The sequence below is a fragment of the Ictidomys tridecemlineatus genome, chromosome 3, assembly GCF_052094955.1.
Source record: "Ictidomys tridecemlineatus isolate mIctTri1 chromosome 3, mIctTri1.hap1, whole genome shotgun sequence".
Taxonomy (NCBI): domain Eukaryota; kingdom Metazoa; phylum Chordata; class Mammalia; order Rodentia; family Sciuridae; genus Ictidomys; species Ictidomys tridecemlineatus.
This window is the reverse complement of record NC_135479.1, coordinates 73,390,005-73,462,093: the sequence shown is the minus strand read 5'-3', so window position 1 is coordinate 73,462,093 and position 72,089 is coordinate 73,390,005. Positions and strand designations below refer to the sequence as shown.

General features: G+C 33.2%; 2 protein-coding genes and 1 long non-coding RNA gene across 3 annotated transcripts in view; all 3 read right to left on the bottom strand.

The window, feature by feature from the left end:
* Positions 1 to 14,636: 14,636 nt before the first annotated feature.
* On the bottom strand, positions 14,637 to 32,659 carry LOC144376242 (ankyrin repeat domain-containing protein 26). The gene is made up of 5 exons (XM_078043142.1): positions 32,472 to 32,659; positions 27,593 to 28,413; positions 21,608 to 21,880; positions 20,736 to 20,906; positions 14,637 to 16,444 (listed from the first exon to the last, which is right to left on the bottom strand). Exons 1-2 carry the CDS (start codon positions 32,610 to 32,612, stop codon positions 27,655 to 27,657), a joined length of 900 nt encoding a protein of 299 aa, XP_077899268.1. The 5' UTR covers positions 32,613 to 32,659; the 3' UTR covers positions 14,637 to 16,444; positions 20,736 to 20,906; positions 21,608 to 21,880; positions 27,593 to 27,654.
* A 1,853-nt stretch (positions 32,660 to 34,512) lies between these two features.
* On the bottom strand, positions 34,513 to 47,851 carry LOC120885255 (uncharacterized). The gene is made up of 10 exons (XM_078041294.1): positions 47,576 to 47,851; positions 46,280 to 46,311; positions 46,111 to 46,183; positions 43,739 to 43,806; positions 42,221 to 42,314; positions 39,029 to 39,057; positions 38,865 to 38,943; positions 37,012 to 37,085; positions 35,343 to 35,436; positions 34,513 to 34,733 (listed from the first exon to the last, which is right to left on the bottom strand). The coding sequence occupies exons 5-10, from the start codon at positions 42,288 to 42,290 to the stop codon at positions 34,513 to 34,515; spliced, it is 567 nt and encodes a 188-aa protein (XP_077897420.1). The 5' UTR covers positions 42,291 to 42,314; positions 43,739 to 43,806; positions 46,111 to 46,183; positions 46,280 to 46,311; positions 47,576 to 47,851.
* A 22,618-nt stretch (positions 47,852 to 70,469) lies between these two features.
* The window catches only part of LOC144375841 (uncharacterized), a 3,896-nt gene continuing 2,276 nt past the window's right edge, over positions 70,470 to 72,089 (bottom strand). Inside the window, exon 3 of the long non-coding RNA XR_013435694.1 lies at positions 70,470 to 70,887. This is a non-coding gene — a long non-coding RNA (uncharacterized LOC144375841). The remainder of the gene's footprint in view (positions 70,888 to 72,089) is intronic.

Below are 72,089 nucleotides of genomic sequence, written 5' to 3'. Positions count from 1 at the left end.
TGGATATGAGATATTACATTTTTACGTATATTCTTGTTGAACCTGTGCAGATTATCTGTACCTTGACTCGATGTTGAGCTTTCAGATTCTACTGGTATCCCTCAATGAATGCTTCTGCATACTGAATCTGGGTCCTACATAAGTTGGCATGGGTAAATGTGGGCAGCCAGTCTGAATGTTTCACATTCTCCTCCCTGGAGCAGAGAGGCTCTCACCATCACTACATTATGAAGTGACCTGGACATTGCCCCAGTCCTGGAGGTTAAGGATGCACATTCAGAAGTAGGCATGCCACCCCATGGATTGAGCTATGCTCACTTGTTCTTTTGTGATATTACCCCTTAGCTCAGTTTGGGATAGAATGTTCCATGGAAATGCCTTTTTTGTGTCCATTCCTCTTGCTCTGGTTTTGGGTATGGCCTTCTTATATGTCATCCAACCTACTGACAGCAGGCTTCAGAAAAATAGACTCAATCCCTGAAACCAGATCCCTTGCCTCATTTGAATGGCTTCTCCTCAACAAAAATGTTCAGTATGCACATACTCTTTCTCTCTGAAGACACTTAAGGTCAGAGGAGGCATCACAAGACCCCCCCCCCAAAAAAAAATGTGTTTCTGTCTTTTGTGTGGTTATTTCATGCAGCCCGGTTGACCTGGAGTTAACTTTGGTGTTTTTATCATGAGAAACATGAGAGGTGAATCTGGGCCACTGGGCTTGACCTCTATTGGCAGTCAGGTGACTGTGGTAGTCTGAGCTGAAATTTGGCTCCCATAGTACTCTGCTGGACAGAAGGGGTTGTCCTGCACCTGAGGCTAGGCTCTGGTGGGTGTCTGCTCCACCAGGGTAGGGTGGAATGGGATTGCTGTGAGCCTGGGACCACCAAGCCATTGTTGATTTGTTCTTCTTGAAGTTTATTTTATTTCAGGAGAACCAAGATTGCAGCATGTAATTTTTTATTGATTTTTTTGAATCTCAAAAGAAGTGCTTATTTGTTATATTATTTTGTTATGAGCAAAAAGTAAATAAAAATAAAGTGCTGTCTCTAACCATGAGCCAAACTTAACTCAAAATTGAACAAGGACCCAAGAATTAAACCAAAGACTCTGTATCTAATAAGAGAAAATGTAGGTTCTGATCTTCTTCATGTGGGATTAGGACACAACTTTCTTATAGCTCAAGAAGTTAAACCAAGAATCAATAAATGGGATGGAATCAAACTAAAAACTTTCTTCTCAGCAAAACAAATAATCTGTGAAGTGAACAGAAAGCCTACACCTTTTTAGCCCTCACACATCAGATAGAGCACTAATCTCTTGGGCATATAAAGAAATAAAAATGCTAAGCACAAAAAAAACTCCAATCAACACATGGACTAAAAACTGGAACAGGTACATATAAGAAGAGGATACACAATCAATCAACAAATATATTAAAAAAATGCTCATCATCTCTAGCAATTTGAGCAATGCAAATCAAACCTACTCTAAGATATTATCTCACTTTCATCAGATGGCAAGTATTATGAAGACAAACAACAATAAGTTTTGATGAGGATGTGGGGGGGAAAGGTACTCATCCTTTCCTGGTAGGACTAAAAATTGGTGCAGCCCATATGGCAAATAGTATGGAGATTTCTTGAGAAGTTGGGAATGAAACCACCATGTAATCCACCTCTCCCTATCCTCGGTCTATACCCAAAGGACTCAAAAAGAGCATACTTCAGGGACACAGCCATATCGATGTTTATAGCAGCACAATTCACAATAGCTAAAGTGTGGAGCCAACCTAGATGCCCTTCAGTGGATGAATGGATTAAAAAAACATGGCATATATACACAATGTAATTTTACTTAGCAATAAAAGTCAATAAAATCATGGCATTGGCAGGTATATAGATGGCATTGGAGAAGATAATGCTAAGTGAAGTTAGCCAATCCCCAAACACACCAAATGGTTAATGTTTTCTCTGATATAAGGAGGCTGACTCATAATGGGGTAGGGAGGGGAAGCATGAAAGGAACAAATGAATTCTAAATATGACAGAGGGGGTGGGAGGGAAGGGGAGGAGACAGGGAATTAGCAAGGATGATGGAATGTGATAGACATCATTATCCAAAATACATGTATAGAGACACAAGTTGGTTTTCATCTTACTTTATATAAGAACAGAGATATGAAAAATTGTGGTATATATGTGTAATAAAAATTTTTATGCATTATGCTGTCATCTTTTATTTTAAATCAATTTAAACAAACAAAACAACAACAACAAGGAAAAGAGCTCTGTCTGGCAAGGGAATGGAGAAGTTCCAGGGTAATTTGGAGAAACCTATTGGATAATCAATATCTGCAAACAGTTGAGAAATATTGCTAAAGATTTTAGGAAATGGTCCATCCCTTTCTACACCTTTAAGGAAAGGAGCATGAGCCATGAAGGTCCACAAAGAAATAGTCTGTGTACTATTGATGATTAAAGTAGTTAAAGAATAAATTAAGAATATAGAAGGCTGGGAGACATTTTGATGTGAATTTATCCCATCTATTCAGATTGTTTGACCAACACTTTGACATCACCACAGGTTTTTGGATATTGTGGTTTATTGTCGTTGATGATGCTTTCTCATCTTGAGAGTCAGTTTCTGCATCTGGGGAATCAGCCATCAAGTGTTGCACAAGTCTTGCTGGGATCCATATTGGTCTACATATTCTGGAAAAACACAAGCAAAAGCTTTCACTAGGGTTAATAAAAAAGCTCATGGTTGCCATTGTTGTTTTTGAGGATATTTCCAGACCACTTATGGTAACTTGAGGGACTTGTTAATGGCTCCTAGTATTTCTGTATTGGGTTATGGTTAACATCCTCAAATTTCAAAAAACAAAAGGTAAATAAAGCCATATTGGTTAACATATGAGGAATTGCATCAGTTAGCAAGAGATTCTATCTCTAATTTTTGTGTTTTGAGCCATAAAATTTTGATGGGCTGTCTCAAAAATGGCTTGTGCTTTGGGGTTAATAGGAATTCTTCGAAAATATTTAATGTTGTATTTCACACAGAATACAGCAAACATTTTGAAAGTATAATCTGAACCATTGTGTGCTGTTACATTATGTAGAAAACATTTTGTCACAATGCATTTGAGCATATGTTGAATGATATGATTAGTTTTTTCCCCAACCATAGGAGTAGCTGTAAGTAGTCCAGAAGATGTGTCAATTGTGACATATAAATAGTTTAATTTACCAAGCAATGGTATGTGTATGACAACAATCTTTCATAAAGACAATGCCTTTAAACCCCATGAAATGACTTCTTGAGTTTGTAAGACACCCCCCCCAAAAAAAAGAAGCATAACTTTTACAAGTTTTCACTATCTGTTTAGTTTGTAGGATACTGAGTGTAGGAAAAAAAATGTTTAAGGGAGTGGACTGAATGTTGGAATTAAGCATGTAACTCTTGCAGATTCCCAATCAGTGCCATATTCACTTCACATGGCTTGATCTGTTAAATTATTAAACTTTGAGATAAATCCAGGTAAAACAGTATGTGATGAATCCAGCCTATTTTCATCTTAAGACTGGGAGCTATCTGTCACAAGGTCATGAAAAGTTCATTTCTGTTTTAATGTAAAATACTAATATTTCTATTTGCCCTGATCACACTTTGGTGTTTTAAACTTGCTTGGAACTCCTGCCCAAGCTTTGAACTTACTTATACCTGGCTCTCCCTCACTAGATAACAATGCTTCCTAAAAATCTCAGCTTCTCCTCATTAATTCTGATGGTGAAATCTGAGTTTACTCCCTACCTTGAGATGTTAAGATATGTGGATTATTAACCTGCTATCTGCCTTTGCATTATGCTTCCCAGGATCCTGTCAGCTGTAAGCTGCCTAGACATCTATCTTTGTAACTTTTTATGTTATTAAAAACTTCCCTGCTCTTAGACCAGGCACTGTCCTCTGGCCCTACTCTTGGGTGAGGCAATTCACTGATCAGCTCTCTTGTGAACTCAATATAAGCTTGTTTTAATTTGGTTTAGAATTAGCATCAATGGGCTTTGCTTTGCATTCTGGGTTCAACATAAGAGCTCTGATATGAGTGATGAACAGTGAGTTAGTATATTTTTGGAGCACTCTTTGAGAAGAAAGAAGGAGTATATTCAAAGCTGATTTTGCTTTCCCTTTAATAAAGAAACAGGGAAACCTGGCTATAAGTTTGGCACAATAAACACTATCAGTGACTTAACTTCAATGACCCAAGTGGTTGCCTATAACTCTAATAATTGGGGTGAGGCAGGTATCTCCTTGTAAGTTCAGGTTTTGTATTCATCCCTGGTAAGATTATAAATAAGAATTAATAGGCCACCAGAATAACTGGCATCAGTATTGATAAGGTCAGCTCCAGGAATTTGTTTATCACAAATTATCTTTAAAAAATAAACTGTTTTATCAAATAAATCTTGAATAGGTTTGCAAGGAGTAATGATTAACCAATGAAAAAGTCATAATTGAATGTTGAAATAGGATATTATTTTTCAAATGGAGGTTTACTTCCTCTTTAATTAATGGCAAGACAAATGTATCAGGTTTTAGACCAAATAATTGAAGAGTCCTAGTGTGTAGTTGGAATACCACTAGACAAAACATACTAATTTGGGGGTAATTTTGAAAGAAAAAGCAGCAGAAAGATGCACTGATTCTAAATGGCTACTTTATTCCTGGAAAAGAAGACCAGTGGGAATAGGTTAGGTGTACAAACTATAGTAATAATGTCCTTCTCAGGATCCCATTGGCTAAGATGCAAATCAGCAAGCTGATTATTAACCTCTTATAAGGCTTTGTAAGCTTCAGGAGTTAATCTTATTAAAGACAAAGAATATAGATCATTCTCCAAACATTGGAACAGAGGAGGTAGAGCCCTTCAGAAAACCTGTTGAAATGTAAGCCAATTTCTGTTTCCTAAAATCTTTTGTAAATCATTTAATGTAATGAGAGATTTTATTTAAATGTTGAGAGCCTGTACTAAGATCTCTGCAAGAGTTAATAAATGATTCACAAAAAGTGAAAATGGGCTAATTTTTGAACACTTCCTGGAGCTCTATTTAATTCAATTTCTTTAAGTGTTAATTGGACTTGTTGGAAGATGGAGTCTAGGTCTTGTGCAGAGGGGTGGGCTAAAATAATGTCATCCATATAATGTATAATCATGAGGTCTGGTACCTTGAAGAAAGGCACCAAGGCCTGGAATATATAATATTGACAAATAATAGAACTGGTTTTCATGCCTTATGTTAAGCCTAACATTGCCATCTCTGACATGGTACAGCTTGATTTAATATATGCAGAAAGAGTCAACTCCTCTATATGGCACTGTTGCAACATCTGTGAAAAAGAAAAAATATAAGAGCTTATAGCCAAATAGGAGACTCCTTGCTCTTTCTACATTCTTTCTCCTGTTCTTTCTCCATTTCTACTTAAATCTCAACACCTCATATCAGATACCCCTTTTCTTCTACATCTGTGTTACCCTCCTCTTGCTCACTATCTTTTCTTCTTGTTAGCTTTCCCCATTTTCCTTCTAATCTTCTCTTGCAATAGCTGTCTCTCCCAAACAACAGTGGGCCGCTGCTGCAATCTCTTCTCCACCCAGAGTGAGCCACTAACAGCTAGCAATATAACATAAAAGAAGTTTGAGGCTTGTTTATGTGTTTGCTACTCCTGCTGAGGAGCATTTTTCAGAGCCAGTTGGCCACCAGACATCAGTATTGAATATTCCTTCCAAAGGAAACCATGGATTTGTAGCTAAAAATTTTTGCCAAAAAGTTTCTAATTCCTCATAGTTTACTTTTATACCCTGGGCATTTAAAAGATATTGTGTAATTAGTAGATGAGCATGTTTATGTTAACCAGGTAAATTACCCATTGCCCTGACCGCTTATGTTTTGAGCTTTGCGTTTCCTTATAGCCAGGGATCCCTCAAGCAAAATCACCTGGTTATCCAATGTTTGAGCACCAGAATGCTGAAGGGCCTACCCTTCCAACATCTACTGTGGGAGCTTGAGAGCATGGAGAAACCCCTCCAGAGATTGTTTCATAGAACAACATATGCTTTATTTCACAGCAAAAATAGCTTTAAGAGTGAGTATTTGCCAATTTACATATAACAGTCATGATATGCCGGAGGTGATTCACAACAGACCATCTTATGGATGTCCAGACATCAAGAGTCTATAAACTGACATTTAGGCTGACCTTGCACCAACAGGGCAATAACTCCTTGTCAAAGAAACAAGGAAGTTGCACTTGACAGTGTTCTGACAGAAATTTGTACCCAAACATAATATTCTATGTTAGAATTTCCCTGCTGAACAATGAGCAAGATAAGCATTCCTCCATGTAGTTCCAAGGTCAGGTCCTGCAACAAAAACTGAAACTAAAAATCTATAAAGTCTTACTTATAACTAAGGCCTGTTTATCTGAACCTTTATGCTAGTGTCTCTTGAGTACCTGGAATTGTTTCTTGTAACAAAATCAGTAATGCATGTATATTGGTCATGGCACACACTACCTTCAAATAGTTAAAAAGAAAATATGATTTGTAAAGGGTGAAAAGTACACTAGTGAATGAGAAAAACTATACTAACCTCCTATCTTGAACATCACTATACACATATTTGCATAATTTCAGTGCAAAGTCCTTTACTATATGCTGTAACACTTGCTCTTGACCTCTCTTGGCCTTCTACCTCTCTGTAATGACTTTTAAATGAGTGCCCTACTGCTCTGTTCTGTCTAGTAAAACCTTATGCATCCCTTCGAGACCTGGAGTAGATTTTCAGACTTAACCCATTAAATTCCCAGGAACTCAATTCTATGACTATTTCAATGAAATTGATACAGGTGCATTAAAATAGGTTTGAACTTATCATTGAGAGCTTATATATTATCATATTGCTGCTAATCAACATTATATTTATTTTAATGTACTTACAGTCTTATAACCATTACATATCACATATTATATGTCATATACTGTACTTAGGTTTTCATACGTGTTCCACATCTGGGACGATGGGACACAGTTTCTCTTCCCATGGCTGCATCTCACACACAAAAAAAGGGCTAACATCAGCCATTTGAGTACATATGCATAAGACACCTCTTGGGATGCAAATAACATTCAGAAGTAGGTTCTGCACAGATCCACCTTGGCTAGAATAAAGGCATGGAACATGAGATTTCAGAGATGGCAAGAGCCAGAGGTTCTGGAACATTGTGCTGGGTGAGAGGCAATGTCTGCTCAGTATCAGTGGCATCAGGAACTTCCCTAAGCAATATGCAGTATAACTTCATGGTTTCTCCCAACCGTATAGTTTCCAACCCAGATTCTGAGACCCCTTTAGAAAATCTGTAAGCTACCTAATGCCCTTCAATAAATGTTTAAGTCCTGCAACTAAGTATTCTGGCAGATACATAAAGTACAAAATTTGCATCTTATTCCAAGATATTTTAAGACCTTTAGTGGATCATGCATAACTTGGTTCTTTTAGAATACACAGGGACTTACACATTATAGTGATAGTTTAAGACATCAAAATGTAATGAAGAGTGGAGTCACAGGGCTTTTTGATGTTTTAACAACTTTAGGCAGAGTGAGCAGTCTGTTTGACCACTTCTTACCTGCCCACTAAGAATTAGGTAGTGTGTTTTCTGTATTGAATATGGGCAGGACCATGACCAATTGCATCAGTGTTAAAGAAGCTTTGTGACTTCAAGAATAAATCAAATGACACAATAGACACACCTCTGCCTATATCCTGAGATACCCCAAGCCATCATAAAAAAGTCTGGCTACCCAAATACCACATGCTGAAGGTAGCTGAGACCATATTGATGAGCCATATTAGGTGATCTCACTGACAGACCCAGCTGAGGAATCAGTTGTGAAACACAGTCTGATGTTTTGTGTTTTTTTATTAATTGATACTTGTATTGTCTGGTCTTCCCTTGACTTTCTTGCCAAGATTTGATTATTGGAGGAAAACTAACTCTTGCCTGGTCTTGCCTTATCTGGCCTTGCCTTGCCTCTTCGTGGCATGGCTGCTGAGAAGTTAAGACTTGCTTGGCCTTGCCTAGCATGACCTTGACTTGTCCTTCCAGCTTTGTCATGGCTTATGCATCAGGGGAAGCCAAAGCTTGCCCTAACTTGAATTGGTGGCTCACTTCATTGACCGACCATGGTTTAGCTATGAAGGGGAAAACCAGTCTTGCCTTGCATTATTATTTGTTTTTCCTTTGATATCCCTTGCTGTGATTGAGCTAACTAAGAAAAGCCAAATCTTCCCTGGTCTGGCCCAAACTTTCATGGCTTGGTCATGAGGGAAGCCAGGCTTTGCCTGACCTGACCTTGCCTTCTGTATCAGGAAAGCCAACCCTTGTTTGCTTTTCTTCCTCACCTTACCTTTCTTCTCTTGCATTGCTATGGCTTGGCTGCTGAGGGGAAAACAAGCCTGGCCTTTCTGCATTTTGCCATGCATTGCCTTGAGATGGCTGTCATTGGGAAGCTAAATTTGTCTCATTGTTCCTGTCCTTGCCCTTAGCTTTGCTATGAAGAGGAAGCCAAGCCTTTACTTTCCTTGCTGTTTTGTCTTTTAAAGACTTGACTGCAGAGGGGAAGCTGAGCTCCCCTTGCCCCATGCTGCTTTGCTTTCACTTAACTGGGCTGTCACAAGGAGGCCTCACATTTCCTTCTTTTTCTTTCCAGGTCTAAGAAACCTCTATATTCACAAATATTAGTATTAAGGTTCTTATTCCAGCTGCCAAGAAGGGTAATAACATGGATGGTGGAAGGAGACAGACATCATTATACAAAATACATGTATAAAGATGTGAATATGGCGTCAACATATCTTATATAAAAACAGAGATATGACAATTTGTGTTATAAAGATGTATTAAAAATTGTAATGCAAAAAAGAGCTCATGTATAATGGCATAATTTGGCATGAACATAATTTATATACAGAGTTATGAAAAATTGTTCTGTAAATGGATAAATATGAATGTAATGAATTCCACTACTGTCATGTATGTAAGAAATAAATAAGTAGATAAATATATAAATAAAATAATACCATGTCACATTTATTCTTTTATGTTTTAATACTCAGGGAATACTCAGAAATATTCATTTTTTGTTTTTTTCTCTCTTTTATTCAGTGATTTCCTGCTTGCTTAAGACACCCCTATATTAACTAGCTCATAAAATATACATTATTTTAGTATCCATTAAAGATAATGTACCCATTTTTATAGTCTCTTCAGCATTGTTTTGGCCATACTTACATCTACATTATTTGCAATGAATAATATATATATATAAGTATATATATATATATACACACACACACTATGGCTCATCAATATTTTATACATATATATATATATATAATTTATATACAAAATTTCAAAAATACTTTATATACAAATTATATATATATATATATATATATATATATATAATATTGATGAGTCATATTATATTTGTTTTCACTGCTAAAGATTGACAACAAGGCTTTCTTTCAAATTCATAGCAAAATGTCATAGTGGGGACAGATCTCATTTTGTTCTTGTTTGATTATATGTTTCAATTATAACAGGATAATAGTGAAGTGTATATATAGCATTTTTTTCTGGGTGCTACTAGGGACTGAACCCAAGATTGCATTACTTCTGAGCTAATTTATTTATTTATTCTTATTTTGAAACAGGGTCTAAGTTTCTGATGTTCTTAATGAGTTGCTGAGGCTGGCTTTGATTTTGTGATCCTCCTGATTTATTTTCCCATTACTAGGATTTCAGGCCTGCACCATTATAGCCAGTCACTTTTTTTTTTAACATTATATTCATGTGGCCCAGAAACCACAATAGACCAAGATAGTTAATAATAAATTCAAAAAGATATAAATTAACTAAAAGACCCCTTGAATATTTCTTTTTTTAAAGTGAGAGTGAGAGAGAGAGAGAGGGAGAGAGAGAAATTTTTTTTTATTTTAGAGAGAGAGAGAGAGAGAGAGAGAGAGAGAGAGAGAGAGAGAGAGAGAATTTTAATATTTATTTTTTTTAATTTTCGGCAGACACAACATCTTTATTTGTATGTGGTGCTGAGAATCGAACCCTGGCCACCCGCATGCCAGGCGAGCAGGCTACTGCTTGAGCCACATCCCCAGCCCTTAAATATTTCTTTGTAATATATTATAAAAGCTAATTTTAAAATTTTGTTCATATGTGCACATAAAAGCTCCATGAAGAATAAATATTTCAAAGACAATATTTCTTTGTAGACACAAATTAGCTTATTCCAGGATATTCAAATATACAAATTGGTCATATGGATTAATTGAATTCAAAAACAGAAATAAAAGTGGAGAAAATTTTTAAGTAAAGTCATTTAGAAATCTGAATTTTTGAAATTTTTACATAGTCATTTGAAAAATATTGTGTGAAACAAGTTGAGATATGCTTACAAAGGAGCAAGAAAGGTACATAAAGTACCTTTAAAGTGATCTGCTACATTAGCAGAAAATTGGATATTGCATGAAGACCATTAAATTATGCCTGTAGACATATCCACAGCATGTTCATATGTGTAAATAAAGGCACCTTTTTGACTATTTTGTTTTATTTTATAGCTGCTAGGCATCAACCTCAGGAGCTTTCATGCACACTCATAGTAGGCAATCACCCTGCCACTATTCTAGTAATAAACAGATTTGGAATGAGTCCATTCTCATTCATTTATTGTCTATTACAGATTTCAGAAAATAGCAACATAAATTTATTGCATCCCAATTCCTAACATAAATAAAATTATTATTTTCCAAATTTATCTCTTATTCATATCTCATTGTGATTTTAAGATATTGAGGATTTTTTAACAATATATCAGGTTTTCTAAGTGACAAATTATAAGATTAATAATAAAGAACTTTTAATCTTTCTTGTGTATATGTCATTTATCTCCTTTTTCTGCTTAAATGTTTCTATTCTCTATTTAAGTATATAAACAGCATTAGCTGGCATGCCTCAGGTTCAAGATTTTAATTGAAAAAAATAAGTGTTTTGCCATCTAAAAATGGCGCTATCTCCTGATTTGCAGAAATGGTGCTCATTTCTTTTTCACTTTTAGTGCTGTTTTAATTAGAAGTACTCACCAAGATGCACCTTTATCTGTACTCCTCATTGAAGTGTTGATTAGACATGAGAATAATCTCTTTAACTTATGGATTACTATATCTAGAATGTATTTTTCTTGTTTTATAGATTCTCTTTACAGATGTTCTAATTAGATTTTTCCACTTCCATTCATTTGTAGAACTTTTATGCCATTGAGTTTATATTCATGTTTTTCTGATATTAATAAAATAAAACACCAAGACTTCCATGATAAAATTCTGCAGTCCAGAACATATTGAAGCACCTTAGAATCTAATGATCTGATCCTTAAATTTACCTAGAACTCAGTTATTAACCTATACTGTCTGCATGCCCACCTAATGGTAGCTTATAGTCTGCTTTCTGATATAATTTATCCATTCATATTTGTTACTTACTGAGTTATTTTTATTTGTTTGAAATTTATTTTAAAAATAGTCCTCCTTCTTGATTCTCAAGTGAATTGCTATTAATTACCTGACATATTCTTTTGTGATTTTGATTAATTTATTCATTGGTATAGGAGATTGAACTCAGTGGTAGTCTTTCACCAAGCTCCATTCAAAACTTTTTCATATACTAATCTGACACAGAGTCTCATTGTTGCTTAGTGCCTTGCTAAATTGTTGCAACTGGCCCTGAATTTGTGCTCTGATTCAGCCTCCCAAGTAAAATCATTTGGAAAAATTTACACGTCAATCTCCTGAACTTTTTGTTTGTTAAATTCTCTTTACTGGACTGTGGTTATTATTCTTTCTCAATACTAGTATTAAAGTTTCACTTGCCTTATTTTTTCCCTTTATTTAAGGTTGAGAAGCTTGGCACAATGCCTCATGCCCTTAATCCCAGCATGGTAGAGGTGGAAAGAAGCAGATCATCCTAAATTGGAAGCCAGCCTGGGCACTTAGTGTCTCAAAATTAAAAGTAATCATTTAGAAAGGATGGTGTGTACAGCTCAGTGGTGGGGTACCCCTGGGTTCCATCTCCAGTACTGGGGGTCAAGGAGATTGAGAACCACAAATTTAATGATCATTTGTATTTTCAATTATATATTTGATAGATTTTCCCCTAATATTTAATTTATTGTCATTTATTTTTTATTGTTTAGTATTTCTTAATACTTTTAAAACTGTAGTTTTTGACATTCTTGTTTCTTAACAGAAACACTAAGAAACCTCATTTTCTAGGCCCCACAGATTTTACAGGATAACATGGCTCTGTGTTATGGCTTTTCTTGGGGTGATCCTTGAACTAGTTTGCCTTTGGTTGAGAATTTTAGTTTCAAACTTCTCCCTCCTGGTGGCTGCACACAGGGGAAGATCTTCACCAGCAAGCCCAGTTAAGTATTTAAGGGCTTTGTCGCCCTTGCTGTGGATACACTCTCTCCAGACACTTAGCTTTCTAGGAAGAAAGCTGTGGAATTCTATCAAAAGTACATAATTTTTTTTCCGCCTGGTTTCTTCACTGTAGGTTCTTTGATGTTCAATGGTTTTTTCTCTTTCTCAATGTGACTAATTATCAAAATATGCCACCAGTTCTGTGTCACAGTAGACAGAAAACAGTTCCCTAAAAATCCAGAATACTGGAGCTATGTTCTCCTTTCTCTGACACCAAAAGGGGAAAATGAGAATTGGGCAGTTTCTCCTGATCATACTGGTGTGTCAACTTGGGGGAAAAACTGATCAGTGAGAAAGGCAAAAGTTTTCCTTTACCATTTAGTGAGGCTATTCTTGGTTTTGCCTTCTATCTCCAGTTCTTATTAGTTTTACTACAACTATTTGGCTGGGTATTGAGGCTGTTTATATACATTTATGTGTGGTTGTGGGAAAGTGAAATCATTTGTATAGCTGTTTTGGTTGAGTCTAAACTCCCTTCATCCACTTGGGAGTTCTTGTTATTAGAAGTGAAATGTTCCATTGATGAATGAGTAATTGTAAAATTAAGTGCATGAAATTAAGTGTAGATGTGTTAAAAGTAAAATTCAATGGTAACTTTGGAAAAAGTAATTCTTGGAGTTATGCAGGAAGAGAAAAACACAAGAGTGAGATTCACAAATGAATGGAAGACTTGGGATACGGCTTAGGGTAGAGCATATTCTGGATTAGATTGGAATATCATCAATCAATCAATCAATCAAATAAAAAAAAACTGATTTTAATTTAGTGTTTGCAGACCCTCCTTTTGAAAGACATTGTATCTAAGTGGAATAATGGAGAATAATCTTTGTTCTTTTTTAACTGTATTTTTCAACCTATACATAATGATTATATGTAAAACTTTGAACATTTAAAAAATTACATATGTAATACCAAAAATGCTAAAAAATAAATTCATAAAAATTTAATCTACAGTCACCATGAAAATTTTTTCCTGATTTATTAAATAAACTGAGTATTAATTTTCTCATTCTTAATGATAACACAGGGCTGGAGTCGTTTTTCAGTGTAAGAGAATTTTTCTAGCATGGATGAGGCATTGTTTTTGATACTCAGCACCACATATAAATAAATGAATAAAATAAAGATCTATCAACAATTAACATTTTTAAAAAGATAACAGAATAAGTTTCAAGGGCAGATATGCAAAGTGCTTATTAATATTGAAATGGTGAACTCAATAACAAAACCTGAGGGCAAATTCAGAAAATATTTTTATTTCATAAACTGAATTGTACAGAAAGTCTATAGAAGAATGATGTGGTGCATATGAAGTGTGTTGTGCATACAAAAGAAAAAACATACATGCAGGTCACCACTCAAGTTTCACAGCATTAGAGGAACATTGGATCAACAAGTCAAGACTAAATTTAGAATGTATCTTGTTTTGGCAAATAAAGTGTTTCTATTGTTGTTTCCTTTTGCCACACTGAGATTTGTCCTCAGGCTTCATATGTGCTATACATGTACTCTACCACTGAGTCTCACCCCCTTACACTGAAAATGTAGTTATATTGTAATGCCATCAGACATTCAATTATTATATTTGCAGATTTTAGGCTATGACCACAGAGAACTTCTGGTCCACAAAGCCTAAAGTCTTCATGATGTGCTCCTCTAAAGAAATATTTGCAAATTCCACTGGTATTAATTTTAATATCACCAAATATATTGACATATTGATGGAACAGGGATCCCTATGTGCAATCTACCAGCAGCATTTAAGTTAACTTGAGAGTCAAATATTTGAGCATTTATCCACTGGTTATGAAAATTAAAATCTAATTATAAACTGAAGAAAAATCTATAGAACTACTACTGAAGTACACCATTCAAATATCAAAATCAAAGATATTCTGAATAGCCCAGAAATGCTAAATGAACCATCCCAGATTAAAAAAAAAAAACAGAAGAAACAAGACCACTGGACACAGTGAATAATTGATATTAAAATTTCCAAAAATTGGATTTATTTTGGATCAAAAACAATTGTTAAAATAACTGTCAAATTTTGAATAAGGTTTGTAGAGTAGATATTCATAATATAGTTTACTTATTTTGATCATTGCACCATAGTTACAGAGATAATTTCTCATTTTTAGATAATGTGAGATTTTTTAATTTACAAATAAAAAGACATTGTGTGCATCAAATGTTTCAGAGATAAAAACTGTTATGTACGTAGACTTATCTAAAAATGAAGAATAACATTTAGGGAATGTTTCTTATGAATTCCTTTCACTGCTGTCTTAAAATAAACCATAAATCTGTATAGGTATAATAAATGAACAAATTTGGTGGTGAATGATACACATTTATATTAATATTTATAGTCTCAAACTATCTTCACACAAATAATAATTACAAAGTAAAATCCTGCAAATACCACATTAATGACCAATATTAACATCAGCAGTAATGATATTATAGGTCACAAGATTTGATTCAAAGTGAAAATCATAGAATTGATTTCTCTGGTACTCTTGCCAAAAACATGTAATCTAGCTTCAATCCATTTTAAGCACATTCTACAAGGTTTCCCTCTGAAAAATTCAAGGTCATGAAGGTTAAAAAAAGACTAATGAACATTTAATTCAGAAGGCATCTATAAAATGAAACAATTAAGCATTTCATGTCTCTGAAGGAAATTTTTTTTTTAAAAAAAGAACAATATTAGGCTACTAGAAAAACATGAAAATAATCTGAGGATTAAGTGGTGCAAGGCATTATGATAGAATGTATAAGTGTTGATTTGAGAAATAGCATTTGCTTAATGTGTGTGTGGGGTTTTTTTGCTTCTTTTCTTTATAAAATCTTGGAAAATACTAGTGAAGTTGCAGGTTCTAATGCAAAGTACTTTCTCCCACTGAAGCATTTTAAAACTAATTGTTAACATATGCCATCTTTCAAGATAGGTTTAGATTTCCTACAAGTCAGAACATGCTAGATAACAATATAACCTTCATAATGAAACTGATACAATTAACAACTATGCTGTTACCTGTTAATATTTAAAAAATATACTCATAATAAATGAATGTTGAATTGTAGTTATCTAGCATGTTCTGACTTGTACAAAATACTAAAAATATCATAAATGATAGCATATGTAAGCAATTCATTTTAAAATGTTTCAGCAGACAAAAGTACTTTATATTAGAACCTGTAAATTTACTATTATTTCCCAAGATTGTATAAACAAAGAGAAAAGGAAAAAATAAAGATAAAACACTAAGCAAATATTCTTATTAGAAAAATTATTAAGTCAGTGCCTGAAATATAAATTTAAAGATGGCAGTATAATAATTGCAATACATTAATCCATTATTGAATATAGTAACCAGCATGTAAAAATAATGTTGCCTAATTCTCTGGACCCATATTCAGTGATATAATATAAATAATCCATCATTAATGTGATATTTCGATCTACCAAATTAGTGTTGACTTGGTTGCTGAATTGAGCTTAAATGCTAACATTTAGATAGTCTGAAAACACATCTAATAAAAACTGGTTTGCACTTGCACTTCAAATTTTCTTACAGATATAAACAATTTTCATATTTTGATAATTTCATTATATATGTTACACACATCCATTTCAATAAAGTATTTACATCATACATTTCATAAATAATGTAAATATTATATTAACAGTCTGAAAAACACAATATTAGCTTTCATATTTTTTTCTTAAAATATCTGTATATCTTTATGATGTTTCCCAAAGTAAATCTTGTCTTGTCATATTAGTATTTCTTAAGGCAGAAGCTCCCATGGTCAGGATTCAAATCCTGCAGCAAAAGAAAAAGAATTATATTTTTTCTCAAATATTTTATAAGTATAAATCAGTAAAGAAGTTTAGAACTTTTCATTGTTTATAAGAAGAAAAAAAGATATGTCCACAATACAAAATCACTATGGAATGCAGTACGCCCATATTTTCATACATAGTTGTCATTATGACTGAGTTTCAGAGCTTTGGGTTTTCCACCCTTTATGCATAAATTTGACAACCATATGCTAGGGTATTCTGGCAAGAACTGGGATGACAACATGGAGATGATAATGGACACCTCTCAACAGTCATATACAATAGCTTCAAAAGCAGACAATCAGGCAATTTCCATACAGAGTCATTGGCATTAGGACAAGGATAAAACAGGTTACTACTGGAACACTTAGAAGAGGCTTCTGTCCCAAATTTGTGTCAGTGTTTGAGGTCCTTCAATGGAAGTGATACATGAGTTAACACCTGAAGTAAAAGGAGAAATTGTGAGAGAAAGGGAAGAGGTGCATGCAGACACCGAGATGAAAAACAACACTTGTGGAATCACCGTGGCCCAGTGTCACTAGAATCTAGAGCAAAGTGCCAATAAAGCAAGTGAGATGAGATAGCCTGAGTACCTGACAAAAATCCAGTTGTTTGGATATTTTAATTTTTGGCTAAGAAATTTCATACTTTTATTGAGGCAAATGTAAACTTATGACAGAGTCATGACAGGGTATTTTAAATGTGTGACTGTTACTAAGTCAGTCTGGGATTTTGGCCATAAACCACAGAAAATGAGTGATGCCATTTTTTCCCACAAAAGAATGTCAGTGTATAGGCTGACAGTTTCATAGAGAGGCAAAAGTGGGAAAAAAAGCAGTTTCACACTTAAGGTCTTTAATTTGTTGATATTCAGAATTGGAAAAAAATACATAGCTCTTTAATTGTAATTTATTTCAGAAGTTATGACCAGCAGTTTTTAAACATTTGGCTCATTATAGATGTGCACTTGATGAGTTATGTGGTAAATACTTCCAACATTTATATAAATATCACCATGTGGAGTGTTCTTTGTATAAAACTCTTCTCTTACTAATTCCCCAAATAGGGTCTAAAATATATTACTGAACATAGTAAGTATGTTATAGTGTTAACAATAAGGTGGTGTCTAATGCCTTTACACATCTGATGTGAAAACAAATGATTTCGACTGACAGAATTCCCATTCCTGTCTTTATGTTCTATTTTTAAAGAAAATTATTTTAAACAAAAATTTTTACTGGTGCATTTGACTATATATAATAGAGGAATTTATTATGACATATTCACAGATGCACATAAAATAATTTGATCACTCTTCCTCTCTAGTAGTTTTTTCTTCTTCTCCCTTCACCTTTCAAGGCATTCTGCAGTGATTATGAAGACATATCTTTGAAACGTGATGAAAGAGTTTAAAAAACACTCTTCTATTCAGGCTAGCATGATATGGCAAACTAATGTTCCACAAAGAAATGTAGAACTATTACATTAAGTTTTAAATAAACTAGCTTATGCATAAGTAAAAAAAAAAACATCACTTTCTCCCAGAAATACATTGGAAAAAGAGTTGCCTCCAAAATCCCCTTTGCATTATGTCTACATTCATACACAATTTATCATTGTTTTGTAAATGGTAAATTATCTCATTTTTTTCTGGTAAGAACTAATAAGAACTTATACTTGCATCCTGCACAACAACTAACTTTCATTCTCTTTTTGTAAATAGTTATCCAATTTCATGACTCTGAAGCACTTCAAACCTGATTCTCTCATTTTTTTTCAGAAAGATATTCATGTAAGCAAAGAAACTGAAAAAAAAACCATATATCAGCTATTAAATTAAATTGTAATTTATATGTTAAAATTATTTCTTTCTGTCATAACTATTTAACTTCAGCATTGTTTTATAAAGCTTAGATTTGTTCTCCTGTGATTTTTTAGGTCAAAATGCTAAATAAAAGAATAAGGTTGAGGCCACATTTAACATAGATATGCATGGCTTTACTATGTGTTAAAGTTCATCAAAACACCATTGTAGCAGGGTGTGATGGCACATGCCTGTAATCACAGTGGCTTAAGAGGCTGAGACAGGACAGTCTTGAGTTCAAAGCTAGTTTCAGCAACCTTGAGGCCTAAGCAACTCACTGAGACTTTGTCTCTAAATAAAACATGAATAGGTTCGGGGAAGTGGCTCAGTGGTCAAGTGTCCCTGAGTACAATCCCTGGTGCAAAGAAACAAACAACCAAAAAATAAATAAATAAATAAATAAAACCATGGAAGCTCTAAACCAAGGTGCAATGAAAGCAAGATGGTATCTTTTATTTGTTCATTTTCAAGCAGATATTTCATTATTGTAATAATACTCCTGATAAAAAAATTGTCAAATATTATAGAAATATCTTCAAATGGGTTCAAAATAGCTGGACATTGTTTTTCTTATTAGCTCTTAAAAATATAGCTCATCATTTTTGGACTAATATTTGACTCGCTCAAATGAAGTCTTAGTATGAAGGAAATCACTGGGTTGTACTGAAGGGCTCCTGTTATACAATGCAACTCTAACCCTAACCTAACCCTAACCCTCACCCAACCCAAGCCAGGGAGTTGGGGACAGCACTCAGTGTGGAAAAGTGAAATGAATCTGATCAAATTTTTTTGTGAATCCATATGAAAATATCACAGTGAATTTCACCTTCATGTATATTCATAATGCATAATTCAAAAAGAAACTTAAAAACTACAAATAAGTATAAGATCAGTAGAGCAGAAGAAAGAGCACATTATATTAGAGCACATTATATTTCATGCTTGTTTAATTATTTCAAAATTAACCTCAGTATTATTTATGTCTAAATGCACTTTCAAAATTTTCATCAAATAAAAGAATAATTTAAATTTTCCATAAGAGTAAGTGGAGGGATCATTGCTTAGTGGTAGAGTACATGTGAGGCACTGGGTTCAATCCTCAGCACCACATAAAATAAAGAAAATATATAACTAAAAAAATATTTTAAAAAGAGAGTAGGTAGAAATTCTCCATATGTGGGCACAACACTAAAAGAATCAGAACAGAGACAGTGTATGCAATTATGGGTTTGTAATTTCTCTAAAGAATTGTACATATTTTTAGGGGGCTTCAAACTTCCAATTAAAGCAATGTTGGTGGAAGAGAGACAGAAATCAGCGATGTATGACTTTGCAGGTAACAATGCTGCCTTCTTGAAAGACTCTCCTTGGAAGATTCTTGAGGATGCCATTAGAAATATGGATATTTTAAAGATAAATATAGCAGATAATGTATACCTTAGTTTATTTGACTACCAAAGCCATTTTACTATGTTGAATTATATTAAATCATCATGGTTTCCTTAAACACATGCAACTAGAAAATTTTAGTAAAGCTAGAAAGATTCATATTTAGCGAACCAGTTCAAGAACTTAAAGAATGTGCTTGAAGATATTGTCAAGCATTTATTACCATCATATGTATATTCTACCTATTACCTAGATAAATTAAGCATTTGACAATGAGACAATTCAGAGCAACAGCCACTGGTTCAGAACAAGATAGGTGAGTGGGTGATCAAGATAGATTAAAGCTGCTGCCTAGAAAGTTGGCCCATGAATTTGTTACCAGGGCTTCAGGAGACTGCCCATTCATTCTGTCATTCACAGGCCCCAACGCTTATCATCAGAATATTTTTAACTACTTTGCAGATTATACTTCCCATCATCACAAGTATGACAATGTAGAGAGGAAAAACTATATAGAACATTTTGTCTCTAGATACCATGTAAGGATAATATTTAAAAATTAAAATAAAAATCAGTTAATCTGTCAGGTGTCAGAATGTGCCGAGAGTGTAGTTATAGCAACACTGAATACTTAAGGTTTCAGTTATAATCTTTCAAAAATTGTGAAACTTGTTCATGTTCCCATGGAGAGCAGTTTTGTCACAATATAACTATGTTAATCGCAAAACTTCAAAAATACTTAACTAAAAGTCTAATAGACCAGATTATATATAGGAGAAAACTAAGGGAAGAAAGCTTAATAGTTTACCTTCAGATGTAAAATGCAAAGGTGAGTGAAAGATAAACTTCCTAGACTAATATTTCAAGAGTACATTCATTTCCTAACATTACTTCCACAAATTATAGGGTCTAATTCGCTTTTGCATGCTACCGATCTCATCAACCTGTCTCAAAGTTATGCAGTAGACACAAATTAAGGAGACGAAGTTGCTCTCTTTCAGTCTAGGTTTTGACATACTTGTGGAATCCGGATTGTTCTATATGGAAGTGCCTATATTCTCTCAGTTGCATTTCTCAGAATTTTTAGTTCAGATTCCAGATGGCTAATTCTGAGTTCCATCTGACTTCTTATTGAAGTAAAATTAGTCATTCTGAACTGCTCTGTAATTTCCGGAGCTGCTTCTTGTGTCTAAAGAACATAAAAAGAATATATTTTAAAAATAATTAGAACCCAAGTAATTATTATGTAGTTATTTTATTTACTTCTGAGTCAAAAATTCAGACAGCAATTTTAAATGTGAAGAAAAAAATATTAGACTGTAAACTTCTGTCATCAGTATCAATTACATTAAATCTGAACCAATAATAATTGAGTTCTTCTTCTTTTCCTTTCCCCCCTCATTCCCTGCCCTCCTCTTCCTCCTTTCTACTGCAAATGGAACCCAGGGTGTTGCACTAGCTAGGCTATCTACCATTGATCTGTGCTCAAAGTAATAAATCATTCTCACATTAGCACTCAGATCATCCGATAATTTAAAGAATAATAGAATCAATTCAAAATATGAAAGTTGAAAATTTTAACTTAACAATTCAAAAGTATATTTTTGCATCATATTTTTTCTCCTCATAGTCTTACTTATGCCCACTATTATCAAATATCCAAGTTATCTGATGAAAATTATTACTCAGATCAAATTAGCTGAAAGGATGATGTAAATTGTGGTATTTGAAGGGGCATCAAATATCTTCCTTCTCTTAGAAATCTACACAACATCTTTCCTCAAGAGATATAGAATACACCTACGATACATATATCCAAAATACAGTTTACAATGAAATGAATTAAAGCAAATTGCAGATAAGTAAGATAGCCTGTAAAATCAGAAATACTTGTTTTTGCTTCTCCTCTAAATCCCATCTTGCTCCATGTTCAATGTCACATTCCCACCATACTCCTTGACCTCGTTCTACTCGAGTGCTCCGTATGTGCCTTGGAAAGTTTACTACATTTTCTTCCAACTTCTTTTGATTCCTTTCTATTTTTTCAAATGTATCTTGTATACTTTTTATAAAAAACAAGTTCTGCATAAAACATTCATAGTTTGTTCTCAAATGTAAATGCTTTGAAGATGCATTTTTCATCTTTGTAGTGAGATCATCCATCTGCATGAATAAAAGAAGTATGAAAAAACAATATGAAAATAAAATACTGAAAATATTTGACACAAACTCAAACAACAAATTTTACATAAACTCAATTGCAACAAAACAATGTATACTAGCATTATGAAGAGTAGATTAAGTTTCTATAATAAGGTATATTAGCTTTTCAGTTGGTAAGGATTACACATCTATAAATCCCAATTCTGGCTACATAATAAATGTTGAGGAAATCTATATAGAAGATGATTTTTCCCATACTAAATTTACTATTGGATTAAGTGAATTTAATTTTATATTTTGTCACTGAAATATAGTTAGAATAAAAGTCTTAACAGGCCAATCTACTAACAAAAAATATTGATTGATATCAAATAGTAATTTTGTTAAAACTACTATTAGGAATTAATATTTTCCATTAGGCATTAATATTTTCCATTCATTCTAGAATAGGTGTGGATATCAGATATTACTCTCACCTTCAGAGAATTTATATCTCAACAAGATAATCACCATGCAAACACTGTTGGTGACAGAAAAGTCAGAGAAAGTGCATGAAAAATAAAAATTCATTTTATGTGATCTCTGAATAAACATGATCAAGTGAATAAAAACAGACAAGTCAGAAAGTACAGCATGAATAAGACAGAGATATGGTACAATTGGCACAATTCATGAAGACCACAATGAGGCAGGGTAATAGAAGCATGTCCAAATATTAACTTATAGATGCCCCTAGTCATGTAGTACTGGAGTTGTCAAGAGGTGGAAGCATTTTATGGTTTAGCAACTGATAACTGGCTAAGTGACATGGTCATAAAACAAAATTCTACTAGACAACAGAAAGAAATAAAATAGTGATGCTTGCTACAACACAGAGGATCCCTGAAAAAAGTATTCTAAGTCAATGAAACTGGTAAAAAACAAAAGACCTACTGTTGTATAAATTCACTTGTATAAAATATCCACTACAAAGTAATTTTAGAGTTAGAACTATAAGCCAACTTCCAAACAAGATTTCCAAAAAGTAAAAGTTAATATCAAGAATCAGCAAATGGTGGCTGGTAGTTCAGTGGTAGAGTGATTGCTTAGCATGTGTGCAGCTCTTGGTTTGATCCTCAGAACCACACATGAATAAATAAAGATAATGTGTCCATCTACAAATAAAAACATTTTTTAAAAGCATCAATATGGGGCTGGGGCTGGGGCTGTAGCTCAGTGGTAGAGTACTTGCCTTCCATGTGTGAGGCATTGTGTTTGATCCTCACCACCATATAAAAATAAAGATATTGTGGTCTATGTACAACTGTTTTTTTTTAAATCAATAAATGGGTTGGTATCAAACTAAAAAACTTTTTCACAGCAAAGGAAACCATCACAAATTATGAACACAGAACCTTCAAAATGTGAAAAAATCTTTTCCATGTGCACCTCAGATAGAAAATTAATCACCAGGATGTATAAATAATTCAAATTTTTTAACACCAAAAGAACCCCAACCAATAATCCAATCAATAAATGGGCAAAGGAACTGAAAAGGCACTTCCCAGAAGAACATATGCAAATGGTAAGAAAATATATGAAAAAAATTTAATTAGAGAAATGCAAATGCCACACTGAGATTCCATCTCACTTGGGTCAGAATGGCAACTGAAAAGAATAAAATAATGATAGATGTTGGTGGCAGTGTGGGGAAAATGTTCACTTACACCTTGCTGATGGGACTGCAAATTGGTGCAATCACTCTGGAAAGCAGTATGGAGAGTCCTTAGAAATCTTGGAATATAACTGTCATTTGACCCACTTATCCCACTCCTTGATTTACACACAAAATTCTTAAAATCATCATACTACAGTGACACAGCCACAACAATGTCTAAAGTGACTCAAATCACAATATTCATGCTATGAAACCTTCAATAGATGAACAGATTTTAAAAAAATGTGTCATGTACACAAAATGGAATATTAATAAGCTGTGATAAAGAATGAAATTATGGCATTTTCCAGTAAATGGATGGAACTGGAGATTATCATCCTAAGTGAAATAAGGCAATCCTGCAAATCCAAAAGCTGGAAGTTCTCTTTCATAAGTGAATGCTAACACACAGTAAGGAAAGTGGGAAAAAAGAATAGAAGTTCATTGAATTAAGACAAAAGGAATGGGAATGAAAATGGAAACAGAAAAGACAGTAGAATAAATCTGAAACAACTTTCCTATATTCACATGTGAATACATGACCAGTGTAACTCCACATTATGTACAAATATAAAAATATGAAGTTATAATGTATGATGTAAATATTCAAATACAGTCTACTGTCATATATATCTAAAAAGAACAATAAAGAAACAGCGTACTACAGGGACATAGCCACATCAATGTTTATCGCAGCACAATTCACAATAGCTAGACTGTGGAGCCAACCTAGATGCACTTCAATGGATGAATGAATAAAAACATGTGGCATATATACTCAATGGAATATTACTCAGCACTAAAAATAATGAGACCATGGCATTTGCAGGGAAATGAATGGCATTAGAGCAGATTATGCTAAGTGAAGTTAACCAATCCTCCCAAAAAATAAATGCCGAGTGTCTTCTCTGATATAAGGGGGGTGACTCAAAATGGGGAAGAGAGGAAGAGCATGGGAAGAAGATTACCTCTACACAGAGAAGAGGGGTGGAAAAAGGAGGGAGAAAGGAAATTGCAAGGATGGTGGAAGGAGACCTTCATTGTTATACAAAATACATGTATGAAGATGTGAGAAAAAAATAATAGTGCTACCTTAGATTAGGTAGAGAGAAGTGATGGAAAGGGAGGGGGAGGCTGGGGAGTTAGGAAGGATAGTAGAATAAAACGGACATTATTATTACCATGTGTATATATGTGAATGCATGACCAATGTGATTCTGCAACCTGTATACTCAGAAAAATGAGATATTTTATCCCATGTGATTCAAATGTATGATATGTCAAGGTCATTGTATTGTCATGGGTAACTAATTAAAACAAATTTAAAAATCACATAAAAATAAAATAGAGTCTTGCCTAAAGTTAAAAAATAAATATATTAATTAAAAGTACTATGGTTTACATTTGTAAATTACTAAAATAATATATTGGTAGTTTTCTAGGACTTTGGACATGTAGGGATTAGAAAACTGACAGATAAGAGGTTCCAGGTTTCTTTTCAAGAACATGAAAATGTTCTAAAATTGACTGTATAAATGGTTACATAACTCTGTTAATGTACTAAGAGACACTGTATTTTACATGTTATATGGGTGAATTCGATGTCAGGTGCATTACATATATCATAAAAATGCCTTTTAAGAGACGTACTGAGAAAAAACTTAGCTAACATTTTTCATTGTCTAGTTTGGATAATAGTCCAGAAATAATACAAATATTTATATGCTAAATAATGTATCTAAATAAATGAAAAAATAAAGAAATAGCCTACGCTTTTCAATAATTAAACTAAAACCTAAACATATCTGTATTTTGAGAAAAGCATAAAAAATTTGTACACATTTTTAAAGTCAATTTAGTAATTACTTGCAGATTTTGAATAGATGCAAAAAAATGAAGTAAAAATAACAAAATTTCCTGAAACATTTTATTAAATAGTACCTCTATTTAGTTTTCCTTGTTGTACCATGGAAGTAGAGACAGCATGAAAAGCTGCTGGGTTATAGAAAAATGTCTCAGCTTTCCTCAGACTAGATATTTTAATGAAAGATGCTGATTTTGTAAGAGAAAAATTCTAAAAGAAAATTTTAAGTGTAAGAAATAAGTGCTGTATAAAGATCCCCAAATATAATAAAATCAATTATAATGAAAATATAAAGAAAGCTGTTCATTGAAATTAGTATCCCAGAATAACTTTTATTACTTATGCAGGTGTTGATTTACAGATGACATGTTCAATTTTCTACATACTTGACTTGTCATTTGTCTTAGTTTCTTCATTAAATCCTGTATTTTTATTTAAATTTATGTGAAAATGTGCTAAATCTTCTAGAGAAGCCTCTGATACACGTTGTAGTTTCAGGGTACCAGCTGGCTGTTTTTCATGATGTCTCCAAACTACCTGATGTTTCTGTTAATGTTTTTTTTACTCAGCTCACTTTTAAAATTTATTATTATTATTGTTATTGTTATTATTATACTATTGTTATTATTATTTAATGATGTTTACTCTGAAAAAAATATCACTACATACAACAGTAAGCTGCTGTTTATTTCTGAATTCCCTTAAGAAAATAGAAGATTGTGTACTCCTGCTTAGTCTCTATCACATTTTTTACACAACAGGGTGAGCCTTGTATCTCTACATACTGCCCTTGATAAAGTTGCAATGTTGAACAAACTACTGAAATCTCAATCAAAAATGGTTACACAGGTCTCATTGGTAGTGGTGAATTCTACAGAGGTTATTATTCCTCTCTTATTAGAGACTCAAGTTAATACTCCACATCCTCACATCTTTAAAGCTTTGCTAAAATAATTCTAATATACTTTCACAAAGAATAAAGGAGATGCTAGGTAACCTTGTCTCCACCTCACTGCCTGTCCACATCTCCTAGATTTCTCACTGGTCTTCACACCACTCCTGCTTTACATAAACCTGTCACCCTCATTAGTCTGGACATGGGGGTTCAGTGCCAAATTAATGAATTTTAGATGGCTACAATTATCTTTGTCACTATATAATAGAAATTAGGCCATGAAATGAAAAAAACTATTAGCAAGTTATAATGAATATATGCATCAAATTACACATGAAGTCAACATGTGGTTTTGCTGCAATTCATCACATTAGTCCCAATTTATGATAATGACAAATAGATGCCTTTAAAGAGGTGGACAAGACATGAATGAAAATTAAACAAAACAAAAATATCAGGACAGTTATTTTCAGATTTATGATAAACTTAAATGACTAAAAATAAATTTACTAACTAGAAATATACAAAAATATACTGAAGAAAGTCTATTACAAAATACAGCATCTACATTTCAGTTCAACTGTAAAATCTGGAATGAACTGTAAAAGTAACTAATTTATTTGAAACTAGGTATGAGCATTTCCATTATGTGTTTCATTGTGATCTTCAAGTATAGCAACAAGAAGACATTAAAATTGTTATTCAGTAATGGGATGTAGCTCATTGGGAGTACATGTGTTTAGCATGTGCAAACTTTGGGTTGAATTAATAGCACCAAAATTAGATATTGTTTCAGCATTATTGAGACCATATTACTAATGTCAGCATATAAACCTACAAAAAAATCTTAACTCAACCTCTTAAATCTTTATAAGAAACAATTTCTTAAATTGAAGGGTCAGGCCCAAGTTTTAAAAATTTCCTCCTTTTTAAATATTAAAATACATTTTAACTAAGTCTTTTGTGTTTAGTTGACACATGAGTACCTATAGTTATTTTAAAATATGTACACAGTGTGTAAGAATCAGAGCAGGGAAATTGGAATACTCAGCACTTCAAACACAGATTGGTTGTGCTGCAAATGAGGTCTGAGTTATTTTGGCTGGACAACAGGTTGTAGTTCTGTGTTGATACAGAAACACATTCATAATATCTACATTTTTATATTCATCAAGATTCAACATTTAGCCATGAGCAGATATCACTTTGAGTATTCCTTTGAAGACTCTTTATAAAAATATCTTGCTTGATACTTACTTCTTCTGCTTTCTCCTTTCCATATTGATCCAGTTGTTCTTTTAAATGATTAGTTTCATTGATTAATTCCAAATACTTGTTTTCAGCATGAGACGATATCTGTCATTCTGAGCTTGAAGTTTTTTTATAACATCATAAAATTGGGTTTGGACATTAATAATTCCATCTATTATATTTTCACCTTTGTTCTGATAGTCATGAAACTGGTCTTCATGCAATGTAGTTACTCTTTGTAGTTTAGATATCTTCTCTTTAGAAGCTTCCTGCTTTCTGAGATGTTCATTCCTTATTCTGTCTTCATTTTGATACCTGTGTTCAATCTCCTTCAGTTGGCACTGTCTTTGTTTCAGATGTCTGTTTACTTGATCTGTAGCCAAAGGCATTACTCTTGTCTGATGCAGCTCATTTTCTAGGTTACTTGTTTTTACTTCAGACTTTGGTACCTGTTGGGAAGGAATCTCACTACTACCGTTTAGGTTATATACATCAATATTCTTTTTTTCCTGTAAACTATCTGTTTCTGGTCTTTCTGTGCTTTGTTTTTCACTCTCAGGTGTGAAATTTTGGGATGTATTGTCAACTTTCCAAATTCCCAACTGTTCATTGTCCTGAAATATTTCCATAAGTGTTTCCTCATTCAATTTTTGTGTCCATGGAAGGCTGGTATTCTTTTCTCTTAAAATTTTAGTATCCTCAAAGCATTTCTTTTCCTGGTTCTGATATTTTACTGTGTCCATTCTCATTCTCTTTATAGAGACCTCATCCTTCTTCTTGTGATATTTATGCAATAGCTTGTTCTCTGTCCCATCACTAGGAGAAACCTAAATAAAACCAAGGATACATTTAGCTAGCACTCAATAAAATGATGTTTCATAATTTTCACTGAAATTAAAGAAAACCCTGTTTATTTATATGGTGAAAGGGTTTCAATAAATAGATACCACAGAAGAAAAATTAGGTGTAAACTTCTGAGCTTATAAAAATATAAATTCCCAATAGTTCAAAAGTTAATACAAGAAGATGGACCTATGAGAGTAAAAGAAAATTATAACTTAAAGAATGTAAGAACTGCCAGGTTCAGGGGCTCATGCTTGTAATACCAGTGTCTCAGGATACTGAGGCAGGAGGATCACAGGTTCAAAGCCAGTCTTCAGCAATTCAGTGAGACCCTGACTCATTCATAAATAAATAAATGGCTGAGATGCATCTCAGTGGTTGAGCACCCTGGTTCAATTCCTGGTTATAAAAAAAAGAAAAAAAATAAAGATTGAAAAAATCTGCATTATACCAGAATGAAAGAACAGATTAAGTGATTAGTTAGTTTGCCAATGTAAAGAAAAATAACTTTGCAGAAGAAAAGCAACAGAGAAAACCCCACACATGTAGTTATCTAATACTAGACAAACACACTATAAAACATGCATTGGGGAAAGGATAGGTTCCTCAACCAATTGTTCTGGGAAAACTGAAAACCCATATGTTGTAGGAGAAATTTAACCCCTATTTCTCAAAAACAAAGTGGATCAAGGACCTAGATAATAGATAAAAGACCCTAGACCTATTACAAGACTATAGAGGCCCAGCACTCCATCTTGTCAGTGTAGGAACTGAATTCTTCAAAAAGTCACTTAAAGCACAAGAAGTAAAACAAAAAATCAATAAATGGGGTGGTATCTTTACAGCAAAGGAAACCATCAAGAATGTGAGTATACAGCATATAGAATGGAAGAAAATCTTTGTCACTGACATATCAGATAGAGCATTAATCTCCAGAATATATAAACAACTCGAAAAATAACTCACAAACAAAAAATAACCCAATCAATAAATGAACAAAAACCTGAGCAAGCACTTCAAAGAAAAATATGTACAAACAGTTAACAAGTATATGAAAAAAATGTTCAACATCTTTAGCGATTAGAAAAATGAAAATTAAAACTACACTGAGATATAAAGAATGCAAGTAACAATAAATGTTGGTGAGAATGTGGGGAAAAGATTGACTCATACATTGCACCAAGCAATTTTTCAGGAAAGCAGTATATAGATTTCTCACAAAACCTGGAATGGAATGACCATTTGACCCAGTTATTCTGCTCCTCAGTGTATACTCCAATGATACTATAGTGACACAGCCACATAAATATTTATAGCAGCTCTTCACAAAAGTTAAGCTGTGGAACCAACCTAGGTGCCTTTAAACACATGGAAGGATAAAGACAATGTGTTATATATAAACAATGGATTCAGCCATGAAGAATGAAATTATGGCATTTGCTCGCAAATAAATGGAACTGGACACTGTCATGCCAAGTGAAGTAATCCAGTCCTCCAAATCCAAAGTCTGAATATTCTCCTTAACATGTAGTTGGTAACACACATAAGGGTGGAGGATAAAAGAATAGAAGTTTGTTGGTTAGACAAAAGTGAATAAAGGGCTGAGAGGGGAGGGGAATATAGTAAAATGAATTCCTATGTTCACATATGAATACATGACCAGAAAAACTCTACACAGAAGAAGTTATATGCTATGTATGTGTAATACACCAAAAGAACTCTATTGTAATGTATACCTAAAAACAATAAATAAAAATTAGAATTCACTACTTCTTTGTTGATCCACTTTTAACTTTAAACAGTTAAAAATTCCAAATATTTTATTATGTACCTATCTGTTGGGATGGCTTCAGTGGCAAATAAAAGAACACTTAACTTTAAGAAGAATAAGTTTGCAATCTGACACCTCATGTATTCAACCAGTCCATAGTAAGAGCCTTAGCTCTACATCTACTGAGACATAACAAAAGTTCTCCAAGGTCTTTTCCTAAAAATATTCCTAGCATATTCTGTTTTCTATTATTTTGTAGCTGTGAATGAGAATTGCATCTATTGATAAATTATAAATGTAGGATTAGCATTAAATACATGATCTATATCAATGAACAGTGTGTCACAATTCTGAAAAGGAGCATAAGGCTAAAAACATAGGCAAATTGCATGATTTTTCTCCAAGTCTTTTGTCTCTGCTTCTAGTGCTCATCCACAAAGCCAGTTACTTCTGTCCTATGAATGGATAAACACCAAAGAAGGCCTGTGTTTTAAAATACAAATGACAAATAAGGCAAAATGTGTAAGGCTCTACTCAGAAAATCCTGAGATTTCTACTCAGAAGCATTTGTTTCATCTCAGTGAACATTGAAACATGAGTCAATATAAAATAAAGGAAATAAACAGATCTTATGTATTAGAAACAAATACTTATCAGTAATTTATTTCTAAGAACATATTATGGTATGCCATTTTTTTCCAAAGGTGTTTTGTACTGAAGTAGGAAATTACTTGAAGCAAAGTGTTTGTTTCTCTTCTTAAAAGTGAGAAAATGATTTACAAAACCAGAGTATTTGCTGGCCCCACTTTTCCTCCTTACTTAACAGTGGAAGTAGTAATGCACATTAATACAACAAGAGAGCAAAGTCACTTCCCCAAACTAGAAGATCTACTATTAGAAGCAAGAGTTTTGAGATCATAGAAAAATCAACTATTCCTCTGGAAAATATTAAAAGTCTTTTCTCTTTATAAGGCTACTCTGAAAGTCATCATGGGACTGCTGCGGAGAAATACAGTTGAATTAAGAACATTACTTAATTCAATGGGACAAAAATTGCACCCCTCACCTCCAAAATATGTACATTATGGTTATAAATATATGGATTTAAAACCCTCTATACTTTTCCATAATTAATAGATTTACTGTTTAACTATGTTTCTCTCTCTTTCTCTCTCTCTCTATCATTTGAAAACAGAAGAAAACAATTCAGGAAACATTTCTTTTTTGTTTGCAAAAAATGTGTTACTGAAATTTCATATTGTAAATTCTGGCATTATGGTCTCATGGAAATTGTAGGTTTTATTTTGTTCTGCTAAAATCTACAAATTTATTTCAGCAAGGTTTTGGCTGTATATCAGCAGGTGACAGAAGTCTAAAAGATTAATTTAAGAGTGGGACCTTCAAGATAAAAAAATAATTTCAAAAGGTAGATTTATTCTTTATGAGTAAATGTCTTACATTTCACTTGCACAAATGACAGATAAATTTGGGTGAGTGAAAACATTTCTTGGGGTGGGGATGTGGCTCAAGTTGTAGTGCGCTCGCCTGGCATGTGTGCAGCCCAGGTTGGATCCTCAGCACCACATACAAACAAAGATGTTGTGTCCGCCGAAAACTAAAAAATAAAATTCTCTATCTTTAAAAAAAATTAAAAATTAAAAAAACATTTCTTAAATGCAGACAGAAGTGTAATTGTGAAACACTTTTTAAAAAAATGATTTAAATAGGTGCATAGATATTTAGTTTGTATTTTAACATAAAACACCTAAATTTGTATTTATGTCAGTGATTAAAGTAAACTTCTTCATTCAGAAAACAAATGCTGAACAACTACCAGATGCAAAGTTTTGCTGTAACTAGTTTTGTCATAAATATCATCATTTAATTTTAGAGTCAGATAACATTGTGGTATTATTTTTCTGGTTTGTCAGATCTTTTTAAAATTTTTTTTATTGCCAAATAATGAACATTGTGTTTTAAGTCAAAATAGTAGTTCACACCCCACATACCCATGCTTTGGGAAACAGCAGACTGCATATAAATGGAGGTCCTATAAGTCTGTGTTTCCTGGCATTGTGGGAGATGTCTGAAGTGTGTAGAAGTACACACACATGATGACTGCATGTTGGTGAAATTGCCAAACAGCACATTCCTCAGACCACAATGCCATCATTAAGTGAAACATGGCCACATAAATAAGTTAAAGGGATTTTATAAATAATTCAAATGAAATACAGTAAAAATTTGAAACTTTACTGAACGTTCATTTACCTGATTAAAATGATTTCTTGCAGTCTCCAATTCTGTATCTATTGTACAAACAGAGATTTCAGCTTGCTTTCTCACTTGATCCTCTTTGTTAAATTCTGTTTCTTTTTCTTTTAATGGGTTCTTATTTTTTTCATGTAACATATCATCATTTTTTCTCTTCACCTCATCTTCTTTTAAGGTATATCTGAAGTTAATATGGATGCCTTTTAATTGATTTTTGCCAAAAACCAAAAATGTCTTTTTATGTTCTGGCTCTTTGTATGCTGATTTAGTATCTTAATAAAAATTTTATGTTCTCTGAAGCTTTTCTAGTTTAACATTTTAAATTTCTCCTTTAATCTTGTGTAAAACATACATAATTGAAAGTCAATAATAAAAGATTGTTTTGTTATTTGATAAGTTTCTGTTACTAGCAAATCTTTTAGATACCACAGAAAAGTAAATTAGAAATGATTTGGTAAATTGACAAGTTTAAGGTAATTTTTTTTGCACAATCATAGGTCCTCCCCAGTTAAAAAGATAATTTCATGTCAAATAAGTTTTAAAGTCATTGTTTATATACAAACTTATAAATTCAGTAGTAATATCATTTATCTTCATAAAATATGTCAGGCATACCTATAATTGGCCTATAGTGTAACAGCATATTCAGACATTCTTTTTTCAATATGTGTCTTTTGGGGCTGGGGCTGTAGCACAGTGGTAGAGTGTTTGCCTAGCATGAGTAAGGTGCTGGGTTTGATCCTTAGCATCACATATAAATAAAATAAAGATATAAAAAATATATATCTTTTGTATTACTATAACCCTGAACTGGGATAAATAATTTAATACCTGTTATTATGCTTTTTGTGTTTCTTTTATGGTAACACTCTCAACTTACCTTTTTGATCATTATGTATTTTACAAAAAACTCAAAATCCATTTTTGAACAAGATGGGACCTAATATTTAAGATAATAATGAAGAGTAATGTTCTTCAACAGATGAAGGGATAAAAAATATGTGTGTGTGCACATACACAATGGAATATAAGACATAACAAAAATAAATTTATGTCAACATATAGTCTACTGTCATGTATACCTAAAAAACATAAAAAGTATATGTTATTTCAATATAGAAATATGAACAAATTTATGAATGAGAATGAATTTGAATAAAAAATAATCTCTTTTCATTTCATTTTTTAATGAATGTTAATGTTAGAAGTGTAGCCTAGTATCTAGCTCAGCACTAGCACATCACACTAGTAACACAAAACCCTGAGTTTGATCCCCAAAATCAGCCTAAAAACTATAAATGTATAACATGTTTCAGGACAGTGAAAAATACCTCGCTGGTGGAATACAAACTTTCTTGAGAGAAATTTAAAAATCATGTAATCTTTTTAAAGTTTCCCAACTTTAACCAAATAACTCTATATTGAAATTTTTTTAAAAAGTAAACAGAAATATAGAAAGTTATTTTTTTTTCTTTTCTTCTCATCCCCAAATTTGGTACCAGGGATTGAACCCCCAGAAGCTAAATCCCTTAGATACATCCCAAGGTCTTTTTCATTTTTTTTTTTTGTTGTTGTTGTTGGAGACAGGGTCTCATTAATTTGCTTAGGACATTGCTGCTATGTTAATGAGGAATATTTTGAACTTTTGATCCTCCTATCTTTGTCTCCCAGGCTGCTGGGATTATAGGCACATGCCATGGTCTGAGTAGGAAATGATTTTTTTATAAATGATATTTCTTGAAATATTAATTGCAATAAAAAGTTAAAAATATAAACAAATAACAATCCCAAATTATGCTTGTTAAATAAATAGATTACTAGCAGATGGGGTTCCATAGAGACATTAAAATTGTGATGGGGAAAAATATGAACTTAGTTTTTAGAAGTAATCACATTTAATAATATGCTATCATATTTGTAAGAATTTTATAATTTATTCACGTTTTCTCCTTTGCAAAGTGCTAACAGATGAGGCAGTAGTTAAAAAAATTGTCCTTCTTATTTTACTGGATTAAAGGAAAAGATTCCACTCCTTCTTTCAACCTAGAATATAATACCTCAAATTGTGGAGTTGTTGTTTCAATTCTATATTTTCTTGCTTAAACTCTGATACCCTCTTTTTTAGCTCATGAATCTCATTTTCCAGCTGTGCATTTTTTTCAAAATGTAGTGAACACTGTGTGCAGTGACTTTTTTTGCTTTTTATTATTCTTTGAAGTGATAGAACTGCTTTCTGGATTTTCGATAGGCTAACAGAATCTGTTAGAAAAAAGAAGATAGAAATAAAATATGTGACTAATTTAAATATATGAATGCTGTATATTTCACATGCATTATTTATACACTAAAACAATGAGTGCATAAAACACGTGAAACAATATGCTGAACTCTGAAGATATAGCAGATGAGATTAGACCCCTATTGTTCTTTAGCTTAAAATCTAATGGAGAAGACAGACACAAAAAAGATCATTATAATTTTAGACAGATGATATTAGAAAAGAGGTTTGTGATCAAATACATAAATCTGATCTTTAGAAAAGATTCCCTGAGGAAAATAAAAACACAGTGAGAGATGAACAGAAAGCAGGTAGGATGTGAAGAACATTATTCTTTCCAACATAATAATTCAAGTTTTCCAACTCCCCTGTGGTCTATACTTGTCTTGTACAGAAACTAAGAGGGACACTCCCACTATAACCTGCTGCTGGACTTTGGGCTTGAGAGAGACAACTCTTTCTCTTTCTTTCTCTTTCTTTATTCCCTGTTTACTAGGTTCATTTCTCCAAGTATTAGAATATATCAGCACTCATGTTATAAATAAATATTCTATCCAAAGAAAGAACTGTGTAGAATATGTTGTTCTTACCATGGACATGTCCATCTTCTTTCTCTTTTGCTTTATGACGTTTCTCTCCAGATGAGTGAGAAACACACAACTGTGGAGAATCCTCAGAAAATACCTGCAAAATAAAGGACCCCAATGATCTGCATAAAGACTTCACTATCACTCTTTTAGACATCACCCAAATTTTGGTCTTGAAAGCAGCTAACTAACATGTAGATAACTACAGACTGAGCAGTCATACTTTCCATAGCGTGTCTTAGCATTGTGCTCCAGATTAAGCTGAACACTTATCTTCCAATGGCTCCTGATTTGGTAAAAGCAGGGTGGATGTCATAGAAAAGGCATTCCTTGACAACATGCTAACAAAGGTGTATACACCCCAAAGGACGGGAGGAATGATATTCATTGTAACTCATCCAACTTTGCATTCACCATCAAATGTGAGAAGGCTTTCAAGTCTTATTTTAAAAAAATTTGAGGAGTATATTTCATATTAAATAGGATTACACTTTTTAAACAATGAACTAACAAAGTTTTTGTTTGAAAATATGAGACTTAGGTGTTCAGTTGGGGATTTGACACTGAGATATGGCCCCTGCCAAGTATACACCCCAAAGGGAAAGCTGTAAACCCAAGGACATACATATGCCAGCCAAATAAAATAAATCTAGATGTGTGCTAAATCTCACACCAGGAATGTTGGCAATGTGAGAAAAAAGATGAAATAGCATCTCTAAATTCCATCATTCCCCATTAATGCACACAAATACATTTCTTTAATATACTAAGACATTTTGATAAAATTATTCAACATATTGACTGAATTTTCTGCAAGGATGAGAAACAAAATGAAAAGGTCACCACAGAAAAATTGTTTAATACAACTAAGAAGACAGAAATTGCGTCAACATACTTTATACACAAACAGAGATATAAAAATTTGTGCTATATATGTGTAATAAGAATTATAATGCAGGGCTGGGGATGTGGCTCAAGCGGTAGCGTGCTCGCCTGGCATGCGTGCGGCCCAGGTTCGATCCTCAGCACCACAGACCAACAAAGATGTTCTGTCCACCGAGAACTAAAAAATAAATATTAAAAATTCTCTCTCTCTCTCTCTCTCTCTCTCTCTCTCTCCTCTCTCACTCTCTTTTTTCTTAAAAAAAGAATTATAATGCATTCTGCTGTCATTTATTTTTAAAAAATCAATAAAAAATAAACAAAAAATAACAAATAAACATTAACCAGGATGTAAAGTTAATATATATACATTTCAACTTGTAGCAAATAACTACTGATTTTCACTAGAATTTTGAGCCTTTGACAACATCACCCTTTCACATGAATGTAGTCAGTGACCATTACCATTCATAACCCAGGTGGTTATTCGTCAGTCTCAAATTTAATCTCAACTTTTTATTTTTCAAAATGTTTATGCAAGTGGAAGCACAAGAAACATTTAGAATTTTTTTGCCTCCATTACATAGTAAATTTAGCTATAAGTTGACAGGACTACTAATGCTAATTTCAGATTCTAACCAGTTCAGAGTGGTTTTAGATGTAATTAGTAATATATAATGCCTGGATTCCAAAAGACTATTTAAAAGGTATTTTCATTTGGCCTCCTTTACTTTCCTCAAGAAAGAAAAACAAGAAGAAATAGGAAGAAATGCTTTATATGTTGGCATACCTGAGACTGGGTACATTGAGCGTCATCAAAACTTTTTTGTTCTTCTTCTAAAGTCATGTCAAAATGGGTCTCTGCTGATAAATGAATACATTTACTCACATTCCTTAGAACTGCATTAGAAAGCGTGAACATCAATCCAAATAGAAAAGGATAATTGTAACACCAAAACAACTTAATATTCCCAAATGTGATTTCCAATTAAGTTTAATATTTGGTAAATAATTACTGGTTTCAACTTTCCACAGTTTTTCTTTCTTTGTGTATACACCTTGGGAGTGAACCCACAAACTTATGCATTCTTGTCAAATACTCTACCATTTAGTTCTATCCCATGGCCACTTTAATTGGCAACTGGAGTCCTCTGAGTGGACTGAATACAGCCATCCTTCAAGGCTTCAACTTCCAAGTAGTTGTGAATAAAGATGTACCCATTTGCACCCAACAAACATTGAGTTCTCAGGGAGTATTTTTTCTTGATCCAAATCCTCAACACACATCTTATAGAGACATGACAGGATACAAGGTTCAGTGCAAACCATATTGCCAAGATTTGTCTACTCAAGATCAATGAAATTTGCTCAGAAACAAGCTTGAAAATACACATGGAAAGAAGAGCTGATTCTGGGAAAATGTTAGTATAGAGTAAGCTGCATTCTAAGCTGCACTATTGCATGGAGACCAAAGAGCTGGTGAAGAGCTTCTCAGCAAAGTGAGTGAAAGAGGGGTTTTATTCAAATCCCTAAAATTTCTGAACACCGAAAAAGTCCAGAGATTCAGTAAAATGTGTACCATAAACAAAAAAAGCCTACAACCTGCATGCAGATCTGCCTCAGACAAAGGGGGAGAGAGAAGAGGAAGTTGCATTCTAAGTTGTACCATGATGTGCCCTGCTATGGAGAAACCTGAGATCAAAAATATTGCCTTAACTGATCTGACCAAAAGGTGCACTATGCAATGGTGCTTAAAAAGCATGCTCTTCTCTCAATGAGTGATGGGAGTGCTGAAGCCATAGCTATCCTCGGAAAGAGTGCAACAGTAATTTCTTTGATTCAGTTCCTCTAAACAACACACACACACAAACATACACACACACACACACACACACACACACATGAGGATCCTGGAAGTGCCTATCAAGGGACCTAGGTTGTGCCTCATGGAAGGTAGAAAAAACTGGTGCAGGCTAGACTATATCCATGTGACTCCAGTGAGAAAGGCAAAGGGGAACCTATGTGTCTGGAAGCTAATGTGACCAGCTGAAGTGTCAGAGAAAATGACCTAAGAAGGCAGAGAAAATGTGCCCCCAGGGATAGTGTTTTTTCTGGCTACTCACCCCTCAAAAAGACAGGTAAGAGGTGAGTAGCCAGAGAGCAGGAGATGGTGAGAGCATGAAATTCTGTAGGTCCACACAGAGAAAAGTATGAAATAGTTCAGGATTTGTCTCAGAATAAAGGGATAGGTGAGGCCTAATGCCAGAGGACAGTTGAGGCAGAAGAAAGGTATAAAGATACAGAATGAGGCTTGGCTCATGTCAGGAAATATTTCTAAGAAATTTCAGAAGGTTGACCTTTCACATTCTAAAGAGATGCTTATGGTGACATTTGCATGGTAGCTAGTTCACTCCAAAGGCTGGAAATAGGGAGAATGTAATAGTATGATACGTAGGGGAAACAACTCAGAATTGAGGGGATATTCGCAGAAACAGAGGAGAGATCATTTTCTGTGACTACTGATGACATTGTGAGGAAAATCTTCTCCCCTCTTTGGGAAAACCACCTTACATGTGAGAACACTGGTAGTATTTCAAGTGTTTTAACATTGTGTTCCCTGGAGTGTTGTAATGTAAATCTTACCCAATTTGACTGTCTTTTCTTTCACCTTGCCTAATCCTTTCCGTGGAAGCGCCTCTTTTATTGTGATGGGATCCGTGCGCTTAGAAAGAAGATAGTACATAAAGAGTGTATTTTTCATTGACTACAAAATTAATAATTTAGAATAAATATAGAAATTTAATTACCTTTCTGAAATCAGATGAATCCCTAGAGGCTGAAAAACAAAAGAGGTATATAATCAAGCAAAGTTGAAGAGGACAAAACAACTCATACATTACAGATGCCTCCACATACATCTGAGGTCCATGGTTCAGCTGTGCTAAAAATTATGCTATCTCCTGGGTTTCTGTGCTGGCTGGTTTGGCTGACAACAATCATGTGACTAAAGAAATTTTGTGAATAGGTTTTGTGAAACATGCTGTTCATTTCACAAACCTGAGATTATTTGTCCAAGGACCATAAATAAAACAGACAGAAAAACATATACCAATGCAAAGATACAGATTGATGGAGAATTCAACAATCCTCTAGTGGAGAAGCAAAGAAGGTCCCTAAGAGATTCAATGGCAAAGGTGAAGTCAGAACAAAAACAAGCCATAGAACCTATCTTACTGAAATACTATTGAAAAGATTTAATCTTTATAATTTTAAGTATGTATATATTTACTGCCTTTGTCCTTTCATTTTTGTTTAGTAAGGCCAAAGCTGTGTTCAGATCCCAGGAAAATGTTAGGTTCATTTCTCAACAAAGGTATCTGAAGGAGTCAGTTGATATACATATTTTGACACTGAAAGCTATGACATCTATTATTTGTTTCTTATATTCAGGTGGGATGCTGGTTTTTCTTGTGCATCCTCTATTCCTGTATTCTCTGGTTTAAACAGATTAGATTTTCATGATCCCCTTGTGTGAGAACAGATAGTTTCTACATCTAAGAAATAAGGGTTAATTGTTTTAAACTTTTGAGACATAAAAATTTAAAGGGAAAGTTGAAATGGAAGAGCACAGCTTTATCTGATAACAATAATATATTATTACACACACAAACACACTCATATATGACAAAGATTTTGGGTATTCAAAGAGTAAACTGTATAAAGAGTTCTGTTTGCAAATGAATTTGGTTTGGTGTGACTTGCCAGTGTTTTAAGTGTATTCACAAAAGGCCAGGCCTATATATAATTACATATATATATATATATATAATTATAATTATAATTATATATATATATGTAATTATAATTAGCTTTTGAAGGATGAGGATGTAGCTCAGTAATGAAGTGAATTTCTAGAATGCCCATCATCAAAATTTTATTTTCCGGCAAATAGGAAAGAAATACAGAAAGTAATTATGTAAGGAAAAAAGAGAGGGAGGTATGGAAGTAGAAAGAAAAGAAGGAAGGAAGGAAGGAAGGAAGGAAGGAAGGAAGGAAGGAAGGAAAAAGAGGGAGGGAGGGAGGGAAGGAATGAAGGAAAAAAGGAAGGAAGGAAGGAAGGAAGGAAGGAAGGGAGGAAGGGAGGAAGGAAGGAAGAGAGAAAAGAAGAGAAAGAATAGAGCTGTCATTAAAAATCACTAATGATTCTGAAATGTAATTTTGCTCCTCAGAATGACTCAATTTAAACCACAGCAAGCAGTATGTCTGAGAGGTATGGAGAAAAGATGGTCATGGCTGAAATCTTTCCCCAACTTACAAGCCCCTCATGATTCAAATGATGGACAAGTTACAGTCTTTCACATATTGTGAAAGATAGATACACTGATATCCCCTGAATTACAAGCTCTCAGTTTTCCCTTCATTCCCTCCAAGATTACCCAGCTAACTTATTTTGTTTCTTCCACATTTCTCCTTCTCAGGAACGTTTCAAATGCAACATCTTGATCTCTGGTCTTGATTCTCTATATTTTCCATTTTGTCAATGATTTATCCCCACTCTTTCTTTTTCTTTACTTTTTTTTTAGTTGAGGATGGACACAATGTCTTCATTTTATCTATCTATCTATCTATCTATCTATCTATCTATTTATTTATTTATCTATCTATTTATTTATTTATTTATAAGTGTTGCTGAGGATAAACCCAGTGCCTCAGGCATGCAAGGCAAGCACTCTACCACTGAGCTACAACCCAAGTCCACCACTCTTTCTTAATTCCCAATTAAAGGATTAGACCTAAGAAATATAAATTCTATACTTTGAGTTCTTATCACTTGCCAAGAGACAAGATGAGAATAAAAACTAGATGTATGCAATAACTTTATTACATTTGATGTTCCAGTGGCTCTGCATTTAGTTTTGCTAAAAGGAAATCCTCTCCTGACCTCTTTACATGGTGGCCGGCAGATAGTGATCATTAAAATCACCTTACATGAAAGAAAACAGATGTGCAGGCCAGGTAAGTCAGAGTATACATTTTGAATAGGGATCACCACAGATGATCTATTAGAGTCTGAGAGTCTGCATCTGCACCTAGTCTGCTTCTCATTTCCCTGCCTTCAAATGCCTTACAATAATAGAGCCAGTTTTCCACCCAATGATGTTCCCAAACCTGAACGATGAGAAGAAATCCTTTCTCCTTCATTTACTCACTGTATTCTCTCTGCTTTTCTCAGTATCTATTCTCCCTTCTCCTTTCCAAATTGTCCAAAGAATATTTTAAAAACCTATGAATTTAGGTATCAGTCCATAACAATTTGCACATTTTTCCACTTCCCATACTTCTGTGTCTGCCATCTGTTCTTCATCCCAGGTAGTGGCAAGAATGTCTACGATATAGGTATTTTTATTTTTTATTTGTTTTAATTACAATATTGTTTTACATAAATTTATGACCAGACACGTGGATTTATGAACATTTCACTTAAACAGAAAAAAAACTTCCTTTCTTCATGATCAGTTCTTCACATGTCAATTTCTTTCTAATGACAACTCAGAAATGACTGGTGAGAAAAAATATTCTCACCTTGAGTCATTTGCACAACTGGAAACTCTCAGTTTCCTTCCACATTTTGAACAGGTGGTCTTTTTATTCTGGTACATCACTGAAATTTATCAGCCTTCATGGCTTCTTTTTCTTTCATTTACTCGCTGCACTCACTCTCTCTGCCTTTCTCAATGTGTATTCACCCTTATCCTCTCTACTCCACAATTTCCAACTCCCCTATGATATATGCCTGTCATGTATAGAAACTAAGAGGGACACTCCCACTATAACCTGCTGCTGGACTTTGGTCTTAAGAGAGACAACTCATTATCTTTCTCACTTTTTCATTATTAACTGTTTACTAGGTTCATTTTTCTAAGTATTAGAATAAATCAGCACTCATGTTAGAAATCAATATTCTGTCCAAAGAACTGTGTAGAGTATGTAGTTCTTACCATGGACATGTCCATCTGCTTTCTCTTTTGCTATATAATGTTTCTCTCCAGATAAGTAAGAAATGCACATCTGTGGACCACCCTCAGAAAATACCTGCAAAATAAAGGACCCCAATGAGCTACATGAAAACTTCACTATCACTCTTTAAGACATCACCAAAATTTTGGTTTTGAAAGCAGCTAACTAAAATGTAGATAAGTACAGTCATATTTTCCACAGGGAAACCTAGAATTTGTATTTCAGATGAAGCTGAATTCTTGTCTTCCAATGGCTCCTGATTTGGTAAAAGCAGGATGGATATCATAGAAAAGGTATTCCCTGAAAATTTAATAACATAAATGCATGTATTCTAAGAGTTTAAACAACCATATATCACAACCCCACAAGATGAGAATGCATTAAATACTTAATTAAACGTTCTTGAGAAATATAATTAATATTATGTTGCATTACATGTTTTAAATAACAGACTTATGAGACTCAGTGTGATAAAGAGATTTGGAATTATGTGATGTTGAGCAGGAATAAGACTTTATTGGACTTGCCTCATTTTGGTCATCACTTCTCACAGAATCTAAAGAGCTTATAGTAATTGTTTCTTTGAGAGAAAATCCAGTTTAATAAAATGACAATGTAGGGTGAAGGAATGTTTCTATGGTACTGTTAGAAACCAACACACAGGATCTGGGTAGAGTAAACAACATATTCCTCTGAGAGAGAACTAAAAAGTACACCAATGAAGAAAAATGACAGCACAAAAATGTACAGCACTTCCTGACTATTTTTCAGAGCTTGAGTCATATTGGCTGCTGTGTGCATTCTGGATAAAAAAAAGAGCAGCTATGGAAAAAAGAAAACCTGGAGAGGCACCATAGAGAGCCTCAGACCAAATAAAACCCAGAATTTTGGCTTTTAGAATAGTAAATGAATTCAAGGATTTCACCAGCCATCCATGGGCTGGGTGTGTGAGCTATGCACATTTGAGTGTATGAGAAAAACTGGTCTGAAATTACTGTCTGATTAGGATCTGCATGTATGTGTGTCTTTTTACTCACTCTGCCTGTGATACCCACAGAGCACCTGAGATGGGTATGATTTTCCATGTTTATATGTAACTAAAACTGAGCCACTGGGAAGGACCATCTTTTACCATAAATGTACTTAATGACCATCACCACTATATATGTTCATTAATTAAAATGGTTATTAGCAAAACCACTAATTTTAACTTCTTCATCATTTTCAGGGGTTAAAAAAAAGAAACCCAAATAATATTCAGAAAAATAATCTGCCCGAATCACAAGGATAATATTTATCTATACGTTATCCTGAATTTTAATGCTACTTTCAGATTCATAACCAGTTAAATTCAATTAGGTTTCAATATTAAATTATCATCTTTAGATTTCAAACCACTGTTATGGAAGGTAATCAAATTTGCCCATATTGACTTTCTTAAAACAAGGAATACAGTAAGAAATCAGAAGTTTTAAAAAAAAATATCTGAGTGAACACACCTGTGGCTGCTTATTTTTGGTGTCATCAAGACCTTCTTCTTCAGATGATGAGAACCAAAGTGGTTCAGCTGAAAAATGTATGTAGATTCACATAAACAACTTAGAACATTTAGAGAGAATGATAGTCTGCCAAAAATAAAAAGTAATAATAAACTTGAATTTTAGGTGCTATTACCTCTTTAACTGTTTATTGGTGGGGTATACTTGTGTGTACTCAGTGATTTAAACCTAGAACATTGCAACATTGGCAAGAGCTCTGCCAAGAGTTGTATATTTATTTATTTTTGGAAACTGGGTCTCTCTAAAGTGTTTGTTTTGTCCTGAGACTGCCATTCTCTTGTCTCAGTCTCCCAATAGCTGTGTTTAGAGGTGATCCACTGTACCCAGCAGAGAATTTTTTTTCAGGGAATGTTTTTAGTGGTATAAAACTTCAATAGTCTATCTGAGGAGACACTATGTATCACCAGGTTTAAGAAACCAGAATATCTCAAAGGTATATCCACTCAAGATGAATGAAAATTTGCCAGAATTAAATTTTAAAAACACTATTGAAATGTAGGGATACACACAATTTGGTATTCTCTTCCCCATAACAGTAACTTTTAAAAACAACTATTCATCAATAGTCATTTCCACAGTGACTTAGACTCTATTGTTATCAATGAACATCTTGCATATGCAATATTTTTTCTACATTACTCTAAACAAATGTGTTCTTCTGTAAGACTTAGTCTGTTCAGTCCTGCATGATTATCAATCTCCTTGTCATAAACTGCTTTTTACCCTCTTGAGATGTCTCAGCATTTCAGCCACTGTTCAACTGGATTCCTACCAGTTGACTTGTAAATCACTCCTTCCCCTGTCTAGCCCTTTGGCTTTTGAACTTGAGAAGACCTCTTTTATATCACCTTAGCATCAACAGTTTATTTGAACTGAGAATTATTATGTTCCCTATGAGAATAGAGTAAAAAGGTGCCAGGAATAATGGCTTTCCTAGAGCTAGGATTCAGCAGAGACTAAAGGAATGAGGTTACCAGTAAGAGGCAGAAAATGGGGAAAGCTTAAAAGGCTGTAGCTAGACACAGAGTGAAGCATTAAATGGGTCAGTATTTGTCTGAAAATATAGGGATTGGTGAGGAGCCATCAAGATGACAGTAAAATTAAGGGAAAGGATAAAGTGTTAGGCTGAACGCATGAAAGATTTCTGGGTAATTTTAAAAGCTGGCCTTTTATCTTCTAGAGAGGTTCATAGTCACATTTGCATTGTAGCTAGATGGCTCCAAATGCTGAAGATAGGATGAGTGTGGAGAGCATATGCATGAGCAGAAATGAATAAGAAGGTGGCAGGAGTGCCAAATAGAGGGAAGCAGGCCAGAATGGAAGAAATGTTCCATGAAAAATAGAGGATATATCATTTTCTGGGACCAGTGTAGAATGAAGTTCCATTAAGTAATGAAGGACAAAGCTGGATCTCTGGAATAAGAGGCTCTGTACTGTTACACAAGGTTTCAAATGGCATGTAGAATAAAACACACCAACTGTTTAAGTTCTTTGGGTTTACCATGTAATATTTGAATTTCTCATTTTTGTATGTTAAGGGACTCATTTTAGTGCTTGGGGTCAGTTTCCTGAATCTTGGATTTACCCAACCTTCTAATGAATAAGAGAAAAAGCTTCATGGCAGAGCCGCTGCTTAGCATGCCAAAGTATCTGTGTTCAGTCCCCACCATTGAAAAGTAAACTAAAAACAAAAGTAAACAAAAAAAAAGAAAAGCATGAAGAGGGAATATATAAAGTGGTTTGTGTAAGTAGTTTTGAATTTACAACTCTGGGTCAATAAAAATCATAAAAGACTAATTTCCTAAAAATACTCTATTAGTTTTATAAAAAATGAATAATATAAAGAATACACAATAATACTTTGTTGGTTTAATACAGAGATAATCACAACTGATGAAGGACATAGAATCCACAGCTGCATAAAATACAACACGGGTTCAAGGTAATTATTCAATAAAGTGGGTCTTATATTAGAATTGAAATTAAATTTTGATTGGGTCTTGTTTCACACACTATACTTAATCTCTGGGTTCAGACACATATTTTTATGTTCATCTCCCAAGATTTGGAAATTATTGGCAGCTATGCAATAAGTTTTTATAAAATTTTGGAGGAAAATAGAGCCTCATAATTCACCTAACAGGTATAAGAATTCTGGGAAATTTAATTTTAAAAATGTCTGAGATAAAGATTTTTTTAGAAATCATTTTGTTGTGACTTTAAAGATATTATTTTAAACTTGTATGCCAATATAGACACTGGAATGTGTATGCATGTGTGTATGTATGTATATGTATATATATATTTTTTACCTGATTTGCATATCCTTTCTTCTGTTGTCCCCACTGTATTCTTTTGAAGAAAATACCTCCTGTCTAAGATAGGCTGTATGGGTTTAGAAAGTAGATATTAAACACATGTTGTACATTTTATACTATACACAGTTAATAATTCAAGATAAACATAGAAGTTTATAATTACCTGCACAACAGGATGTGTGAAATTCTGAAATACTGAAAAGCAAAAGAAATACAATTTGTCAATTCACAAAACATGAATGACAAAATCACCCACACCTTCCTGCTGAATTGACATGGAGTCAAGTTCCAAAGGTTAGCTTTGATAAATAATACTTTAACATTTGGACTTCTGTGTTTGCTGGTTTTTGTTGAGTACAGCAGCATGATTCAAATATATTGGAAAAAAACATCCAATATTAGTTTAATTAAGCATAGAGTTAAGTTTTCAAAAGTGAGATTACATTTCCAATTACCACAAATATAATAGGGAATGCACACATGCCAAGTAAAGGTGCAGATTGATTGAGGGAATGGGGATATCTAATCAGAGGAGCAAAGGAGAAACTTGGGGGCATAAATATATAAAATAAAGAAAATAATTTAACAGCAGGTATGTTTAATGTAGTCTATCACTATCATTTCATTAACTTTATTACAGGTATGTATCCTGTTCCTCCATTTGTCCTACAATATAGTAAGTCCAAAGTTGTGATAACCGTCAAGTGGAAAGTATAATTCATTTGCATTGAGGAAAGTTCTGAGAAATGATCAGCTTTGGTATACACTTATTAAAATAATCATTTTTCCATACTCATGGAGGACAGTGGTGTATCTTCTTTTAATATATCCTCTGGTCTGACCCACTCAAAGTTTCTTGATTTATTCATTTGAGAAGACATAGGAACTATATCTAATAAATAATTTTAATAATCATAAAATATTAATATATGGTAATCCAAAGGGGAAAAGTATACTGGCTTTAAAATAAAAATTATTTCTCCGTCTTCAGCCTCCAGAGCCACTGGGAATATAGACATGCACCATGTGCCTGGCCATTTATTTCACCTATTTAAAATTCTCCCTGTTTTGTCCTCTAATTTGTAGATGTATTAGAAGTCATAATCTTTTCAAGGAATGTTTCATGAGGCCATCATCAATGTGCATTTGCTTATTTTTTCTTTTTCTTTCTTTTTTCTTTTGGTTGTTGTTGTCTATAGTCTTTTCTCATTCTTCATTTCTGAATTCTTCTCTCCCCTTCCTTATGTCCCAACTTTTCTCTAATTTTAGCAGGTCTGGACTTAATAACTCAGCTCCTCTAGGACCACTCCAACTTACACTGTGGTTGCAACTTGATAAGATACACTCTTTCAACTCCCATACTATTTATTATTTTCATTTCTTCCACTATTAAATCATACTAGTGCTCATGTTTTAAACATGCATTATATCCAATGATTTTATAATGAGTGGTTCTTACCTTCTGTATGTCCATTTATACCATCTTTTTCTCTTTGATGTGCATCACCAAATGAATGACCAACACTATTCTGAGGAAGAATCTGAGAGATAGTCGTCTGGTAAAATTAAACAACTAATGAATTATATGAAAATTGCCTAATCAGTATTCTAAGGAGACACCTAATTTTCCAGATTTGAAATAAATTAGATTAAAAACTAGAGAAGTACACATTAAAAATTGAAATATTTTATATCACAGTGTTATATATACTCTGCAAATCAGCCAAATATTATATTCATTTGTCTACTAACTCTATAAAACCAGGATAGAAGGACAATAGAGAACTATCAACACGAGGGCTAGGGTTGTGGAATATATATATATATATATATATATATATATATATATATATATATTATATATATATAATGGGGTTTATTATAACTTATACAGAAATGCATATAACATATTTAGACAAATTCTACTGCCCAGTACATTTTCTAACCCTTCCGATATCTCTCCACTAATCCACCAAACGCAGTTGTAAGAGGACAGTTTATACTAAGGGCTACCTCCATTTGAAAATCTAAGATATTTCAATTTAAAAACCTCATAATGCATCCCAAGGTCTAAGAAAAACCTCAGTAAATGAATTCTAAAACCAATATAAGAAAAGAATTCATTAAAGTCAGAGCCAAAATTATAAAATAGATAATTTTTTTTAAAAAACATAGTAATAATGAAACAAATAGTTTGTTTTTAAAATGGTAAATAAACTAGATAAACCCTTGGCCAAGGGAACTAAAAGAAAAAAGGAGATACAGATGAATAAAGCTAGAAAAAAAGTGAAATATTAAAACAGATACCATTGAAATCCAGAAGATCTCTAGAGACTACTAGAGAACTTATATTTCAATGAATGGGAAAAAATTTAGACTATTTTAAAGAATAAAATCGAAAGATAAATAAATCTAAGTGATATTAATGAAATATCTCATAAAATGTTCAATCAAATAGATAGAGAAAACCATAGCTCAATAACAAGCAATTAGGTTGAAGCAATAATAAAAAGCCTTATGGACCAGAGGTTCAGAGGTGAATACATGGCTAAATTTTATCAGATATTTAAATAAGAACTGATATTAATCCCCCATTACATTTAAGAGAAAAGGAAAGATGCTTCCAAAGCAATTCTGAAAAGTATTACCCTGACTGGAAAAGTGAAGATTGGACAGAACAAGAAAAAACTAGATATCAATATCCTTGAGGAACATAGTATAAAAATTCTCAAAAAATCTTTGCAAACCACATTCAACAACACATTACAAAATAACATACATATCAGGCATAGTGGTGTAGGTATATACTCTCAGAAAAGCATCAGGTTGTTTGAGGAACACTGTAATTTCAAAGCCAGCCTGGGAAATTTAGTGAGACCTGTTATCAAAATGAACAATAAAAGGTGCTGGGGATGTGGTTCCTTCGTACCATGTTCCTGGTTTGAGACTCTAGACACATACAAAAAAAATCCATAAAAGCTGATTTTGATCCAGGGTGATTCAATACATGCAAATCAATAAAACTAATACATCACATATAGAATCAAGAGCAAAATTACATGATCTTCTAAGAAGCGGCAGGAAAAGCCTTTGACAAATTCAATGGCCCTCATGACAAAGCCCTGAGAGATTAGAAATAGGAGAATTTTATTAAAATAAAGACCAAGTATACCAAATCCAAAGCCAATAGTAAAATGAAGAAGAATATTTTCTCTAAAATCAGGAAATACACAAGGATATTCATTGCTGCCAATCTCACTAATCACAGTACTTAAAATTTTAGAAAAAGAGAAAGAAATAAAAGGGATTCAAATAGGAAAGTTAAAATGTTAAATTATTTCTATATGCAAATGATTTAGTCTTATTCTTATAAGAACATAAATAATATATTATGAAAATTCTACTTTGATGAATGAATTCATCAGAGTAACAGGATACAAAATAAACATATAAAAATAAACTGTCTATATACCATAGCAAACCTAGAGAGAATAAAGCAAGAGTAATAGCTCATTCAAATAACTTTAAAAATAGGTAGGAATAACCCCAAACAAGAAAGTGAATGACTTATTCAAGAAAAATTACACATTGAAGAAAAAAATAAGAAAACAATAGGAAGTAAAAAGATCTGCTATGTTCATAGAGAAGCAGAATAAATATTGTGAAAATTGGCATAGTACCATAAATGAATTATAGATTCCATGTATTCCCATTCAAATTCAAATGATATTGTTTGCAGAAATGGGGGGAAAATAACTACTTCTAAATTTGTATGGAAGAAAACCAACAAACAAAAAAATACTTAGACAAAGTGATACTGATCATAAGAGAAACAATGGATAAACCACAATGCCCAATTTCAAAATATAAAACAGAGCCATAGTAATAAAAAACATGGTCCTGGTGTAAAGAAAGACCCATAGACCAATGGATAGAAAAAAAGTCAGAGAGCAAACCCAGGGGTACAGTCATGTGATACTAGGCAAAGACACCAAAAACATATTTTGGAGAAAAGACAAACAACATTTTAGAAATAGTGTTGAAAAAATTAGATATCTATATGTAATAGAAGAAACCTAGATGCCTATTTTCTAACACTGAACGAGAGTTTATTCAGAAAGGACTAAAGACATATGTACCAGACTAGAAGGTTCACAAATACTAGAAGAAAATATATGGAAAACACTTCAGTATGTAGGCAATAACTTCTTGAATAGAGCCCCCTACAGCTCAGAAAATAAGAGCAACAATGGATAAGAGAGGGTGCATCAGAGACCCTCATTGTTATACAAAATTACATATAAGAGGTTGTGAGGGGAATGGGACAATAAACAAGGAGGGAAATGAATTACAGTGAATGGGGTAGAGAGAGAAGATGGGAGGGGAGGGGAGGGGGGATAGTAGAGTAAAGGAAAGGTAGCAGAATACAACAGTCACTAATATGGCAGTATGTAAAAATGTGAATGTGTAACCGATGTGATTCTGCAATCTGTATTTGGGGTAAAAATGGGAGTTCATAACCCACTTGATTCTAATGTATGAAATATGATATGTCAAGAGCTTTGTAACGTTGTGAACAACCAATAAAAAAAAGAGAGGGTGCATCAAACTGAAAAATTCCTGCATAGTAAGTAAAACACAAAGCAGTAAGAAGTGGTAGCCTCCAGAAATGGAGAAAAGCTTTGCCAGCTATTCTTCTGACAGAGGATTAATATCCTAAAAATATTAATGCAAATATCTTACTACCAGAAAAACAAAAACCTTTTCATTAAATGAGCAAATGCACAGCTAGTTCTCAAAATAAGAGATACACATGGCCAACACTTCAGGGGAAAAAATAAAAACCATAACATCTTTATCAATCTGGAATATGCAAATCAGAACAACATCAAGCTCCCATTTTCCACCATTCAAAAAAGCAATCATCAAGAAGGCAAATAATACTGTGAAGATGAGGAGAAAAATCTCTTACATGTGAATGGCAGGAACATAAATTACTATATCACTATGGAAATTCATATGAAGGCTACTCAAAAACTGAACATAGAACTACTTTATTATTCAAATATACTACTAAGTACTTACCAGAAAATATTAAAGTCAGCTTATATTAGAAATATACATATGCCCATCTTGCCATGACACTATTAATAATAGGCAAGTTATAGAATCAGGCTAGATGCTAGTTAATAAAAGAATGGATAAAGAAAATGTGGTATATATAAACAAGGAAGATTTCTATGCATAGAGAACAATAAAACTAAGTTAATTTTAGGAAAATGAATAAAACAGGGAAGCATAATGTTAAATAATATAAGCCAGACTCAGGAAACAACTATCATATATTTCTCTCACATGGAAAACTAGAGGTGGAAATGTTCAACATAAAAATAGATGAATAATAAATTTTATCCATTTGCTCTTCATAACTGAAATAAAATTAAAGTAATTTCAAAAACAAAAGATATTGTTTACATATAACCTTATTTTAGCTTCTTCAGGATATTTGCAAATATATTTCCTAACCTGGAATAGTTCATAAAAATAGTAGTGTTTTACAATAAACATTAAAGTAAGTAAATACAGAAACATCTAAAATTTGAAATTTCAAAATTTGACATAGAATCTATATATTTTAAGAAACTATAATGAAAAAACAACAATTCTGAAACTAAAGTATTACCATACAATTATTGAGTGTTTCTGCTTCCAGAACTGGGTATTACTTTGTACACACCATTTATTCTTTGGTTAGATGAAGAGTAAATTTTTAGAAAATTTCATTACCTCAAATTTCTTTAGAATTTTTATTGGTTCTTTTCAGTTATACGTCAAAATAGAAGTTATATACTAGAATATAATTATAAAAGCATAGAATATAATTTGTTCTAATTCAGGACCTAGTACTTCTTTCTGTTCTTCTGATCTTTCTGCTATTTACTTAGAGTTTTTTTTTTTTTAATTACTGTCACTTGTAGTGGAAAGATGCAAAGTATGGATATGCAAGCCATTTTAATACAAGTATTAAGATACAGATTCTAGATTTCTGGGTTGCCATAATTCACAATATTACTTTAGTATAAATATGGAGCCATGGAAAGAAATAGAGAATATAGGTCTCCTCAAATGCTATGATACCAAAATATCAAGGGTCCAAGTAAAAAAAGAAAAGTTATGTGCAATGTATATTATATATTCCAAACTAAAGGCACCAGGGAAATTTCACAATTTTATAAAAATTAATTTAGGCATAAGTATTGTAACTCATGTAAGAATGATTTAAAAACCAAAGTAATGAAAACTGATACAAAAAAATCCTTGAATAAATATTATATTTCCTCTACAGTTAGAAAGCTGTTTCTAATGCAATTTTTCTTTCACTATGTATTTCACAGCCCATTGTTACTTCCAGCCCCCACAATCCCCAAGTACTTGAGAGAACAGTGATACAAAAAGCACTTTTTTTTAAAAAAAAATCAACATAATTCTTTAAAATGGATTCTTAGCAAATATTCATATAAAATATAAGAAAAAATATAGCTAAATTTTCAGCATTAACATCTTAAAACACAAAATTCAGAGCAAGAACATGAGGTTTTTTACAAAAAATCACTTTACCTTAATAGGAGCTTCATAGCTGTCCCGAACCATTGCAAACAAGGAATCATCTGAGTGTGATTTTTTGATAGATCTTTAAAGCAAAAATGTATAACAAAAATGGTGAATAGTTTTCTTTTAAAAATAAACTCTGTTTAATTTAAGGTATAACTTATTAAATGGTGTTTCTTGATTGATTAATTAAAATATAACCTACGATTAAAAAAATAGCTTGTGTTCACCTCTTTCTGACTCTACTGCTGTTAATCTATAAAATATTCAATATAGATATTAAGACACTCTTAGTTCCAATTCAGAGCAATAGCCAGTACATGAGCAGAAACGGATAATAATTTCTTCTTGCAAATTGCCTGTCTTGAAGGCTGAATTTAAAACCCAATTAATGGCTGACAATTTTTTTTTTCACTTGAACTGGAACAAACCTCTGGAAACACAAGACAAGATAACAAGAGGCACAGTTCTCTCTTGTGAATATCCAGGAGTCAAATACTAAGCAATGTTGTTCTTCAGCATGGAAATCACCAATAATAATACACTATTTATTCCCTCTACCCGCAAATAATGCAAAGAGTTCTCTGGAACTTTAAAAATTACTGAAAGTTAAAAAGTGAATATATATGTTATTTAGAATACCTTTGTCAGAAACATTGAAATAAATTATAAAATTGATTTTTCCTGTACAGGTCTCACTTTATTCAGGTCCTCATAAACTAGCAAGCCCTTTAAAACCTTTACAAGCACTCAGACACCCAGGGGAAAAGACTGCCAGAAAAGCAGAGTCTTGGTATTTGTACCTCTGTTTCCCTAGCTATTATGTAAATACCCTCCCTTCCTCTGGGAATCCATTTCCCAGTCACTCATGTGCAACACTCAGTGGCAGTCTCTAAACTTGAAATCTACATCCTTGAATATTCAGATTTCTGACACAAGGTTAAACTAAATGGAGTCTCAATCATCGGCCTGTCTGAATCCCTTTCCAACTACTCAACTAAAGCTTTATAATAACTTTCCCTGCCAATAACTCCTTTGCCCAGCACTACATGTACATTTTAAGGACATCAGCAATTTGGAAAGAAAGTGAAGGTGAATGAAAACCTGTTTTGTGCCACAGATTCATGTATTCTAGCAATTTCCACAGTCTGTTTCACTAGTCTCTAATACATTCTTGCATCGCAGAAATGAAAACAGGCAAAATACAAGCTATTAAGACTTCCTCTAAATTTTGTATTAATATGACTTTATAGAGAGCTTTTAATATTCTGTGTCCTTCATTCTTGTTTTGTGATCATCAAACTAATCATAAACCCTAAGATTTTGGTCTCTTTTTTAAAATGCTTATTCCTACCCAACACACTATTGTTACTCTGGTTGAATACTTTTATAGCTCTTTCCTTCACCAGTTAAATTTTGATCCTCTACCACTGTGTTCACTTAAAAATTCTAGTCTAGTTCTCTTTATTTGGGTTCCTATAGTCAATCTTCAATCTATTATTTAAAAAATCACCTTAAAAATGATAACCAGAAAATGTACTGAGCTTAGAATTAAGAAACTGGAGTTTAAATCTCATTGTTGTCATTGTTTGTACCCAGAAAACTCCCTTTAATATATTTAAGTTCCAGGTACATACTCAAAACTATCATTTGGCTGGCATATAGAACACATGCTGAAAGACTAGAAGGTCTCTAAAATTCCTAAAAATTCTGAAACCAGGAAGTAGAGAAATTAGAATGTCCTATAAGGATTAATACAAGTAATACAACATTGTCTAAATAATGTTATTCATAACTTTCACTAAAATAATTTCTCTACAACACTTGCCTGATCTTCTTGTTTATTAGAAACTATGAGGCCATAGCTCTGTGAGATTTTCCATAAAAGCTTTTGATATATTAAGAAAAAATTCTGATTACTAGTGGAACTGTCAATATCAGGACAAATTCTTGGACTACAACCTGGATTATCAGGTGAAATATAAATCAGAATTAACACACAACTGCCTTTGACTTTCTAAATTGATGATACACAATATGAAAGTTAAAATGTGAATATATATGTTATTTAGGATACATTTGTCAGACACATTGAAATAAATTGTAAAATTGATTTTTCCTACATAGGTCCCACTTGGTATCAACCTGTACAGTGGAACAACACAATGGAGTTGTCAGCCAGGTAAGACTACAGTCTAAACACAGGCCTGAAACTTATTAATTACACAAATATGGAACAAATAGTCAACCTCTATGAATGACAGCTCTTTATTAGTAATTAACAGATTATAATAGCACAGGTACTTTCAAAGTGCTTATAAGATACCTTTAGGAAACAAGTGTTAACTGAATGTGGTGTCTGTCCCATACTAGAATACTCAACAAATCCTTCTACCTTCACTCTCCACTTAGTTAATAGACATGTTTTATTTAAAATCTATAAATTCATACCTTCTTAATGAGTCATCTTTAGGACTTTCTTTCACTATTAAATAAAACAGTAAAATATATAATTAATCAAAAACAGAAATATAAAATATAAAATTTTATGATGTTTTGTTATAAAATGTTCCTCCAGACCCATACTCGGAGAAATTTTTTAGAATAAATATTAATTGTATTTATGACAGGTAAGTAATGAATGCATTAACAACTCCTATGTTTCCCACTTTGTACTTATCAAATGCAAGGAAGAAACAACAGGAATTATAAAAGTTTGATACTTAAAAGTAAATCATTGGTCCCATAATCATAATCCTTATTAAAAGTTGCAAAAATGAAAGAAAACCTTATCATTGTCAAATAAAGTAGCATAAATATATAAGTGTCAAACAAGGAAAGACATGATGGTGAATTAGCAGGAAGTGGATTTTCTTACAGCTCCACCATATGGGACTCAGAGAGTTAGAAAACTGCTTCTCTGTGAGGTGGGAGATAAAAGCATGCCACTGATACTCAATATTGGACAGAGACCTTGAAAACTGGGGAATTTGGGGTATATCAGACAAAGATGAAAAACAGAGCTGGAGCTTAGGATCTGATGTGATTGGGAGAAATCAGTACATTAGGACAAAAAAAGACTGAAAAGTGATGCAGAAAAGGAGCTTGGGTTGTGGCTCAGTGGTAGAGTGTTTGCCTAGCATGCATGAGGCACTGGTTTCAATCCATGTAAAATAAAATAAAGATACTGTGTCTACCTAAAACTGATTATATATATGAAAAGTACAGCAGACAGTCTTGAAATGCAGAATGTGGGACCACAGGGTCAAGCTATTCTACTCATTAAACTGTGGCAGGAAAGTCACCACCAGTCTGCCTGAAATGTACACAGAGTTGAAGCTGGAGACATATTTAAACATCTGAACTGCAATGGCACCAACTCAGACTGGGAATGTAGATCCATGTGTTGGGGCTCAGTCCGATATATAAATCTGGCAGACACCATCCACAAGACATAAACTGAGCCTAGCAAATCAGGAGAATTTCTGGCATGGACAGTATTTCTCCTGGTGGTAACATTAGTCAGATAGGCCAAAGAGAGCCTGTCCTCCTCTCCTCCCTTGACACAGCTGTGCCCAAGACCAGTGGCAGTTGCTTCAAAATCTCAATGAGCAGAAGTGATGGACCTTGGTGCTTGAGGGCAGACCTAAGGAGGTAAGGAAGAACAGTACCCTGAAAAAACAGAACTGGTAAAGGACTGGCATCCCTGTCCCATGAATGTAGCCTAGGGAGAAGAGTAAAGTAGAGTCCTAGGTGTGCACTGATTTATTTATGCCCAGTAACTCCCCATGAAGTGAAACACCTGGGGCAAAGAAAGGACCTCACTGCCTCCCCTGAGAACATATTGTAGAACCTAGCATGACCTATACCCTGGATGTGGAGCTGACAGCACCTTTCACAGCTCCCCATACCATCCCATGGAGAATGGAAACTGAGAGATGAAAAGACACTTTGGAAGAGACAGAAAGCACATACTCTCAGTAACAATCCTTTTTGTTTTTCTTTTCAGTTTTTGTATGTGTACTGATGGATACATGAAGGACATTCATACACTTGTACATATTTGTTTATGCTTTCTCATTTGTACTATTCTGAAACATAGTTATTTTTCCTTACTCTGTTGTTAAGGGTAAAGTTTTCAATTAGCCTATTTTGGATTGCGTTTGTGTTCTGTTTCAAATCTTTTATTTCTTTTGTTTCTATTTCTTTCCTCCTACAAACAGTCAAATTCCATTATTCTCACTTTACTCTTTATTTCTTTTACTTGTTTTTCCTTCTTCCTCATAAACAATACATTGTATATCACTTTGCTTCTGCCCTACTCACATCTTGAAACTGCTAATCCTTTTCTATCACCAATGCTTTTTTCTTCATAATGAATTCTATTTTTAATTTCTCCCAGAACTCTTGGTTTATAACACTCCACACACCACCACTAATGCTAAAGCAACAATTAATACAATTGAAGCTATAGAAAACACCTATTCTTTTATTTTATGAAAGATATAACTCATGATTACTTACTGTCATTACTGATATAAGTTGATACATTTATTGTGCCAGCTAACTTTGTGTGAAAATAAAAACTAAGTATGCAATTTAGTTCTATATTTTTTTGTGCACAGTTGGTTGCAATTACTTGGCTCCCCCCCAATCTGTGAGCCACAAGATATCTACAGGATCACTAGAAATGCACAGAATAGAAGTTCTGTTGTTAGAGATCCATTTTGATACATGAATAGACACACAAACAATATGAACAAGCAAGGGAACAAAGCATCCCAAACAAACCAGAATGACTCAAAAGCAGATTCCACAAAAACAACAGTGAAGAAAATATCAGAGAAGGAATTTTGAAAGTTTATATTTCAACTGATCTATGAGATAAAAGATAATGTACAAAGTAAAATGACAGAGAAGACACAAGAAGTAAAATATCAATAAGGAAATAGAAGTTCTAAAGAAAAATCAGTAAGGAATTTTCAAAATTCAGAAATAAATAAACCAAATTAAAAATGCAATGCAAAGCATCATCAATACACTAGATGACTTAAAGGACAAATATTCAGGTAATAAAGAAAATAAAATAAAGTGCATAATCTTGAAAATAAAGTTCATCATGAAGAAAAGATGTTACCAGACCATGAACAGAATTTTTAAAAAATATATATGGGACAATAAGAAAAGGCCAAATTTAAGATTCACTGTGATAGATGAAGGTATTGAATTTCAAAACAAAAAATGAACAATCTTTTCAATGAAATAACTGAAAATTTCCAAAATCTTAAGAATGAAATGAAAATTTAAACATGGGAGGTATATACAACTCCAAATATATAGAACTACAACACTCCTAGCCAAAATAGTATGAAAATGCCTAACATACAGAATAAATATAGAATTTTACTTATAATAGAATTTTAAAACCTGATACTGAAAAATGATTGGTTATATTCAGAGGCAAACTAATCCAGATCTCAGCTGATTTTTCAAATACCCTAAAAGCTAAGAGGTCTTAAAAAATATATATATACTAAGCTCTGAAAGAAAATGGATTCTGCATAGAATACTAAATTATATCAGATTTTAATATGAGATAATAACATCCATAATAAACAAAAGTTTAAAAAATCACAACTAGAAAGCTGGCATTATAAAACACACTCAATAAATATTTTATTAAGAAAAAATAAAATATGCAAATAAAAACATACAGAAACTAAAACTAAAAGAATAGTTAATCAAAGTAGAATCTATTTCAACTTGATAACTAGAAATGAACCAAAATAACAGGAAACATAAATCATCTCTCAATAATAACACTGAATGTTAATGGACTCAACTCATCAACACACATACACTGGCACATTGATTTGGAAAAAAAGAACCCAACAATAGCCTGTCTCCGAGAGACTCACCTCTTAGACAAATATATACACAGACTAACTGTGAAAGGATGGGAAAAACATATCATTCACATGGATCTTAAAAACAAGATTATCTATTTTCATATCTGATATAATGGACTTTGAGCAAAAGTTCATCAGAACAGATAAAAAATTCCATTTTCATACTGCTTAGTAGAGTAATACAACAGAAAGAAATAATAGTGGTAAATATATATGCTCCAAACTATGAAGCATCTAAGTAATCAAAGAGCTCCTTCTCAATATAGAGAATCAAACAGATCACAATACAATAATATTGGGAACTATAAGATGTGTCTCTCATCACTAGAAAGATCATACCAACAAAAGTTACATATAAAATTAAGATCACAATAAATAATTTATACTTAAGAGAAACACACAGAATATTTTACTCGTCAATGACTGAATACATTTTCTTCTTAGCTGCACAGGGAACATTTTCCAAAATAGACCATATTTTAGTACATAAAGCAACATTTCACAAATATCAAAAATAGAGCTAATACCTTGAACTCTGTCAGACCATAATGGAATAAAACTAGAAATCAACAAGATGAAAATTTTTAAAAAAACTAATACTAGGAGACTAAATTCACTATTGAATAATAGTGAACAAATAGATGAACAAATCAGAGTTTAAATACAAAAATTAAATGTAAATGAGAATAGTGATACAATATATAAAAACCTTTGGGACACTATGAAGGTAGTTCTAAGAGAAATGTTTATAGCATTGAGCCCATACATTAAAAGAATAGAAAGTTACTGAGTAAAATAATCTAATATTATATCTTAAAGACCTAGAGAAAAACACTAAAATTAGCAAAATAAAGGAAAAAATAAAAATCAAAGATGAAATTGATAAAATCAAGATGTAAAAACTGAAAAAGAAATGAATCAAAAAATTTTTAAATGAACAAAATATATAAATATTAACCAAGCTATAAGAGAAAAATAAAAAGCGCCAAAACCTATGGTGAAAATGGAAATATCAGCACAGATAAAACTGAAACAGAGCATAAATAGAAGCTATTTTTTCAAAATCTAAACTCCAATAAGCTAGAAAATATAAAAGACATCAGTAAACTCCAGGAGACATGAGCTACCCAAATTTAACCAACAATAGCCTGTCTCCGAGAGACTCACCTCTTAGACAAATATATACACAGACTAACTGTGAAAGGATGGGAAAAACATATCATTCACATGGATCTTAAAAACAAGGTTATATAGAAAATTTAAAGAGATCAATTTCAAATAATGAGAATAAAAAAGTCATCAAGACTCTACCAACAAAGAAAAGCCTAGGACCAGATGGATGCTCAGCCAATTTCTACCAAACCTTTAAAGAAGAACCAATACCAATCCTCCTCAAATTATTTCATGAAATTGAAAAAGAGGGAATTCTTCAAATTCATTAAATGAAGCCTATCTCACACTGATACTAAGTCCAGACAAAGATACATGAAGAAAAGAAAAATTCAGACTAATATCCTTGATGAACATAGATGCAAAAATACTCAATAAAATACTGCTAAATCTCATACAAAAAATAGATTTTAAAAAATAGTGCACATGACCAAGTGGGTTTCATCCCAGGATGCAACACTGATTCAACAAATGGAAATCAATAAATGTAATTCATCACACAAATAGATACAGAGATGAGAACACTTGATTATCAAAATAGATGCAGCATCTATTTTTTTACATAAAACCCCATCTATTCATGCTTTAAACACTAGAAAAAATAGGAATGAAGGAATCATACCTCAACATTGTAAAAGCTATACATGACACACCCAAGGACAACATAATTATGAAGGGAGAACAACTACAGAATTTCTTCTAAAAACTGCAATGAGACAGGGATGCCCACTTTCACTACTTCTATTAGCACACAATGCAACTCTTAGCAAATACAAAATGTAGAGACAATACTCTGCAATCTATCAGATCATAAGTGAATAAAACACCAGAAGACCAAATTCATGACTGAATGATAAATAGAGAGCTGAACAAATCAGGTACTTTAATCTCTTGCCAGAGCAATTTGGCAAAGGAATGTAATTAAAGGGATATGAATAGGAAAGGAAGGGCTAAAACGAGCACTGTTTGAAGAAAACGTGATTCTATATTAAGAAGATCCCCTCAAAAAAAAATACTCACTAGAAAGCTTCTAGAACACAAACGAATTCATCAAATTTCAGGATACAAAAGTAACATTCATAAATCAACTTTGTTTCTATACTCCAATAAAAGATGAGCTAAACGAGAAATTAGGAAAATTATCCTATTCAAAATAGCATAAAAAAACACTTGGGAAACAATCTAACAAAAAAGGTAAAAGACCTCTACAATGAAAATTACACAACACTCAAGAAATAAATTGAGGAAGGTCCTAGGAATGGAAAGACTTCCCATGTTCTTAGATAGGCAGAATTAATATTGTCAAAATTACCATACTACCAAAAGTGCTATAAAATTTCAATGCAACTCCCTTCCAGAGCCCAAAGAAATGCTCTCCCTTCCAGAGCCCACAGAAAGAGATAAACAAGAAACCCAGAATACCGAAAACAACACCTAGCAAGAAAAATGAAGCAGGAGGTATCACAATATCAGACTTCAAATTACACTACAGAGCTATAAAGACAAAACCAGTATGGTATTGGCAACAAAACAGGTAAGACCACCAATGAAACAGAAGACAGAGACAAATCCACATAAATACAATTACCTCATTCTAGACAAAGGCATAAATATCATATACTTGTGCAAAAATAGCCTCTTCTACAAATGGTGCTGAGAAAATTTGAAATCCATATGTAGTAGAATTAAATTGAACCCTAATCCTCCCACCATGCACAAAAACTCAACTCAAAGTGGATCAATTACTTAGGTATTAGACCAGAATACCTGCACCGGAGAGAAGAATACGTAGGCCCAAAACTCCAACATATCAGCTCAGGAACTGACTTATTAATAAAATCTCTAAAGCAAAAGAAGTTGTTGGTGGGCCTGACCTTGGATCTACATGGAGGAATGCTCATCTTTCTCATTGTGCAGCAGGGATGTCCTAACATACAACACTATGCTTTGGAACAGAGTGTTGTCAGAACACTGGCAAGCACCATTTACCTGCTCCTTTGACAAGAAATTACTCCCCAGTTGGTACAAGGCAGTTGCTAGACTCTTGGTGGCAGGACTCCCATAATATTATATGTTGTGTATCCCCTCTGGCCTCTCATGACTGCTATATGTAAATTGGAACATAGCCACTATGAAAGCTAGTTTTGCTGCATAATATAGCAAAAGCAATTATCTGCAACTGTCTTTGGAGGGGTTTCTGTATGCCCTCAAGCTGCCAAAAGTAGATGCTGAAAGGGCAGGCCCCTCAACACAAAGTGAAATCAATTTTCAATAAATGGTGCTCCATCAAATTAAGAAGCTTCTTCACAGCAAAGACAAAAAAACAGAACATGAAAAGTGAGCCAACACAATAGGAAAAATTACTTTTGCCACCTGCACCTCAGAAAACACATTAACTTCCAGGATAGATAAAATAATAATAATAATAATAATAATAATAATAATAATAATAACAAAAAAGCTTAAAACTAATAATAACACCATCACCCACCTCCACTCATTTAATAAATGAGCAAAGAAATTCAACAGGCACTTCACAGAAGAAATACAGATGGTCAACAAATGTATGGGAAAAAAAACATCTACAGAAATTAGAGAAAAGCAGTAAACAGATCAGGAACAGAAAGCTTACAAAGACATTCCAGTGTAGGAGACAGCAAATATGCTCAGCTCTTACTTACAGCTACTTTTTCTATCTTATCTGTGGTACAAACAAAACTTTACTTTTACTTCCCCTAGGGACAAAAGTGTTGAAAGATGACAACCTTCAGAGTTTATACACTCTTATCCATACCACATGGTCATAGGGAAATACAGAAAGAAGCACTACGGAGGTAGCAGCAAGTTGTCATGTAGTAATAGCTGATATGATAAAACATTTAAATAGGCTATGAACTCACTCATGCTTTCAGAATGAGCCAAACATTGTCTCTCCATATAGAACAAATTCTTTCCCACTTCATTAAAACTATAAAACAATACAACAACAACAAACGAATAAGACATTTACTCTGGATGTAGGCTCCCTATTCACCTCACATATTATTTCTCTTGCTGAGAAAAAACTTTTTAGTTTGAATTCATCCCATTTGTTAATTCTTGGTTTTAACTCTTGTGCTATAGGCATCTTATTAAGGAAGGTGGGGCCTAGCTCCACATGAGGAAGATTAGGGCCTACTTTTTCTTCCATTAGATGCAGAGTCTCTTGTTTAATTCCTAGACCCTTGATCCATTTTGAGTTAACTTTTGTGCATGGTGAGAGATAGGGATTCAATTTCATTTTGTTGCATATGGATTTCCAGTTTTCCCAATACCATTTGTTGAGGATGCTATATTTTCTTCAGTGCATGCTTTTAGTACCTTTGTCTAATGTAAGGTAGTTGTACTTTTGTGGGTTAATCTCTGTGTCCTCTATCCTGTACCATTGGTCCACCAGCCTGTTTTGGTGCCAGTACCATGCTGTTTTTGTTACTATTGCTCTGTAGTATAGTTTAAGATCTGGTATAGTGACACCATCTGTTTCACTCTTCCTGCTTAGAATTTCTTTTGCTATTCTGGGTCTCTTATATTTCCAGATGAATTTCATAATTGCTTTTTCTATTTATGTGAGGAATGTCATTGGGATTTTAATCAGAATTCCACTGCTGGTGAGATTGTAAATTGGTGCAGCCAATTTGGAAAGCAGTATGGAGATTCCTTGGAAAACTGGGCATATAACCATCATTTGACCCAGCTATTCCTCTTCTAGGACTATACCCAAAAGACCAAAAAGCAGCATACTATAGGGACTCAGCCACATCAATGATTATAGTAGCACAATTCACAATAACTAGACTGTAGAGCCAACCTAGATGCCCTTCAATGGATGAATTGATAAAAATATGTGCCATATATACACAATGGAATATTACTCAGCACTAAAAAATAATAAGATCATGGCATTTGCAGGGAAAAGGATGGCATTAGAGCAGATTATGCTAAGTGAATTTAGCCAGTCCCCAAAAAAACAAATGCCAAATGTCTTCTCTGATATAAGGGGGTGACTCAAAATGGGCAAGAGAGAAAAAGCATGGAAAGAAGATTACTTATACACAGGAAAGACGGGTGGGAGGAAAAGGAAGGGAGAAAGGGAATTGCACGGATGGTGGAAGGAGAGCCTCATTGTTATACAAACCACATGTATGAAGATGTGAGAAAAAAAAGGAATAGTGCTACCTTAGATTAAGAAGAGAGAAGTGATGGGAGGGGAGAGGAGAGGTTGGAAAGATTGTAAGAAGAGTAGCATGGAATTGACATTATTATTATTGGTGTATATATGTGAATGCATGATCAATGTGAATCTACAACCTGTATACTCAGAAAAATGAGATATACATTCAAGGTCATTGTACTGTCATGTGTAACTAACTGAAACAAATAAAAATAAAAAACGAATTGTAGTGCAAAAAAGTACATGTAAAATGGCATAAATTGACATAAACATACTTTATATTCAGAGGTAAAATTGTGCTTTATATGTATAATAAGGATTGTAGTGCATTCCACTGTTATTGTGCAATTAAAAAAATTATAAAATCAATAAAAAGTAGAAAAAATGCTAAATTTCTCTAGAAATTAGAAAATGCAAATCAACACTACATTGATATTCCATTCGTGGTCCAGTCAAAATAGGAATTATCAAGAATACAAGTAACAATAAATCCTGGAGAGAATGTGAGAAAAAAGTTACACTCATACTTTGCTAGTGAGACTGCAAATTGGTGCAAGTACTCTGGAAAACAGTATGGAGATTCCTCTAAGAATTTGGAATGAAAACACCATTCAAGGCGTTATCACCCCAGTTGAATCTTGATTTTATTTGTTGCAATTTAGAAGTCTTGTTGAGGAAATCAGTTCCTAAGTTGACATGATGGAAGTTGGGTGTGTGTGTATGTGTGTATGTGTATGTATATATATATATATATATATATATATATATATATATATATATATATATATATATATATATATCCAAAGGACTTTAAATCAATATACTACAGTGACACAGCCACATCAATGTCTACAGCAGCCCAATTCACAATAGTTAAGCTAAGGAAACAACCTAGGTGAGCTTCAACAGATGAAAGGTTAGAGAAAATGGGGTACATATACGCAATGGAGTATTTCTTATCCATAAAGAAGAATGAAATTTATGGCACTTGCTGGTAAATGGATGGAACTTGAGACTATTATACTTAGTGAAATAAGCCAATACCAAAAAAAACAAAGGCCAAAAGTTCTCTCTGATCCTAAATAAAATCAGATGTAGCCCATGTATGTAAAAAATACACTCTACTGTCATACATATCTAAAAAAATAAAATAAAACCTGGTGCTGAAAAAAAAATTAAAAATAAGAACAGCGATAAAAAGCTTTCACCTAACACACACATTTAGTAGTGGAAAGAGATGACTAAAATTCAGTGGTCTGGACACACTAAAGCAAGACTAGAAATAAATGAAGAAACTCTTACAGAATTTTGCGAGTTTGAGATCTTCATTTATGCAGGTTCTCAGCCTAGGTATCTCCCATATATTTGCAGACACCATATTATTGACAAGTATGGAGGAACCACCACAGAAAATGCATTTCAGATACTCTAATCCCTATATCACTATTTCACTAACATGACTCCACTCTCACAACACTGACAAAAAAAGTTGTTACTTAACAGTGCAAGCTATCACCATTCAGGAGTCACAGATTTGACATAGGAAACTACAATAGAGACACCATTTGGAAAATAATTCAACATCACACATTTAATCAATAGCATAAGACACATCATCCAGGGAAAACAGTTTCCTAAGCAGACACTCAAATAAATGTGGAAAAGATATATATCCTTGAAGATGTACAAATTTCAATATAGAAAAATAAGAAAGATAAAAAGCAAAGTAGCATGACTGTTTTATAGTTAATTACCCTAGAAACTATTTCTAAAGATAATGCAATATAAAAAATGCCAGAATAAAATTCAAAAAAAATGTTAAAATAGTGAATTATTTCAAAGATGAAGCAAAGAAAAACTGAGTAGATTAAGGAAAACAATGCATGGCATGAAAAAACAATTCAATACAGATTCTGAAAAAGAATCAATTAGAAATCTTGAAAATAAAGAGCTCAATACCTCAAATAAATATATCCAGTTCAAGTTAGACCCATAGACTAGATGAAGTGAAAGAAAAAAATACCAGAGCTTGAAGTTGATGATGAAATATCACATTCAGACAATATCAACAACAATCAAAATAATTGTAAACAAATTACAAAACCACTAGATACAATTCATAAACTACTTTTATGAATCACTGGTACACATAATGGAGAAGAGGTACAGGCTACAGGCAATGAAAGCTTTCTCAGTGAATAAAAGAAACTATTTCTTATATCTTGTGAAAGTTATGGACATCCAGGTATAAGATTTTAGAATACCAAATGGACATGGCCCAAAAAGTATTTCTCCAAATCATAGTCTATAAAATTACCAAAGGTAAACTGAAATCTATAATAAGGGCCAAAGCAATTATAAACATATCAGAAAAATATTAGATTTCTGAGTAGAAATTTTAAGGCCCAGGAAATGGTATATTTCAAACCCCAAATAAAAATGTTAAAAAAGAAACAAAGACAATAATTGTAAAATGGATGGAAAGGGTGGTCATCATGTTAAGGTGAAAAAATCAGAAACAAAACCCCAATTATCACATTCTCTCCATAACATGGAATCTGGGAAGAAAATAAGAATGACTAGAAAATGATGGAGGGAACATTAAGGAAGAGGGAAGGTAACTGGGGATGAAAAAGGGAGTAGAGGGGAAAATGGAAGTAAGGAGAGTGGTCAGGATTCAAGTATTGTATATGTGTGTATAGAAATATCACTGTGAAATTCACTAATGTAAGCACTCAATAGGAGCTGATATTAACAGCTGACATTATAACAAGTCCAATCTGCTATCATGTGACCATATACGAAACAGAATGTATAATTTAAAAATATTCTTACTTCTGCAAAGACATAAAATTTCAGGGTCAAAATTAATGTAAAATTTCTTCAGACAATATCATTTAGATGATAAATTTCTTATAGTTAATTATTAAGATATCCTGGATTCTATATGAGCAAGAAAGATATAAAAATATGAATGGAATTTGAACATTTATTTTTTTCCACTCTTCTTTTGTGATCAAACATTCTTACTCTTATTTACACAGGGCATGAACACCAAGAGTAACTAATTTTTAAAGTCTTACCTGGATTGAAATTTACTGATGTTCTAGATTGTTCTTTCATGTATTGAAGAATTAAATTCCTGTTTCTGTATTTGAAAAAAGTAATAAAATTGGTATTTTAACACTCATATGAAAACACTGACCAAATATAATTCAATACTTTATAATGTTTTAGATCTAGTATCAGAACTTTTTCATATGCTCTCCTAATCTGTATGCCCTATAAACATTTTGTTAACTTGAAAATTATTTGTACAATGTTTGTTTTTTTCTGTTTTGTGAGATGGTATTTCATGATGATGGTCAGGCTGATCTTAAATACCTGGGCTCAAGCAATTGTCCTGCCTCAGGCTCTTAAGTAGCTGGGGTAAATGTATGTCACTGCACCCACAGCGTGAAGTTAAAGAAGAAAAAAGATGAAATGATCATTAATTGAGAACAGGACAGGTAAATATATTAACTAGTGTAGCTTGAACTCAGAAAATGCCCTGTCTCTGTACAAAATAGTTTTTTGTTCTTGCACAACTTCATTCTCTTAGACTTAAGGCCTTTTAAAAAATAAGGGTTGTATCACTTTAGTTCACCAGGTTGTTATGGAGATTTACTAAGATAATATTAAAACATGTTAAGCAAAATAGTAAAATAATGGCATACTTAACTACTTACAATCTCAGCTAGAACTAATGTGCATTTTCATAGGTTCTAATATTCAAAAGTTAAAATTATTTTAAAAAATGCTTGAGTCCTAATTTTCATGATCAATTGGGCTCTTCTTTGTGCTTTATAACTCAAAGCAAATCAACAATTAATTTATAACTATTTATAAATATCTCCTTAAATTAGAGAATATAATCATCCCCTTCTGTGAGACTAATCAATAATAACAAAAGCAAGAAATTAACAAATGCCAAAAACTTGGACTACTACTATTTCTACTCTACCTAATTGAACAGAATCAGCAGATAAGTGTAGCTACATTTCCATGTTGATCTCCAATTGACTTGGAACACAAAATTTTCTTTAACACAATGGATACTGAGGAGTCATGATGGGGCTCAGCTCTCTTAGATTCAATGAATCTGCTTAATATATTCCTTTTGAGGCAGACCTTAATAAATGCTGAAAACTTTAGGCAGCAATTCCAACAGCTTGGAAATTTCCATTACTTGGGAAAACTACTAGAAGTGCCAATCTAAATTGGCACTCACCATGGAAAACAGTGATGTGGAACCCGCTGCAGTCAAAGGAAATCTATTTCAAGGGATGGAAAGATTTGGGGCACAGATCTGTTAGCCAGGATGACAGAAAACTCTGATTTCTTCCAGAGATTACTTGAAGCTTTACTTGAAGTTTTCTAATAGATTTGAATGATTTTAATTTTATGACAGAAAAGACAAAGTCCTAAAAGGATAATGCACCAGAAAGGGCAAGGCTAATATGGGGATTCCACATAAGGTTCCTAAAAGAGGGAAAGGGTCAGAGTGCTTAGTATTTGTTGGCCAAAGCTAGAGGCCAAGCTGTCAAAGCCGAGTGCTTCTGCTTGGAAACAACTGTTGAATAAAAAAGCATAAGTGCATGAGAACTAAAAAGAGTGTTGAGTCTAAGTGTGGGTTACCATGAAGACTCAGGGATTGGATCAGTCAGGATATTTTGAAATAAAAGCTCTTCACTACCAGACTGCAGGGCCAGGTCTGGCAGAAACACCACAGCAACAGAACTGACAGAGACAAAGGAACAATTTAAAAATCTATTTATTCCCCTCCATCTGACTACAGAATTTTCTTCCTTACACTTCAAGGATATCATTAGGTCCCTGATAAATTAAAGGGGGTTGGTAGAATAGCTAACTTCAGCTAAACAGAGAATTTCAAGACTCAAATATCAAATTATAAAATCATAGGTGTGATACTATCTCTCCCTGTGAGGAGGGGTTATGCTTGAAATGAATTGGATAATGCTGGAAACCCTAAGGATAAAGGTTTACAAAGTCCTAAGATATTAGCTAGTGGTATATCTCAGTGGTAGGAAAATTTCCCAGCATGCATGAGAAGAAAAAGAAAGGAGAGGGGAAGAGAGAGGAGAGAACAAACCTTGAAGGTGACTCATGCACACATCACTACTTATTTTTTTAAATAACTAATCCATTTTAATTATGTATATATGACAGTAGTGCAATTTGATTCATTGGACACAACTGCAACAACTTTCATTTCTGATTTTACAGGATGTACCATTGCATCATATATGCAGTCATACCTGTACCAAGGTAATAATGTCTATCTCATTCCACCATCTTTCTTGCCTCCATTACTCCTCCCCATCCTTCTCTTTGCCCAATCAAAGTATCATCATTGCTTCTTGGCTAGACTTTGAAGTGTTTCTGACTAATGAACTGTCCTAACTCACTACGGTTCCATACATAGTAATGCTATGAAATCTCACCTCATATATAAGATGCAACAGGTGTAACCATTGTGGATGTACATTTAATGTTGATTAGTATTGTAATGTAAATACTTACTCAGTATTTCCATTAGCAATGGCATAAGACAAGGCAATCTCTCCACAATTATCTGAAGCAGACACATTAACACCACATTGAAGCAACAGCTCAGCTATGTGTGTTGACTTATGTTCCACAGCCAACATGAGGGCTGTTCTAAAATAAGAGAGATAACTTCAAATTTAGGTATTTTAATAAGTTTATTTAAAAAAGCCATTGTAACACATTTTACCAATTTGACATCTAGCTTTACATACACTAACAGACATATACATCTTGGAAGATCAAATCTTTATCTTTCTAAATCATTTGTAAGTCTAAAAGGAAAACAAACACATAAAAAAATAAATCACGTGTCCCAAAAGGGGAGAGTTACAAACTTAAAATCCTTCAAAGAACATTAATTATGATGAGGTCATTCATCTGGAGTTGGCAAAGATTTCAATGAATAAAGCTCCATTTCTTTCTTAGAGTGATGTAATATATTGCAACTCATAGTCAGCCAAAGGTCAAGGAGTAAAAAAGGTATTTGCAGGTATAACATAATAATAGTAGCACTGGTGATACTAATAATAATTGTTGCTTCAGTCATTCACTCTGAGAAGCATATGCCAGGCATTGAAATCAATGCTACATGTATAATCTTGCAACCAGATTTCAAGCATATGTTACACTCTTTTTCATTATAAATGTTCAAAATTTGTTAAGACTAATTAGACGTCACTTAGGAAAAATCTGAAATCAATATTCTACAAATGAAGTAATTTAAAGCAAATAGTCATATAAAGGAAAAAATAATTCTCAATGTCTATCTATACTCAACACAGCATTTCCAAAAGAAAACTATACCAGAAGATGAAATATTGCAGAAAATTTAAAAAGTTCAATACTGAATAAAAGCACAAACTAAAAGTCTATATTTTACAAAACTAACATGAAAACTCTAGCTAACACAAGATTATGTGATCAACAAAATCAAATAGTAATCATCAGCCAATAATTATAAGGGCATGTGAATCATACTACATACTCTTATTTGTGTTGCTCAGTTTGAATAATTGCTTTTCTCCTTAATTTTAGTTTATGTTCATAAATTTCACTCTATTCCAATGATTATGTCATTCCCATTAATTTAATATTTTTAACTTGAGTGATTTTACTACAATATTAACCTTTTTCCAAAAAATATAAAGTACTATACCTTCCCTTATCATCAACTTCATGTATGTTTGCTTTATTCTTAATAAAAAATTCTACCATCATCTTTCTGTTTTTCTTTATGGCAAGTAAAAGTGGTGTTTGGCCACTCTGAAAAACAACAAATATAGTTTATTCACAAAATTACTATTTTTCTACTGAAGTTAACCTTACAAAATACTGTATGAACATCAGCATATAATAATAATGTAAATTAAGAGTAGCCACTCTCTTCTCTTCCCATTCTGCTTCCATACGTGCTGCTCTTTCATTTTGAGATGCCTCTCCTCTGCCTAGAGTGGCCACATGAACTCCAGCATTTCTAAAACTGCTTCATACATTTACTGTTTCCATGGATCTTTGCTGCTGTCAACCATTCATCCTGGCATCTTGGAGTTATGTAACATGAACCCTCCTCAACCAAGAGCATCTTTAGAACATAAACTGTATTTTATATCCCAATAGACCCATTCCCTAATACATATTAGTAAAGGATATAAGTATTATATTTCACTAACAAGCCAAATTCTCAACTCACTAGTAGGGTGTATAAATCATATTCTGAAGAACGTCTACTTTTCCAGTAATACCAAGCATCATAGAAAAGATTCCTTGTTTTACTGTTCGAGAAAATTTACACAACTGTGCATTGTATGTCCAGTAGTACAGAAATAGCTTTTCCATTGCTTAACACCTACTTGACACTGATTTTTTATTGGAGATATTCACATGTGAACAATTGAAGTTACAGGAATATATTTCTGAGAGCTTTCCAGCAACATGGAAGTTTTCTCCATGTTATACAAGTCCACTTGATTCTTTTTTATTTATGAAATCAGAATCCCAGATTCCAATGTAAGGAATTTCTGCTTAAAATTGATAGAGTCTGAGTAAACTATGTTGCTTTTTCATAATTGTTCCTGTTTCTTCTCTTATTATAAGTTGAAAGATATTTATCTTACATGTCAGAAAGTTCAATACAAAAATATATTATTTTTATGCAATTGGAGAAAATTTTCCCAACTAATCCACTGAGAGGGGATTAACAAAGAGAAATAACCAACTCAAAAAAAATTAACACAGAGCTGGGATTATGGCTCAGTGGTAGAGCATTCACCTAGCCCTGGGTTTGATCCTCAGCAGCACATAAAATAAATAAAATCAACGTATTGTGTCCAATAAGAATTAAAATATAAATATTTTTTAAAACTCCAAACAAACAAACAAAAAAACCACCCAGCCAATAACTGAGCAAAAGAACTAAACAGAAATTTCTCAAAAGAAACACAAATGTCCCAACTATATATAAAAAA

Coding starts and splice junctions, on each gene's coding strand:
- LOC144376242 (XM_078043142.1), bottom strand. CDS start 32,612: ATGTTACATGAAAAAAATAAGAACCCATTAAAAGAAAAAGAAACAGAA. Junction 28,414..32,471: donor CAAGAAATCATTTTAATCAG/GTAAATGAACGT, acceptor GGTTTTATTTAG/GTTTCTCCTAGTGATGGGAC.
- LOC120885255 (XM_078041294.1), bottom strand. CDS start 42,290: ATGTGCATTTCTTACTTATCTGGAGAGAAACATTATATAGCAAAAGAG. Junction 39,058..42,220: donor AGCAGATGGACATGTCCATG/GTAAGAACTACA, acceptor TTTGTTTTTCAG/CCTCTAGGGATTCATCTGAT. Junction 34,734..35,342: donor AGAAGATGGACATGTCCATG/GTAAGAACAACA, acceptor TTTTTCTAACAG/ATTCTGTTAGCCTATCGAAA.